At 38.7% G+C, this 72089-nt stretch overlaps 1 long non-coding RNA gene across 1 annotated transcript; it reads right to left on the bottom strand.

Annotated features, from left to right (window-relative positions):
• Positions 1-60861: 60861 nt before the first annotated feature.
• LOC122986154 lies at positions 60862-67750 on the bottom strand. Its single transcript, XR_006404252.1, has 4 exons — positions 67348-67750; positions 66413-66590; positions 66180-66330; positions 60862-61879 (listed from the first exon to the last, which is right to left on the bottom strand). It is a non-coding gene; the product is annotated as an uncharacterized LOC122986154 (long non-coding RNA).
• Between the last annotated feature and the right edge of the window lie 4339 nt (positions 67751-72089).

Genomic DNA, 72089 nt, shown 5'->3' with positions numbered 1-72089 from the left:
GGGGATTTTTTTCAATAAAATATGTCTTGTAAGCAAGTTAGGTGTAGAGTTGCATACTGATTAGATGCATGCATGAAGCATTTTTGATTGCGGTATTTTAATTTTTTTGTTGTTGCCCATATTAAAAAAAAAAAAATCTAAAATGGGCTGATGGCTGGCTAAGTCTTTCCCATTGCAGCATTAGTCTCTCTCTTTTTCTTGCCAGCCTCTAAAATCCATAGTCTATGATTTATGACCATTGTACCAAATATATATGGATCATTACTTTACAAACACACCTATGTTTTTTTGCTTCACAACCTTCTCATCTAAATGGGAAGCTTTAGGTCCTGACTGCAGAGAATAGTACTGTGTGTGAAAAGTGTAACCTCTGATTAACTTCATTTTAGTTCAACTTAAAGTTAACTGTATCAAATGTGATCTAACATATGAAACAGCAGCAAACAGTTAACAAAGCAACTTAGTAGTTAGAATGTCCTCTCAGTGGGGGACCTGTATGGGCTTCGTCCAGCTAAAGTATCCTCAGATAATAGCTGTGTCCCAAATCCATACTACATATTAGTTCTCAGCAGGTTTTGAGTCTATAGTGTATGACACTGGAAAAGTGCCAAAATTAAGTATAAATAAAAATACCTGATGTTTGAGTTTGCTCGTGATGCACACTACTGTCCCGCAGTGTAATGCACAAAAGGAAATATGGGTGCTCCTCACAGCTACAAAATGAAAATAGGAATAAAATAAATAGTGAATGGTGGTGAGCCAGCTGCAGGAGGATCTTGGAAACAAAAACTAAGTATTAAATCACTGGAGAAATGTTTTTCTTTCTGTTTGTAAAGTGTAATTGACAGTGCTTTTCTAAAGTTGCAGTTCCACTGAGGTCTGACAGTGCACTCTATATCATTTCCTGTTAGTATAAAAATATGTAGATTATTTGTATATACCCTATACAAGCTGCTTAAACAAGTATAGTATAAAAATAAGTGCATATATAGCAGTACATATTATATACAATTAGTATGTAGTGGATTGGGGGGGGGGGGGGGGGGGGGGGGGGGGGGGTTCCTGGCATCTGGGGGAGATTTTGGGTTGGACTTAAAAAGATTGATACAGTAAGATGCAGCAGTAAATCTTATTACCGGATGCACCTAATAAGCATCAGGTCCTCATTTTGCACACTCACACATGCATAGGTACACACGCTCATTTAGTTAAAATTCTGTTCTTCTATTATCTGGAGTTTTCAAGCAAAATACATATAACAGTCTGCTTTCTCTTGGTGTAGGTAGTCGTTTTTATATCTTAAGGTTACAGACAGAATGTATGCAGGTTTAGTTTCCTAAAATAATCTCCTATCAAGCTGCCTGAGTAGTATGAGGCCTTTGGTTTGGCTGAGAAATATACATCCTGCCTACTTGTCACCCTGCTGCGTTGCATTTCTTACTCAAGAGCAGCAATTTAATGGTAAAATGTTCCAAATCCTGGTGCCAACTCAGCTCTCAAGGGAGACGCACAAATATGGGGGTAAGCTCATGTCTTTGATGTCATTACATCCTAAGTCAACTCAGTCAAACTCAATTATTCCTCTGATCAGGTTAAGTGTCAAGATGATGTTAGAACACTTCTCTTACTGTAGTATCTCAAGAGCACAGACTGAGACACCCACTCACCAGGCTCTGCTCACATCCTTCACATCATTAAGCCCTTAAAGCAAAGTAGCAATCCACAAATTGATTGAGACTGTATCTCCAGCCTAAACCAAATACCACTGAAGACTGACAGGGCAAAGGAGGTGCATTTTAGAGAGGAAGCCCATGACATATTTCTCCAATTGCTCTTTTACTTGAAGCCTTTTCCCCCTTATTTATCCCAAAATCGCCTTTTTTGAGCTTCAATCCCATCCACTACGGAAGAAAATATGGTGATGTACAGTGCATGAGTATGTGAGAAAAGCGGAACCACATGACATTTAAAGCACTGACCCCCTTGATCGACCTCACCTCTTTGTACAGTCTCAAGTCTTAAATATGGATTCATGTGTTTGTGGGGAGGGGGGGTTGAGACAAGAGGCTAATACAGTAGTCGCAGTCAGAACTAGGGTATTCACTCCTGCGACACCAAGACTAACACAGGACAGTGTGTCCAAGTCCCTCATGTACCAAAAAAGAAGCTTTTTGAGGCAAGCCACTTCTTCTACCCCTCTTTTTTTCCTTCCAACGTAGCTTGCAGCTTACAAAAGTGAATTCCTATCCTTTAGGACATACCAGATGTATAGTACGTGACAAAGCCATAAAAAGCTCACACTAAACACGCTCAAAACAACACAAACACATTAACACACTTGCCAACACACACATGACAGCATGTGCACACACATAAACACACATACAGTGTATTCACACATCCCTCTGGGATATATAGGACTGCTCAGCTCACCCATAAAACCCAGGCTTATCGCTTCTATGGGCCTCCTGGTTCTGCAGTTCTCCAATCCATCCCAAGGCGCCTCTGATAATCAGCCGTCTCTGTTTGGCCTAAAGTCTGGGTGAATATCCCAAGGTCTAGAGATATGAGATCCAAGCCCAAGCTTTAACGTCTCAGTGTTCAAAAACAGTGCAGCTAGAGTGAAAAGATGAGCAGATCCGCAAAAAGCGACCATGCTGCATGTGTTAAATGTTTTCTGTGGAAAAACATCCAGAAGTGCACTTGTTTACATCAAATGTAATGAGTGGATTTGGACCTAATAAAAGACTAAGAGGCCCTTGCTTGGAGATCAGAGGTAGTCTTGAGGCACGCAGAGTATCATTTGTATTTGTCTTGGTCTAACATCACATGCTGGCTTGCTGCTATGGCTTAGTGCCCCCCCCTCCCCCCAAGTGGGAAGGAAGAGGGGGATGGAGAAGATGTTGAAGTAAGGAAACGGGGAGGGGGGTTAAGAGAAAGAAAATGAAAAGATAAGCCACAACAAGTACAGGCTTATCCAACACCCTCCTATAATTGAGACAGCTAATGCATTACAAAGACAGTGTAATCCTAGGTGTCAGAAAGTAATTACATGTAGCTAATTACTAAATAATTAATGTAGACCGTTTAACTGGACAGACCAATCTGCAAACTTGCCTTGAACTGAGTTTTATGTTTGTCTCTCTTTGGGGTTAAGCAGGATGCCTCGGGGCCTCATGACACTGGAGATAGCCCTTAATTACACTGTATTTCCATAATAGCTGTCAAAATGTACACCCATATGAAGGACATTTTCATCGCCCAGCTTTGCAAGTGTAGTCTTGGTGGGCCACAGTGAGGTAGAACAAATTGCTCTAAGAATAAAATCATAATGGAACTATAATTATCCTTTAGCACCTGGTACTCATAAATCTGTTACTATGAGGAATGATATATTGAACTTCAGTGGCACCATCTGAATGAATTTATGACAAATTCTGTCACAGTTACTCTGGATAATCTACTGAACTTGCTGTGAGCAAATGTCATTAGAAGTATTTTCAATGAGAGAAATAAGTCACTACAGTCAATAACATTGTTTCTAAAACCATGCATCGCTACAATAAAGATGATAATAGCAATAATAATAACAACAATAATAGCATAATAATAGCTTTTCTTTTGTCTTCATTAAAATACAGTAGAAATGTACTGAAACATTGTTTTTATTACAGGGTTTTTTTTTTATATAACATCAAATAAGATCATATTTTATGTTTTTTGTCATATATGCACAAATAAATATAGCCCCTCTGTTTGCCAATTGTAATTCACAGACAAAGGCATTTACAATATGTTATCCTACATGTATGTTTATGTAAGTACTGCATGAGGTATGTATGTTTGTATATATATGTAGGTTTGGGGTCAGCTGGAATTGAAAACTGACATTCTCTGCATTGCCAGATACCATTTGTGAGAGAGAAAATATGCGTTATTGTGTTGTTGTATTGTGAGCTGATCATTTAATTAATGGAAGGTCAACCTTTGTCGATCATTGTTGATTGCAAATTAAATCATAATTGAGTAAATTAGTATGCGTGCAAAAAAAAGGGACCAAGCTTTCAACTTGTTTAGAAACATCGATTCCATCTTAAAAGAGACATCACCTGCCTTTGCTTGCATTTGTGATACCAGATAGATACATTTTTTGCAGATACACATTTGCAAATTGTGACTTTGCTCCATTGCAAGAACATTAATTTTCTCTTAGGAGAGCTGGTCTGGACTCTCCACTCCATTAGGAAACTGTCAGTACATTATGGTGGGATGGCATTGCTTTTAAGGGGGTGAAAGGAACTGATCTGATTGGCCACGACTGTTACAACCCCTTACACACCCACACATAATGTATGATAATGGATTCTTTCTCATCCCACCCTATGCCAAGGCACAGGTGGCTATGCTTTGCACATTGCACCTTAATTCATTAAAATAAGGGCCTCAAAGTCAAGAGAAGAGAACATAAAATATAAAAACCATAGAACAGTTAAAAGAAGAGAAAAAAAATGAACATGACAAGGATGGTGGGACAGGTTGGCCTTGACCTCGGGATTAATTTCATACCATATTAACAGAAATCAACCGTGGTCACTGTTAAAACTCCAACCCATGCATAATAAAAGTTCTGCAGCTTAACTTCACCCAGTCTGAATCAAGACACTGTGACACAGTATGAGTAATTTGTATGATCCTGCCAACCTTTGTGGTAACCCTTCCTTCCCTAGGAGATTCCGCAGGTAGAACATATCCCCTGGAATATAGTCCTTACTGTTCTTTATGTTAATATTATGACAACAGTCATCCCCTTACCCCACAGTTCAAGGAAAATACTATATTTGATCATCTAATGTGTTTTTTTCTGCACATAATTGTATTTTTCTCTCACTTTTAATTCTCTACTCCCTTGGAAGTTTCACCATCTAGGTCAAGGGTATTGGAGGGAGGCAAATTGCTGTGACTGCTCCATGAAGCTTGCTTCACAGTAAAGATACTTCCAAAGACACAATGACTTTCTCATATATTTCTGTTTCCACATTAGGAGTCTGAGGTAAACTTGAGAAGCAAGATGAATCCTTCATCTAATACAAATACACATAACAATGCCTCTAGGGATCAAAACTCCATTATCCTATAAAAAATGCCCATTGAAATACAGTACTATGAGAATGAGAAAATAATATATGAAAGAACCAATGACAAAAGAATGTAAACAGCCAGCCTCCAGATTCACTCATGCAGGCCCTATACTGTTGCTGTAGCCATGTAAATGTGACACTAACAGTCTCTGATCAGGCTCTAATGGTATTCATAGTTGCCAAGGGTCCTTTCACTGCAATATTATTAAGGTCATTTTTATTCATGATATCCCCCAAATTGTCCTTGGAAGAAACAGCAGATTATGGAAGGCTGCTGACCCGTGGGTTGTGAATAAACATGAAAAACAATCAGTGTTCCATTTAAAGGCAGGCTTGAGCCTTTGGGGCAAGATTGGAGAAGGGGGGCATCATAAGAATAATGAAATCATTAGAAATGAATTGAAGTGAGAATGAATGATGCTGTCCTCTGACACCTCATCTAGTTTTGAGCCTCTATATTATGTACATTGAAAATTAAAGATGGTCATTTAACTCTACAGCAGAAGATGCAGTGATGCCTCACTAAGTTTTTGTTCTCAAAGATTTCTAATGATCATAATTATGAAAAGTACAACTTACTCAGTGATTTCTCAGTCCCCAGCTGCTGAGATTTCAGTACTTCAGCTGTGACCCACTTCTTTCGTTTGAAACCATTTGCAAAAAAAAAAAAAAAAGAAGCAAAATACAGTTTTGCCAGGTTGCTTCTTGTGCATTTCACCTTGCTCATAGTCAGTGCACATTTTTGCAATGTAAATATTTCAAAAAGCACACAGATAAACAGAGCATACTGCACTACAAGGACACTGCTACAAAAACGGATCAGGAGTTTCAGTTTATGTCAGTCCCTGCAGCTTTCCATAATATTCCACTACTGTATAATATTCCACTACTGTGGAATATTATACAATTGGAATGGGAGGAATTGTGAATTATCAACTTGGTATGTTTTATTCTGACATATACTATATTGTATGTGAAAGAAATTAGTTTATGTTTTGTTTTTTTTCCTGTGATCATATTTTTTCCTGTGTTTAAATGCCAATACATTTTGTTCAAACCAGTGTGTCCAAAATGTATGTAATTCATAGCTCATCACTGATAATACTTAGTCAGGCCAAAAGTGAGACACCTGCCTGTCTCTGTCCCACACTGAAGCGACACCATGATGTCAAAATTTAAGCTAGCTTTATGTAAATGTGGCTCATCCAGCCTCTTGTAGTTTTGGTTTTTGGTGTTTGGCTTTTTAAAAACCTTGGAGTGCAAGTGTAAACAGAACATAAAATCCATTGTGCAATATGATTTGCTGGTTCAATCATGAAGCATGAACACGTCACACAAAGGCAATCTGCTCAGGTAAAGTAAGGTAAGTTAAGTAAGCACTTTAACTATTTTCGGCACAGACATCAGAACAAGTACAGAATATGAACTGTAAGGGAGAACATTATGAGGCAGATGAGAAGGAGCCCACTAACAAGAGATAATTTTGTAAATTTGCAAAACCACCCCCTGTCCCCATCCCCAGTCCACATATACCATGGGTTATTGACGGCCAAAAAGGCAAATCTAATCCACCCGGACAAATACCACAACACATTCACATAGGCTACATATATACATACACAGATATACATATACAATACACACGTACTATCTGTAAAACATACACATACACATGTGTACTCACTGCAGAGGAAAAAACAACATTTTTGCCAGATACATTACTGTAAAAAACATGTTCTCGTTATGGTGACAGAAAGAGTAATTCAGGCAGCATTATTTTTCCTTCCAAACATATTTGCTGTTGTAATTTGGTAGTATAATAGTGTGATTTCTAGGAGACAAGTTTGCTGAAAGCACTGATGAATGTAATTTAAAAATCTAAAAGCAAAATATGTGGATTATCCAAAGATCTCAGGCTCAGCTATTTTAATTGGGATTATTTCAGGTCTGTGGAGTATCCACAGTAACCAGGAAATTCATTCATGAAAGAGATGTAGCTATTTTTTTATTTAAATAATTTTCACTGCTGTGCCACAACAGCCCATCCTCACAAGAATAATGACAGCATAGGTCTAAAAATCAGGCCAGCAAAAGCGACCTATAGTTACGTTTATGCAATCTAGAAGCCATAGTAATTATTACCCAGGGAAGTGACACAGTTCAGATGATGTCAACATAAGAGGACATGATAAAATGATTTTTGCCTTATTAAGAGTAGGCAGGTTGGGTGGATGGCTTGGTAGTGAGATGGCAAAAAGTGGACTTTACTGCAGGAGACCACTGTTTGCTTCCCATTTCCAACTGCAAGTGTCACGTTTCCAGCCACAAGTTGACATATATTTTTTTTAAAAACGTAACATTGTGGTGTTTACTGTTGCCATGACGATGAAGGTTGCCTAACTTTAAGAAAGTAAAAAACTAATCTCAAGTGATCATTTGAACCCAAACCATGTTCTTTCCCTAACCTTAACCAAGTGGTTTTTGTGCCTAAACCTAACCAGACCTTAAACACAGCGTAGTCATACCATAAAACATTGTTTTTTAATAGTGATTTGTAACAGTTTTGGAAAGCAGCATATTACACTCCTATGAGTCATTCTGGGGTGCAGGTACAATCAACCTATGTGGTCTAGTCTCTATCCATATCATAGAGGGCACTGAAAATATTCATATATGTTGTTTTGGGAGTCATTGGAAATAGACCTATTCTGTCGTTTTGGTATGAGGACGTGTTGGCCACAAACATCAATCCATTTTTTTGTTCGTCTCAGATGACTTAATCTCAAACAAGTTTGAGGATTGCAACATTTTTGTTGTGTACAACTACCCAAGATGAAGAAACCTATTGGATTTCTCTGTGACAACATGACCTTTCTTCTGGTGCCAACATCAGACCAAAGTCTTGCTGCCAGCTTTTTTGCTACCTCTTCAAATCTCTGCAAGAGGTTCAAAGAAGTGATTTTTAAGTACTGCCACTGTAAATGGTCTAAAGCCAAAATATCTCTGATCTTCTACATCAACTGAACAGATCATGTAGGTCAGCCAGTCTTCTTATTTTTTCCAGAATAAAATCGAAACATGGTTGAGCTCCTTGTAGCTTCCAGCTGCAGATATCTGGGACAACATCTTATCTAAGACTTGCTTTAACAGTTATTACTACAATATCAAGGCTAAAAATGTAAGTGTTTATCAGCACTTTTAATTAAACACTGGGTAATGCATCTATCTTGTTGCTATGTGGAGATAAATTGGACGGTAGTTTATCTTTATTGGCAGAAATCATTGTGTTAACCCTGCCTTTCAAAATCTACATACTTCTGGTTCAAACTAAGAGAGGAGCACACACTTATGCCTGATGGAATCAACAGGAGAGTGGATTTGGCTGTATTGTCAACTAGAGTTTAAATCTGTCACCCCACATTCTGTTATTGAAAGAGAAGGGGATAAACAAGTGGAATGGCTGCCTATAGGCAAAATCCGTTCAGGAATGTCCATGGAGAGACAAAGGCAAAACTAAAACGAGGCGAGAGACAGCATTTGAGTGACAATTAACAGAGCAAAGGGATGCATGCAGGTTACGAAAGTCTGTCTCCTGCAAACAAATTGAACTGTAGCCATTCACCTAGGCACAGTAGTAAGAGGCTTTTTGTCTTTTAGATCTTGACAGTTGAGTTGAGAGCTAGGCTTAGGGCATAGAGGTGGCAGTTACCATGTCGGGGTGTTATATATTTCCCATCAGCACTTTCCAATAACATGGGAGAGGCAGGAAAGGGCCCAGTGTCAGAAGATAGAGGGAAACACTGGCTGATGAAGCTACTAACAATCACTGATAAAGTCACTCTGCCTGCACCAACCATTCAGGCTCACTCAGACAATTAACTGTTCATCCCCCACCAGCTTGATGTAGGGGGTAAAGGCAGGGGGTTAAACTGCAGCTTAGATTGTGCTTGGCAGCTTAAACAGTTCTTTAACTGTGTACGTCTGCAAATCTCAGTGGACTTACTTCCCCATTATGGCCTTTTTTAGACAATTTTATATTTTATGTTCATTCATTTATGCACACATTACGGCACTTAATTAAAGAATAATAGAATGTAAAAGACATGGCACCACAACATAGAAAAATGCAGTGAACATGAGGGGAGAAAATACTGATGTGAGAAATTCTAATCTTTTACAGATGCTTGCTAGTTATAAAACTTAGATAGGTTTGCATGAGTACACATGTTGTGGGAGTACAGATAGTTATTCAGCCATTTAAGTCTCATGGAACCATGTGCAATCATTGATAAAACTGTTTTGCATAAACACAATTGCAATATTCATTTTAACAAGCACCTGCTACCTGTTCTGCATTTTTTAAACCCCTCTTGGGAAACAGCTATTTAAACAGCTATTATTTGCACATGTGTGGGTAAATAGGTGTATGTGTGTTTGATTTTGTGTTTACGCATCTAGAGGAGTGGTGGTGATGGGAGGGCATAGAGTGCATGAAATGTATTTTGTATTTCCATATACACTGTCTGCATTTGCGTCTATAACTCTGAGTCGGCATGCAATCCCGAGGTTTGCAAATGCATGCCCAGTATGCCTTTTTTATTTCCAGCCCTGCTGGTAATATGAGAATAACGACAGCTTGGGGGCCTGATGAAACTGACCTTGGTGTTAATGAGCTTCTCACAGACAGACAGCGGTCCTCTATGCACCTTAATTGACATGGCACCCCTGCTTGCGCAGTACCACTTACCTGTGTCAATCTTAAGAAGACTTCTCAGCCCATATCTGCCGTAGCCATTTGTTCCAGCCATCCTCTCAAGGGAAGCACCAGCATTCTCATCATCCTCTCTTAAGTGCCTTTCCATTTATTCCATCATTGGATGCAGCCCTATTTTTAATTTCTATTTTTTCACAGTTGTGCGCCTGGGGTAAATTAATGCACTTTGTGGATTGTGTTCAACAATTGCAAGTAATAATTTGGAGCTAGTGAATTGGATGAAACTTTTGAATGTGTGATAAGCTCAGAAAGTATAGTTGTTTTCAAATGAATAGGACAACACAATTCCCATAGAGAAAGTTCATTTTGGTGTAAGCCAAGTATACTTTTAGGTAAACTTTTGCTGACCCTGAGGTATGTCAATGTCATTATGCTCCATATTTGTTATATGTTACCTTTATACAAATTACCCTGTAGACTTTCAGTACATACAAACTAGTTCTGATTGCCATCATAAAAATCCCCTTTGCAAGCGCCTGTAAACATCACAGATGGGCTCACAACCAGCATGTGTATACATGTCAGGTCTGCTGGTGCATGCAGTCACATGTGCATGTAGATACACAAGGAGGTCTTGTGAAGGCAGTGAGGATAATTCATATTTTATGGACAGAACAAGTCAACTGTGTAAAGTTCAACAGAAACATCAAAGAAAATGAACAGCAGCAATGACATTTTAATCGAAACGACCACCCATGTAAAAATAGCATTGTTGACAGAGGCATTGCATGTATAGTTTTTGTCACCCCAACCACTCATAGCAGGGAAGACAAATAGATCTCTTTTTTTTTTGCTCATGAAGGTCAAATATAAAGAGGAAAAGAGCGAACAAATGCACATAAGACAAATGCAACTGAAATAACTGTATAAAGTGAAGCATACCATTTTAATGTAGTTAGATATAAAACATTTTGTAATTGTAACTTTCCTCTATGTGAGTATCTATTGTACCTTGATAGCTTGTATCTTGGTATTTATCCAGTGTATTGAACAAGTCAAACAAGAGGACATACCTATGAGCAATTCTGATACAAACATAAAGACCCCAAACTGTAATACCTTAATGCTATTTTTTTCAAATGTCAAAATTATAATGACATGGTGGACTGTAATATCTCTCAATGATGTGTTTTATTAATTTTATTCAAATATAAAGGGACCTTCATTTCACATCTGAGGAACATCACAGTATATAATAATTATTTCATACCTCTGCAAATATCATTTTCATATGGGGAAAGAGTAAGGTGCCTCTGGCTGTGAGGTGAATTGGTCATGGAATTTTGGACCATTCTTTGAACATCAATCACGGCCTGACACTGGGGGAAGCATTGCTATTCTTCACATCAGTCACTGGCTCCCTCCTGCCCTTAACACTTCAGCACAGGACATGTTCACGCACTATCAAAGTCAGAGAGCTCCATTCTGATGACAGTAATGGCTGAAGAAGGGGGGAGGTAAATGGCGAAAGAAAAAGAGACATTCTCTTCATGTTCAGAATTGTAATATACAGTATTTAGCTTTGATGTAGGAGGGAACTCATATTGCATATATTTGGCAAGTATAATTTTTAGCTAGTGCTATTCCAGCATATTTTAAAAATACATAACAGCATAGGCAACTGTGGTACAAAGTATGCTCCTAAAATTTCCATTCTATTTGTATCAAGTCAATTTGTACAACTTTCTGGGGCTCAAACTTTCCTGGCCTTGTCCAGAGTGACAGAGTGACTACAAAATCAGAATTTACCCAGTAAGCTGAAACTTGGTGGACCAATAATGAATGTGGCTTTTCATTTTTCAGTCTGCACCAGCAATGACCATGACTGAATTTAAAATGTCCAGCTACCACTGACTCACTGTGGTCCACAATGATGTAAAAAAAGCAACACAGACATGAAAGGAATGGAAATGGGTGATAAAACAACAATACTAAGGATATGTAAATAAGTTTATTCAATGTTTACTTTAAAGTGTTGGAGAAATATTTATGCAGTGACACTGTCAGTCACTTGGTGTTGGGGTGCTGTGATATTAACAACACTATATTATATTTGAATGATCCACCCTGTTCAGGCTAACAGGGGCTGGAGCCTATTCCAGCACAGGTTGGGTGAAAAGTGAGGAAGACCCTGGGTGCATCACCGGTCAGGTTAAAGCATATAGTCAGACAGATAAAGTCACAATCATATCAGTGAGAACGTGCAAACTCCTCCACAGCCTGTCAGTGCTAAAAGTGCTACTATAGACACAGTAATCTGATAACACCTTCAATAATTGTCAGTATTACAATTTTGTGATGCACATAACCAAACTAATCTGCAATTAAACACATCACCACAAACCAATTAACCCACAGGGAACCTGGGTCAGTTGCCCACTTTTCTGGTCAACAATCCAACCTTGCAGGCAATGTAGCATAAAGGGACATTCACACAAATGTGATTGGATGAACTGGAGGTGTTAAATAAATAAACCTGTTCTCCCATAAAGTTCACAGTGTTTTGGTAGTCATTGCTGTCTTATTGAAGGTTAAATTACCACACACTTTACAATGACACACTGTCACATTCTAGCATACAGTCCTGATATATGCCACTAAATTCACTCCCACTTGAATTTCAGGCAACTTACAAAATAGATAAATAGAGAAAATAGACAGAAAGCTTGCTCAGAGCTATCTTTCAAAGGTGGGAGGAGCAAATTATTATATTTTTAAGGTTCTTTCATATATTCAGGATTAGAGGTTACCCAGTCACTTTGAAAGATCCCATCTTTCATTAGCCGTCCGGTGCTCTGGGGAAAAGCACTAAATGTCGCATATGAGCTGTCAGTTAAAAGAAGTAGATGGATGGCTGGTGCATGTACCAGAGTTCATCTGTTGTGTGATAAATAGTGTTAAGGTGTCATTGTGAGTCATAAAATCAACTTTCCACCATAAGACATACTTACTGCAGAGAACTAATTCATAATTGTTAAGTAATGTCAGCGTTTGTAGGCATGCATGAGAGCTTTCAGTGTAGGGTTATAATGGCACAGTTTAACCGCTCAGCTCACCTTCAAAATCTCATGCAATGCAATCTTTCAAGATGACAGTAAGGTTTGCATTTTGATTGTATTTACTTCAATGGAAAATCACTACACAGCAACAATAATAATTTTATCCACTCAAGCATGTTGTAATATAATAGTGTAATCAGTTTTCTTTCTCCACCTGGTGGTAAAGCCAGTTCTCAAGCTCTGAGCTCCCACTTAAACTGGTCATTTGTTTATTATATGTAAAGATACAGTGACATGGTCTGGTCTGGTCATGATTATAAAACAAATAGTAAATGCATGTGTATCTCCAGTAACATATCAAAGATCATGTCCATTCTTTCACAGTTACTGTAAAGGGATTACAAAGGGGCTGGCTTTACTGCAGCTAAACTTTGTGTGCCTGATATTGTATTTTTTCCTAGCCACGTCTCCCTTGCAAGTTTCTGATCTCAATCGGACTTACCTGGTTACTTATACAAAATAAAGCAGAACATTTTAAAGTCACTTGTTTGCTGAAAACACATATTGTAAAATACTAAATATTCTTCAAAGTAGAGTATGTTTGCATATCTTAAATGTCTCTATAGGGCATCTTACTTTGTTTTGGCAGAAGTGGTATTATTTTTGCCTGTAAATAAAGTCAGATCTAATTAAAAGCTTGCTAAAAGCCAACAAGCAAAATGTAACACATATTATAGCATACATTTTACTTTCATTGTTTAACATCAGAGTCAGTACCTGCACATAACAGTGACTGTATGGATCATTTTATTGCAAAACAGTATGCTTGGAAAACATGACATGAGCAGAATTTTTAATTTCTCACCAAGTGCACGTTCAACTTTAAAAGGCAAATCATATGCCACTGGTTGCAGATTTGCACTACAATGCCACTTGCACAACCTCCGTTGCGCAACAATCATTTTCCTACTTTGAAAAGCCTGCAGTCTGTACTGTCCTCTCTATATGCGCTACTGTGACTAGTTGAGCTTTAAAAGATAAGTAAAATTAGGATTACGTATTGCATCTCTCAAATTTAAACCATCATCCACTGCTCCTAAATCTTATTCAACAATTTAAAAGATGTCATGTTTCTAGATGAAAAAGATATTGAATATTCACTACACCTATCCTAATTACAGTATATTCCACTGCTCCAGACTTTTTTCACACATGCACACGGCACCTATTTCATATGAACTAAAATAGCAAGTGCACTTGGGTGCACCCTCATTGTCCTTGCATATGTGACCTAGCGCTTTATGCTGGTTGCTGTGATTGCGTCATTAAAATAGAGCCCCATGTCTCTGTCCTCCTGCCGGCTCAGCTGTCCATCAAATACCCATAACATCCCTGCCCCAAAGGCCTGGATTTGTCTTCAAAGAAATATTTTCTTCATTATGACACATGATAAATAAACAGTATACTCTATATGAGAATCATTTACACAGATATTTGCGGATGAGTTTTGTAACTCTTATAGGAACTTCAAGATATCAGCTAGGCCAGCAGATGAGCAGTTGATCCCTACTTCACGACTCAAATAGATGACCTGCATCACGTCTAAAACAGAAGTGCAAGGCCCCAAGAAATCTATGTACATCACACAAAGAGTAAGGAGCAGTTGTACTCAGTCATGCACTGCGGTTGCATAAGCAGATAGCAAATACAGTGTTCATTGTGTGAAAAATTGAGTAAAAAAATAACTGTTTTGCTGTATTAGAATAGTATTTAACTGAAGTGGGTATTTTGCAATTCCCAGTGTTGGGCAAGCTACTTGGAAAGTGTAGTGAGATAAGCTACCTGTTACTCTACATTAAATGAAGCTCCACTGCATTGCAAGCTATGCCCCGGAGAAATATAGCAAGATAAGCTACAACAACATGGCAAAAGTAGTTTGCTACATCAAAGCTAAATTTAGATTTTTATTCTGTCATTATTATTATTATTATTATTATTATTATTATTAGTAGTAGTAGTAGTAGTAGTAGTAGTAATATTATATTTTATGTGATTTGCAGTTTAAAAAGTGGTATTTTTATTAGGTCTGCTCAACAACTACAAAAGTAACATTTCAGAGTAATCTAAACCTTTCCTCGGTTATATTCAATGACCCCTAACCTTTTCTTCCAAACTTCCAAAGTGCTGTAGTATAACCAATGGGAGACCATTGATGTATGAAGTGTGTATAAGAGTGAAGTTATTGAATATTGTTTGAAGTATCTCTTTTCGGTGTTTCACTTTTTAGTCAGTCCAGCGTCTCATGGGCAGCTGTGCATAGAAAACAATGTTATTAGTCCAGCTCGGAGGATTGCTCCTTTTGGTGAAAATAGGTTGCAGGTTGTTGTCTACCTCACTATGGTAGGAAAGAGGCCTCGTCTGTGTTTTAACGTTTCCCTTATTAGTTTTTGATGTGTTCATCACTCTTACGTATTCTCTGGAAACACTTCCGTTGTTGTTTCTGTGATGTGTTGTGGTATTTGCAGTGTGTTTTCTAAATGCCTGCATGTGTTGTCAAACTGATGAAGATGTTTTCTGAATTTGCTTGTGTTTTGTCTTTTTGCGTGTGTTTTCATAAGTTGCAGTGCATTTGCCCCTGTTGGCCACTGTAGTTCTCATACTTCAGCGCTTGTATATTAATATTAATATTCAAGCTAAATCCAACTTATAAACTTCAACTTCTTCTTGTCTGTTGATGGGTCCTAAAACCAGTCTATAAGCACACTACCACCAACAACTGGACTGGTGTTGCGTAATATACCATGGTGAATTGTGAGGCACACTTGGCTCTGAATATTGCTTTGAAGTGGTATTAGGAGAAGTGTGCATCAGAACGGGTTACGTGTCTGTGTGTTGCTATATTTCAAACATGGGACACACCTGCCTACCTGACACTAAAGTGCTCAAGACTGCAAGTGTGGGTATTTGGATGGACCCTGTATTCCCCTGCAGCAGAGACATCACACTCATCAGCCCAGGGGTTGGTAAGTGATGTCACTGTCATAGGCCTCTGTCAACAATTGACAAATACAGGTTCATGTATGGTGGTGGTATCAGGTACTGATCCTTAGCTGTTTTTGACCACAGCAGAAAAGTCTGCTATACTTGAGCTTCAGAAATGCTTGGGAAAATGTAGCTTGTGTGGATGCAACTCTAATGATAAGAGCAAATAGTGATTTACCTATTCTCATTTGTACACCTATATTGTAAAAATTATTTGTTTTCTGGAAGAAATAAGTAGAGGTCTGTCTGCACATTTGCAATGCATTTGGTTTTAGCTCAGTAGTCAGCACAGTTGTCTATGATCTAGACTTGAGTTCGAGACCCAGTGTGGGCACCTCCTTCATAAGATTTATTCATAAACACTTTAACACTTTAATATCTTAAAATTAAAAGTGTAACAAAAATTGGATTTCTACACCTATTTCCACTTTTATTCAAATACAAATACAAATATAAATATAAATCATTTTGCTGCCTCAACAAACATACATACAAACACAAATACTGGGCTCTCTGCACAGAGTAGCAGAAACTGTGAAAACGCAAACAAAAGAACTATTCACTGAAAGCTGCAACGTGGATGCAGTGAGAAAAGATGCAGTCAAAAAAAAGAGCGCCACCCCAGAGGTGAAAAATGCAATGAAACAAGCAAACAGAGATAGACAAGCGTCCTCACAAAAGATGTCTAGCATATGGCAGAACATGTAACAACTGCAACAAAAATAACCATTATGCCCAGTGCTGTAAAAATCAAACGCAAAAAAGCAAAGTCCATACAGTGGACAAGAGTGACACTGAGGAATTCTATGTGGATGTAATAACAGAAAACAAAACAGAAAAAAGGACTGGATAATGACACTGAAAGTGAATGATGTACATATTGCAATGAAACTGGATACCAGAGCTCAATCTAATGTTAAATCAGAGACAGAGTTCAAGAAAATTAGATCCAGACTACATGCAACAAATGTGAAAGTAAGAGGATACTCAGGAGCAGCAATACCTGTGAAAGGAAAGGAAAAAGCATGGTGAAAGTGACACACAAAGACAGAGAGCATACACTTGCATTCATAGTGGTGCCAAAGAATGTACAGGCCATACTAGGTTTATCTGCTTGTGAGAAACTTAACCGAGTAAAGAGAGTGCTCATTGTAGAAAGTGAAGGAGATACAGACTATGATGAAGTCATGAAAGAATACTCAGCTGCCTTCCTGGAGAACACACAATCAAGGTGGATAAAAGTGTGTCACCAGTCATTCATCCATGCCAAACAGTGCCATTTGCTCTTCAATAGCCGCTGAAAGCAGAGTTGGACAGGATGGAAAGCCTGAAAGTGATTGAAAAGATTGATGAGCTGACCGAATGGGTAAGTTCCCTTGTAGTCATGGACAAAAAGAATGGAAAGCCCAGAGTCTGCAAGGATATAAGAAATCTGAACAGAGCAATCAAGAGATAACACTTCAAACTTCCTACAAGAGAAGAAATAATGTCACAGTTTGCGAATGCAAATGCATCATCAGGATTTTGCCTACTTAAGCTAAACGACACAAGTTCAAAACTGTGCACATTTATGGCAGATACAAATTCCTTGGATTGCCATTCGGCATCGCTTCAGCGCCTGAAGACAATCCACTGATGATGATCTATGAGCACCTGGAAGGAGTGGACACTTCAATGGATGGCATCATAGTATGGGGAAGCACAAAAGCTGAACATGATAAGAGACTGAAAAATGTCCTCAAAGCAACAAGAAAAACCAACCTGAAGCTGAATAAAGAGAAATACCAGCTTACATTGAAAGAACTGACATTTGTGGAAGGCACCCTGAGCAGTGAGGGCATCAAACCAGATCCCAGAAAAGTGTCAGCAACCGAGAACATGCCAAGGCCACAGTACACGAAGGATGTACAGAGGTTTAATGGAATGAAAAACTACATGGGAAAGTTTATACCCAACCTCTCTGGAAGGATAGTGCCCCTGAGACAGCTAACCTAAAGAAAAATTGAATGGGAATGGAATCATAAGCATGAGAAGTCGTGAAGAAGTCACCTGAAGAAGCTGCTCACAGAAGAACCAGTTTTGAGGTTCTGTGACTCATCAACATTTCATCAGATGCAACACAGAGTGGCCTTGGATCTGTTCTTCTGCAGAAGTATGATGACTGGCAACTGATCTCATACGAATTGTGCTTAATGACAGATGCAGAGACACGATATGCACACATTGAAAAAGAACTACTCAGCATCACATATGCCTGTGAAAGATTCCACCAGTTCCTTTCAGGACAGGCAATCAGTGTTGAAACTGAGCATGAGCCACTGATTGCATTGTTCCAAAAGCCACTCAGTGACTGTCCACTGAGAATCCAAAGAATGATGTTCTGGCTGCAACTCTACATGCTGAATATGATGTACACCCCGGTTAAGCTGATGTACACAGCAGACACATTGTCAAGAGCTGTTGGCCAGAAGGAACCAGCAAACACCGAGATGAATGATGACGAGAACCAGGGGCATCACTAGAGATTTACAGTTAGGGGGGGCTAAGCCTTAACCAGGGGGGTCTGGAAGGAGGATTTTTTTTTTTTTAAATGGCCCCAAAATTTCTGTTTGTCATCAATTTTTAGAGTAGCAATAGTTGTTATTCATACACAGACTAATGTTTGATGTGTGAACCTCTAAAACTAAAAATGTCATAAAATCATTTAGGCTAGTTTATGCCTAATATGAGTAATAGGCCTGTGTCATAAAATTCAGTATTAATTTTAACTGAAAGCTTAAACAACTCCAACTCGCTTTCTTCTTGATCACTAACCTCCATCAGACCTGCTCTTTCAGCCCCGTCAGTCTCCTCCATCTTCCTCCTCTCCCTCTCCTCACCTGTTTTTACAAGAACTCAAGGCTTAAGGAGTGATCAACCAGTTGTAGTTCAGTATTTGTCTGAACTGGCAAAATCTTCTCACCTGACTGGCCTTCAGCAGAGCTGAAATGTCACATATCCATCTACATGTTGAGGAATTGAGGGATATAAAATTGTGTTATGATCAACACAATGTCATCTTTTCACTGACATTAACTGATTATATGTAAACAATAATCTATGCCTACTGATATGATTGTTTTGAAATACTTAAGAGGCATATAAAGGCAAAGTATGTAAAGAGCTGTCAATAACATTATTTATATCTCTTTTGCTCATTCACACTGGCTGGCTGGCTCATCAGCTAGTTAGTACAAAAATTAATCACCATAAGCGGATGATTATTATAACCGATTCCAGGTAGTGCCGCAGCTGCTAATTACAATATCATATGTGTATCATGGAAGTAAGGTAAAAAATAAAAATAGTTACTGTAATTTAAATTTTTCCCCCCATGTTTTCATGTATGAAAAGACCCAAAATGAACACTGTAAGCAGACCACTTGGTACTATAAGCAAATTATTTAAACAGCATTTGTATAGGATGATTCTGTCCTGAGCTTTTTGATCCGTATAAGAGGTTGATCACTGTAACTGTGATTATACAATCAGTTTCCACTGTATAATGTTAGTGTTATACAGCCTATCCTCTTGTCTTTTCCTCACTTAAACCTAAAGTTAGCCAACTTTAAGAAAGTAACAAACGAGTAACAACTTGATAGATTGCTATATTGACCATCATTTGCCATAAATTCATATTAGACCTAGGTATCTTCACTCTGTAACTACTTACTATTTCACTCTGTATATTATGTTTATCTCGGTAAAGTCTTAGCCAACATTGCATTACAACTGCAGTGGTTTTCGACTACCGTTACAGTCTCTACCAAAGATGATACAGGAATTGCAGAGCGGGCAGCACAGCCAATGGAAACATTGGATTAGAGCACCAGCAGCAGCCTCTCCCAGGTACGGCAAGCAACGGCACATTTCGATCAACTTTAATGAAAATGAATGAGAAAAAACTATCGATGATTTAAATGAATAATGTACATTTATTTTGGGGGGCTAAAGCCCCCCTAAAATAGGCCTAGCGACACCCCTGACAAGAACGCTCACGTGGACATGACCACAAGTGTGCTGCCCGTGGCAGATGTGAAGATGGAGCTCATAAAAACCAAGACAGAGATGAAACTCTAAGAAGACTGAGCAAAACCATCATAGATGGATGGCCCAACATTAAGCAAGACGGCTCACCTGACAGCAAAGACTACTGGAACTGCAGAGTGGAACACAGGGGTGTGCCCGAATACAAATACATTGTTCGGCAAAGCACAAATAGTGGGTTTTTTATGAAACACTGCCTCCTGTAAACATGTGATTAACTGAAGTAACATATGTAAAGAACAACCTCTTTCAAGTTAGATTACGGTGTTGTTACTTAAGAACTCACAGAACAAAGAGCCACTGCACTACTTGATCAATAAAAGAGCTTTGCTACTGAAAAGCTATCTGATTCAGAACAGCGATGCTACCACCACTCTACTGAGAAATATAGTTAAACTAGTAACGCTACTACTTGTAGCGCCACTGCTGCCCAACAATGGCAATGCCTAGTGATCACATACAGACACAACATAATGCTACCCTGGCATTTGACAGCATTAGTCATTAGCCGTTTTGTTAAGCAACTACAATTACACACATCTTATTATCTTTTGAAGGTGATTACTGTTCAAGGGTCACTTCTGCAACAAAACAGTTTGATGAGCCACAATGGATCGATACTCTCCTAGTACCTGAGGAGAGTGCAATGGACTAAACACTCTCATTTGTAACCTTTTTATAATGCCCCCTAATGTTGGCCTTGGAAGATCACCCTATTGATCCAATAAGAAAAGGCTGGGGAGGCACAGTAATTCTGTTTTACCCACATGAGGGATCTGCAATTTTCTTCTAAATAGGAAAGGTCCTGAGGATCAAGGTAGAACAGAGTATAAACACACAGGGAGAAAAAAACTAAAAAACAAACTTGTACTGAGCTAAAGGGACACCTATGCAGCCCATCCATTGTAAAGCACAAACTGCTGTGAGCCATTACAAGTGCAAATGAGCCATTATTCTCTCTTTGAACTGGCTTGTGTTCTGCAGACACTTGATACGCTCAAACTCCATGAGAGTGGGAAATGTAAGGTTAGGTTATGGCATATTTCACCCTGTTTGCACAGCAACAGTGTTACTTCATAAAATTATACATTTGTCCTTTCCTGTTTGTTTTTATCCCTCTCTATTATTTCCCCCTTTTTTCTCATCCTGTGTCTCTTTCCCTGTGGTTGTATTTATATAGGTGGAACAGCATTGGAGAAGTGATTGAAAAGCTGTCCTGTAGATCAGGGTGGTTTGTGGGGCCTGTCCATGCTCTAATCCATCCTGCCGTCCCGCCACACAAGTAGAATATCAAACAGGCAATCCCCGAGGAAAGGAAGAGAGAAAGATGTGGAGGGGAGAGATAGAGAGAGAAGAGACACAGAAAGAGATGTGAGAGGAGGCAGAAAGTCTAAGAAAGGACAAACATCAGGACTAAAAATGGAGAGCCAGAAAACAAGGAGAGGCTTAGGGGGAGAAAATGAAATAAGAGAGGTAGAAAAAAGTCAAGGGGAGGGAGGATGTTGGAAAAGTTTAACAGGGGTATGTCAGTATGGAGGCACTGCAAGGGAGGGAAAAAGGCAATTCCTGCAGTCTCACTCCACTACTTTTCTTCATTTGACTCTGATTAGCTCTGATAATGTATCTGTGCCATTATGCTGCTAATAAAAAAGGGGTGGGTAGCATAAAGCGAGTGGGGTAATGGGGTCTTGATCTCCCTTCTAAAATAAACTGAACAGTGACAGAGAGCTTTAAAAAAAATGGGTGGGGGGTGGGGGACAAGCCCTGAGCATCTTCACCTCTCCTCTCCTTGTTGGAAAAAGGAAGAAGCTAAACAACATGATGAAGTTGAATATGACCATCAAACAGATAATATATGTGTTCTGACCCTTTTGGGGGGTTTGCTCACCATGTCCTATCTCTGAGATAACAAATCTAAACAACCACTGATCCATTACCGTACCAGTTACTCACACGGGTCAGGCCTCATCTAAACCTTCATCACACATCACTGCAGTGCAGCCTCACACTTGCCCTAAGCAGCAGCAGGAAGTTTATAGAGGACACTGCAAATATAGACTGGGGATGTTTCCTCTCTAAGTTCATGCTTTGAACAGAAGGGGTGACACTGAGCTTATTTTTGTAGATCGCATAGTACAGCAAGAATCCCAAATAACAGTGGTAATGAAAGTCAAGCTGAGGTTGGTCTGTGTACTGACAGGTTTATAAATGGCTTTCCAATGTGATGTATGTTCACTGAACTTTAGTGCAGCTAAAGGCGTTGTGCTCTGTAGCGATATGTGATTTTTAGTTTTGATTCTTGTCTTGTTCTTTTCGATAGTTTCATCTCTGTGTGCAATTTAAAGACTTCATACTTCAAACTTGACCCAGTGCTCATTTTACACAGGATGTGGCTTACAGTGTGTACTTGTTTGCTGCCAAAATTTTGGTTTGCTGGCAGACTACAGTGTCTACATACAGACAATGTTATAACACAATCATATAATTTAGCTCCTTCTTTCCGTCCTGAAAACTGATGTTGTTTAGACCAAAGCTGCTCCTGAAGTCACCTTTAGTCAAGGATTCAGAGGTGTCCTCCTCAGCATGTTTAACCTCAACTGTAACTACACCCATTATGTAACATCTTTGACAGAAAAGACTGTGAAGGGTATTTGTTGCTGTAAGAAAACATATTAATATCTCCCCCAACACAATGCTGCAAGAGACAAATATGTTGGAAATAAGTGCAATATGAAACATTTAGTCGCTGAAAGTAATTACAGTAGACCAACCGTAACATCTCATTTACTAATGAAATTAACATCAGATGATTAAGATGATGTTAGATGTGATAATGTGCTTCATCAGTAGCAACCACATATTTTTTGGTGATTGAACAGCAGAGATTTGATTTTTTATTGTTTTCCAACTGTCTCTCTCTCTTTCCTTCATTTTGTATCTTTTTGACACCTGGTAGGACACAACTGGTATGAAAACACGTTAAATGTGAACAGGCATATTGAAAGTTTTATCTCTGCAGGTGCATGTGGCTTTTGATTTATTTTAATCAGACAATGAATGTGCATTGGTAATCTACATCTGTCTTGAATGTTGCATTCTTTATTCATTCTTTCTTCACAAAGTTCCTTATTTAACTTCCTTTTGATTTTTCAAAGAACAAATGAGAGGTGAAAAGTATGGGGAAGAACCAGGGTGACAAATATGTATGATAAAGTAAAGCCTTTAACCCTTAACTGCTGCAGTGGGGCTGCTCAGTTGCCCCACTGCAGCAGTTAAGGGTTAAAGGCCTTGCTCAGGGAGACATGGGTAGTTACATTAAAGTTGTTGCATGAATGACAAAAGCTCTTTTGTGAGTCTATGATTATAGGAAAATGATATCTATTACTGTATACAGTGCATCTCCAAGTCACAATGGTCTATGGCTGTGAGATAATATACAAATGTTGAACCATGACTTTGTTGTTGTGAGTTTTCTATTTTCCTCCTTGTGGTGACAATGCTATGCAGATAACCGTGTCTGATTTAAAGATAAGAATACCTAATACAATACCTACAAATCAAAATAATGGAAGTAGTTTCCTCATATTGTGTTGAATAAAATGTTAGGTATGCTTGCAATAGTGGGATGAAGAATGAACAATATTTCAAGGATCATACACCCTTTGGCAAGGCATTTCATAATTGTGTCCTGCCCATTGTGTCTCTCAGCATCCCCATTGTATGCATTTTGGCCTTTAGGACACAAATGTAATGGGAGTCTCCTCTCACCTGGCCTTGGATGGCATCAGTTGGAACTGCTGTAGAAACTGGGCTATTTTAAGAGTTTCAGTGAGATACTCACACTGCTCTGTTCTATTTTTACCACCTTCTGTAACAGACAAATGGATCTGAGACTGAAGTATATTGATGTTATCTTGATCCCCAATGTGCCACCTGGGACACCTACAAGAGTAGCCTCCCAATTTGCAGTATTTATACTAAAATTATTATTGGCTGACTGTATGTTTTATTTAATGTTTTTATTGTACTCTTGTACTCTTTGTAACTTTTTTCTGCAGGCACCTATTAAAGAAAACGTGCAGTTATTTGTGCCTCAGACCAATTCACATAAGAACCTTGGTACCTCTGCAAGTCATACACCAAAGCTCCATCTTCAAGTGTGGTACATGGGTTTGAATCAATAAAACATATGTTTCAGAACTCACAGAACACCACTTTGAGATGGTCAGGGGATTTGAAAAGCAAGTTGGTGAGGATGGACCATTCCTTTTAGGGCTTGTAACCACTTTGCAGAAACTATCAAAAAGAACTCAAGTACAACTGAAAGTTCAGCAAACTGAGTTTGGGGAGGGGGTGATTTCACCTGCATAAACTGCTGTCTGTCACAGTGTCCTTTTTGATGCTACCATTAGGAGTTGCTAAAGTCAGAAATTTAAATAAAATCCTACACATAGTAGCTTTAGCATCTGTTTGAATTCATTTATCTGATTGGCAAATTGCTAACTGATGACACTATGAAACATGAGCATTGCTGCTATGGTGACATGCAGTTGGTGGCAGTGGTTGACCTATTTTTGGGGTGTACAAATATATGATTTTAATGAACTCTGTCAGGTCATCAGTAACATGTTCTATGGAAGTAGTTTTCAACCTGTTTTGTGCCAAGGACCCCCAGATTGATACACATCAGACCACGGACCAGTATTTGATAAGATGTAGTCTCAGGGATCCCCATCTGATAAGATTTAGTTATTCCATAACTGTAGTACAGTAACATACTGTAGATTCGCAGATTAACAGTGAAGAGTGTGAAATCTATGAACAGAATAGTCTTGTACATTCTGTCATTGGGCTAACTTCTACTCAATGAAATAAGAGTGAAATTAAAATATTACCCATTTTTGTGGAACCTCCTCAAGGACCCCTGGGAGTCCCCAGACCCCAGATTGATAGCCACTGTGCTACGGTATAATACCGTATAATTTAATATGTTGTCATTTGATATAAGTGAAATGCCAGTGTATGACATAATGCAAATGCAAGTGTTATAATGCAAGTGATATATGCTTAGCCTTTAGAGAAAGAATTCATTAGTTGGGTACCAGGCAATGCTATTTCTATTAGGCCACAACAAACTGCTTACAAGCACTTTACTGGTGAGTTTGATATGATGTTGACTGGGGCCCTTGTGTGGATTTTAGGGGATATGCAAAACTGAGGCACTCTCACTTATGAATGATCTAGTGTGGTGGCAATTGTGTGTATGTGTGTGTGTGTGTGCTTGACTGACATGCTGATGTATAGCAGAGAAACAAATTCCTATCAACTAACTGTAGCTATGCTGACTGCTGTGATGAAGTATTGCATCTTGAATTTGAAAAAGCTATTCACCTGAGACAAAATCACAGCTGATGGATGTGGCCGATTGTCTCCCTCATGTTCATCTTCTTCTTTGCTATTCTGGGCCAAACTGCAACAAAACTTCAAAACTACAGCCTTATTCTAAAATAAGCCTTAAAACTTGAAGGCTCAACTGCAGTTCTCAGACAGGGATATGGTATCTCTGTTGTCCTCTCAAAAGACAGTGTATGTCTCCCCTTCACTGGAGCGTCTACAGCATCATTGTCATTGTAATCATCACTCAAAAACAAGACAAATGCTTATAGGCCAAACATAAATCTAGGTTGACAGTGACATACCAGTTCCCTTTCAGAAATGCATTTGTTTACATGTCACATGTCAGTCAAATACGCACAGTTCCAACCCCTTCAAACACAAGACTCAAGTGGTTTTTTAGCATTCAACCAAAAACCTCAACAGGCCTGAACACAAAAAAGGAATTATTTCCTTCCACTTACAATAGGTGATATGATGCCATATCACCAAGATTTGCAATTCTTTCAGAACCTTCATAATTCTTGGGTGTGTGTGTGTGTGTTTTAATGAAATTTGAAAATGTTATGGATGAATAGGCTTTTCAGATGATGTGTCAAAGACTGCATGAGCTACTTCAAGGCCAGTGATTCTGATGTTATTAACTAAAAAAGACATGAAAAACCTTATGTTAGCACCTAGGTGTAGAACACCCACTATAAATTGTTTTTCATCAGTCACAGCATGTATGTGTGCATATTCACATACACACATACACACTCAGTGTCTGCCATATAAAGCCTGTATAAAGTGTTGCACAAAGGAACTGGTTCAGCCTCTTGATACATTAAATAATAATAGTCTTCTACACATGCAGTATAGAAGGCATAATTCCTTTCAAATTATTCCCATGGAATTAGGATTCTACCTCTTCAGGGTTTGAACCCTAATTACATGGGACCCATAGGAGGCACCACAAATGCTACAAATCTGCATTTGAAAATCCAAGTAAAACCCAAGGGCAAGTATTAACCAAAATCTGAAGTGGTATACTCATCAGTACAAGTGGGTGTGGCCTATCACATATTTGCTCATAACTCAAGATGCCTTGAGTGAACAATCCTGATTAAACTTACTGGAGACATCCTGCGCTATCTCCTGAACATGCACATCGAGTTTCGTTCACATCTGATGAAGGGGGGACAAATGGCAACACTTTGAGGGCACAATTATTGAAATGCTGCAGGCTTTGTAATGATGAAACAAATGTGTATTTGGTCTCACTCCTTCTTCAACCCTTACATACTGTTCGGGTCAAATTTGACCCATTCTGATATTTGAAAGCAGCAAACACTGTAAATGACAGTATTTAAGCCTGAAATTTTATGATTTCTCCTAAAGTGGCCCAGAATATACAAAAATGAAAATATTTCAAAATTATTTATTTTTGTGCAATGGGAATAAATATTTGTACATAGAAGGTGTTCGGGGTCAAATTTGACCCGTATTTATTTAAAGGGATTTTGAAGTCACCAGAGGGGGTCAAATCAAGGTAAAGAGTGATTATGTGGAATCTTAAAATACTGAAACTATAAATTGGCATGTCTGTGTATTTTTGTCATTAGGACAGTGGGGACAGAGCTTAAGGGGGACCTTGGCACTGTCAAGAGAACTGCCTGTGTTCCCAACATATCGCTACTTTTGCCATGGTACCCAGGTTGGCATCTGCACCTGCAAACAAGCCTATACAAAGTAACAAATCAAACCCAACAATTCCCACACAACCAAAATAATGGTTGCCCAACATAGTCCTCCCTGTAGTGGTGGGCCGCTTTCATAGGACCTGAAGCACCTGAGTCCCTGTTCCACTGATTTGGTAGAGTAGAAGGAGTGATTTGGTGGATCTTTTATTCCAAGATGAAAAAGGAGACAGTGAGTTGAAGAGAAATTATACGAAAGGGAGGAGAGAGAAAAGAGAGAGAAAATGAAGGAAAGGTCCTTGTAACTTCTCTCATGCAAAGGCGACACCACCTTACCCACATGCCAGCCACAACAGCAAAGTAGTCCAAATCTTGCCCTGATCATTCTGCAGTCCAACAGTCAATTGCCTCAAGGGGACAAAAGAGAGGGAGATGCAACTTCTGCACAATAAAAAGGACTACAAAAGTTTTGTTAGTTTGAAATTTGCAAACCAGTTTCTTGTTTTGTTGTATGACTAATACACTCAATGCAGAGTTAATTGTCTACAACTGACAGAGTGTGGTTTACGGGCAGTGCTGATTGATGGTTTTAATGGTTAAATTGAAACCTACCATTCAACAATGTTGTTGCATCCTTCACTTTCAATAAATTTCATAGAAATAATTATGGCTGTTTTGTTCTCATGTTTTAAATAACATGAGATCATAATATAGTCTGATTGTGAATATATTTTCTCTATAAACGAATAGTGTCAAACCTAAAGAAAACACTCTCTCTGCTCTCCAAAACATGAATGAAGGATTAATCACCTATTTATTAATAACTAATATATATATAAATATATGGTAGGGGTGTGGCCAAATACAAATATCTTATTTGGCAAAGCACAAATAGTGGGTTTTTTACGAATATTTGTTTAATACAAATATTTTTAAAATTATTAGTTTTTGAGAAGAAAAAAAAAAAAATCAAATACCAGTGCACAGGTTGGTTACATCCTTTTTCAGTCTCTCTCCTCTGCTCCACTGTTACGTCTATCAGCAGGTCTCAACAAGGGGAGTCACATTCACCTGTTACATGACACATTTCCTAATTTGGACATCACCCCTAGAATTGAGGGTGTTCCTCAGAGATAAAGCTGAACTACAGACACATGCGAAGTGCTCCCAAGGGACTCTCCATAAATTGTTGTCTCCTTTCCACAGTTAGGTTGTAAAAAATAGGCAATAACGGAAAAGTGCAAAGCAATAATCGCCTTTGAAGTTTTTCCCTACACGTTGCATGGTGTGCTGTCTCTGTATTATGGGTGTATAAATAAGTAGAGGTCTATCTGCAATGAGGCGATGAGTAAAGTTTTAGCTCAGTAGTCAGCGCAGTCATCTATGATCTGGGAGACTCCAGTTCGAGACCCGGTGTGAGGACATCCTTCGTAAAGTAGTTTATTCATGAACACTTATTGTAATACTTTAATTTTCTAAAATTAAAAGCGTAATAAAAACCAAAACAAAAACAGGATTTTTAAACCTCTTTCCACTTTTATTCAAATACAAATACAGATACAAATACAAATACTGGGCTCTCTGCACATCCCTAATATATGGATGCAAAATACATGTGGTTCAAAATTTGGTATAGGGAATACTTATAAGGGGATACTTGAGCCGGGTCAAAAATGACCCGCTCCACACTATGAAGGGTCAGAATACGAACAGTATGTAAGGGTTAAACGGAATTAAACTAGCTGAAGTGACTTTGCTCACCTTTGTGAAGCCTGAAATCCATTCGTTGCTGCTTGCCACTTTAATTTTGGCTGATTGAGCTGCTTCCTTTTGTCGAGCAGAAAAAGGCTTGAACTCACGGATTGCTGCTTACAGCTATATTTTATATTTACGGTTGCACTGCAAGATGAAAAAAAAACATGTTAGAGATAAGAAATTAACATATTTTCAAAGCACAAATTAACATGTCTTTGATATGCTTATTAAAATGACTAACAGAATCAAATTCCAACCAATGTCTCTACCTGGAGGGACAGGAGATCAATAGATGTATAAGTAGCCTTTTTCTTTCTATGACAGGAGACTGAGCCACACATTCACATGATCATTCAAACTGAGAGCCAGGCATAAAAAAATTTAAAAAAACATCTTTTGTAGATCAATACATCTCTTTAGATATCCAGTGATGGGTGTAGCTAATACCATCATAATGCACAGATCAGGCTTCTAACAGCATGCTTCATCTGATAGAGGCATCAGATCAAAAGAGCAATGGAAGTGATGAGTAATGAGTAATGAGTAATGTATGTTTGACACACCAAGTGACAGGCATTAAAGCTGCAGGTTTTTGTCCTGTCACACAGTATGCTGTCACATTAAAACTTCAATTGATCTTAATGTAAGTCAACAGTAATAGATTTCCTGCTAACAAAAGACCAACCAACTTGTCAAGGAACAGCTTACAAAAAGATACCGGCTAAAATGCTTGAACTCTCCTATGATTGGGTTTCATTATCAGGTGTACATAGTTACATAAACCTTTACTTTTTTCTGTGTCACATCATTGTTATTTTATTATTTATCAGGGGTAGTACATAATAAGGATTTGTATCAGTTTGTTTGTTTCCAAGTGTAGGTGTAACCTTGGTCGTTGACAGTCTCTGTGATGTTTTTCCTTTCCTAGCATTCTTGTAGGATTGTTTTTCTGTGTCCTTGGGGTCTGGCACCAACTTGCTATATGTCTCGGATTTATATGCCTTACACACATGCTGTATGTATCCTATTGTTGAATTCCAACAAAGCATAAACCCTACAATGATGGGACAAACAGAGGTTGGGGATTTACATGCTACTATCCATTGAAAAGCCACTGATCGAAATACAATTTTAAGGGCTGATAGTTTCCATCCAAAGATTCTTATAGACAACATTCCATGCGGCCAGTTCCAACGACTGAGACGTGTATGTGACAGAGGAAGAGTTTGATGACAAGGCCACAGACAAGGTGAACTGCTTCACTGAACGAGGATACAAAAGAAATACAGTGGATAAATCACTTCAAAGAGCCAAGACCTTGAATAAAAAAAGTTATTCCAAACCAAAAATAAGCCACACCAGTCTTCAAAAATATATTTTGTGACACAATACAGCAAAGAAGCATCTCAAAAAAGCAACATCATTAAAAACAATTGGAGCATTCTTCAGAGCGACGTATCTCTCCAACCACTGTTCACAGAACCACCTGTGTTCTCATTCAGATGTTCACCAACCCTGACAGACAAGGTGGTACAGGGCTGTCTTCCCCCTCCCACACAAAGAAACCTGGCTACAAAAGACCCACGGAACTTTTAAATGTGGAAGTTGCAATTATTGTGATAATGCTGTTAAAACCAATAATTTTCAAGATAGGAGCACATCTTGCATATATCAAATGAGACACTTTGTCAATTGCAACCACACATGTTGTTTATAGACTGGAGTGCCCCTGTGGTTGTTTCTATGTAGGACAAGTAAAAAGAAGACTAAAGACTCAGTTGCAGAACATAAAAATGCCATCTGCACAAAGAATGTTGAATATGCTACTCAACATCAATACATTCAAAACCAAAATAAAAAATCTACTAAAAACCACTCAGCTCTATAACCACTGAATCTAATTTCATCTATGGTCTTCTCATTAGCCCAGGTAGTCTTGCTTTTAATTTGACAAGTTTGCATTATTAATTTCTAGTTGACATTGTGGGTGTATGTGATGTGCTATTTTGTGTAGCTTTGTATTTTGCATAATGTGTTCTTATGTTTTTTTGCTTTGTACTGCTGTACTACTGTTGTTGTGCTGTTATATGTTTTCATTGTGGGGGACTGCAGATGTAAATTAGCTTTGAGCTAACTCTGGTGCAATGCATCATTTATGTTGAAAACTGTACACTGTCCCGATAAATAAATACAATACAATACATGGCAACTGGGTGAGGCGAGGCGAGGCGAGGCGAGGCGAGGCGAGGCAACTGTCTAAAAAGACTACTCCAACATGAGACCTTTTGGATTGTACTACTGAAAGCAAATTAATACCCTAGTCTCAGTGATGAGATTGTCTTTCCTCCTTTTTTGTGAAATATTAGTTAAGGATTAATGAAAGATTGTATTTTAATATATGGAACTATTGATGGTTATGGTAATTTTGTAGTCAATATGTGCTTGCAGTCATGAACAGAAAAATGTGGACCAGGTTATAGATCGATGAATTTATCATTTGTGCATATGGAGAGGATTAGGCTCACTCTGACTTTGTAATTGACCCGGCTCAAGTATCCCTTAATTTTGCACAAACCTTACAGTAAGACTTGCATTTAACATTTTTGGCTGAGACCATATTCCACCCATGCTATGAGCCCTTCACAAGATAGAATAAGCATAGTACCTGAAGTATCCAAAGAGCACCAGAATGTGACTACCACAAAGACCCAGCAGTGCTTCTTCTCCATTGTATTCATAAACCATTTAATGTTTGAACATTAGCGGCAGCTGACCTGTGTGCTTGGCTTGGTCTGTGAGGGTTGTGACAGGAAATGGTTAGCTAATATTTAACCAGTCATGGTCGGCTGAGCAGCAAACCATAAGGGATGAATTGAACCTGAACTGACTCATTAGGTGGGTTGTGGGTTACTTCTAGGTTGCTAGAGAGGAGGTTGTTACCCTTTCCCTTTAAAGAAATCTACATAAAATAATAATAGAAAATAATTTAACAATTCAAGACAGTACTCTGTTTCAAATAGGCGCTGTAACTTCAACTCACATATGTAAAGCAGGTTAGGGATTATCAGCATCACAAAACCAATCCCAATCACACTTATCTTATACTGTTGCTGCTATGAATCCCATCCCCTTACAAGATTTCAATCTTTAAAAGGATTTTCCTTTTTCCTGCTTCAGGTGTTCCATGTTGATAAGCGATCCATTTCTTGTGGAAAGATCAAAAATCTTCTGTGCTACCTCAAGGATAAACGCCTTTTGGGGATGGTTTTTATTCTGTCATGATAATTATATTATCACGCTTAAAGCTTTACGGGGATGTTAGTTACAGATGTAGCCAACTATATGGCATATAGTATTAAGTTGGAAGTATATGGTATCCATCATTCTTTATTTCACACTGGATATAACTAAAACTTTGCTCTTGATTTACATCTCAACATATTATTTAAAACAATGAAACATATGAAAATGGCATGGCCAAAATTATTGGTACCCTTAAAGGTCCAATGTGTAATATGTGTGGTATTTAGCGGCCTCTAACAGTGAGGTTCTAGATGGAAGCACTCTGCCGCTCACCCCTCCCCTCCCTAAGACTTTGGAGAGATTCCAGAAGCTACGGTGGCCTTCAAGGACAAGAAGCTATTTGCTTAAGATGTCATCGTCCACGACAACTTTGAGCATTGCTAACAAGTCAAGCGAAGAGGTGAAGATGTATTTAATTATTTAGTCTATAATACTATAGGTTATAGCTCACAAGTAAGATAGCAATTATAAGTGTTTTATTGTTTTGGTAATACAAGCTAACATTAGCAACATCATGCTAAATAAAACTTACATTATTTTATTCTAACATTAGGCATTATTGATTGCGAGATAGTGTTGGCAGAATAACGTTACATATTTTATTATCGGTTTGCAGAGTCAAGTACCGGAGGTTAGAGGAGGAGGAAGAGGGCGAGAAAGAGGGCGAGTTAGCGGTTCTGCTGCAGGCAGGGCCAGGCGAGGGAGGAGAGCAAACACCGGCACCGCGGAAGCAGGGGAAGAGGCTGGAAACCCTCCGAAGGGACCGAAGCGACTGAGGTTTGTGACGTTATTTATACAATTATTTTATCATATTCCTACCCGTTCTGCACGATATTAAAAATGGCAATACAACACAAAGTGGTATTTACATAGCAGCTCTGTGCTTTACATTACTGTAGTCTGTATAGTTTGATGTGTTATCAGTGTAATGTGAGTCAGTAGCCCCTTTTACACAGCCCGTTCAAGGCGGAAATACTGCGACTGTAATCCGCCTTGCTGTTCTGTTTAGCCCATATTCAGACCAAATCAGGCTGCGCAGCGCAGAGCTGCAGGGTTGAGGAGGTGTGTGGGTACTAACCGCTGTGAAACAATCAGAAAATAACATTTATCGATCTGATTCACCGGCTTCCTCACTACCTTTACTAGCACTCCCTCTCTTCATTCACCCTCTAGCTCACTCGACCACAGCTGCTCTCTTTGTCTTTCTCTCGTCTTTTTAAAATGAGTCGGGAAGCCGACAGAAAAGTCTAACTTTACTTTGAACGTTATCAAATGAAGAGAAATGTCCTCCCCTTGGATCCTCTTTACGGCTAAAATGCGGGTTCTCTGTATAAAAGAGGCTACTGAAAACATCAGCAACACTACTGAATGACTATGTAAATACTATATAGGAACAGTATCGATCAGCAATATTTTGACTTTTTTAAAAAATCATGTTATTGTTGTAGACATGTTTGGGAACACTGGACAGCCTACAATCCATATTCTGCACTACCATTACCATATTTCCAACATATCATGAAACTTATAACCTATAAAGCCCTATCTGTGTTTTTCCTGTTTTATTTTTTCAGAAACTTCTTGAAGAGATGACCTTGGAGGAGCACAGGCAGCTCACCAGTGAACTGCTTCAGAGGCAGCCAGGGTTAATTTTTGATGCCTTGATGATGCATCAGTGCAGACATGGTGTCCCACCGTTTGCTGGAGTGCCAGGGGTACCATGGTGTACTTGTAGTAGCTGTACAGACATACCTACGGACCGGGAGAGGAAATGCTGTGGCCAGTGCCCTGCAGATTGTGTAATAATAATACCGCACTTCTCCCAGTACTTTTTATGCATTCACAGGCGGTACTGGGGGGACATTATGGTATTTGGCCAAACCAGGAAGCCTGGGGATGACAACCAGGAGTACCGTTATGCTGCCTATAGACATTTCATCTATTGACAGCATGGCTCTTTAGGCCAGGGAAACCGACTTGTCATCCCCAGTTGCTGTGTTTGGAGGATCAGGGACAAGTTCCCTGGTCGTCCAAAGACATCACACTGGTTTCACACCTGGCCTCTGAGTTTCCCTCCAGGTCCTCTGGAACGTCCACACAGTATCTCAGGTACTCACACACCTGCCTGTTCATCATCAAGGCATCAAATCATCTCATATTTATTTGTTACATTTCTGATATTTTATTTATTTTATACTTGTTCTATACATTTTCTATATTTACATATTTTCTGGATAATTATTAAACTTTTTGTTTATATATTCACATTTGTTCAACTTAAATGTGCAAGTTTACCAAATAAAAGATATTCATCAGATGTGCTGTGATAATTGCATTGATAAATATATTAATATATACTTATACAATGACAGTATTTCCCTGCAGTCAGTATATTGTCATTACCACTTCCACCATTAATTTATATGTCATTATTCATATTTATAAAGCAACATAAAACAGTAGTGAAGTTGGGATACCACTGATCCTCAGAACAGGGCACTGTAGTACATGTTATGGATTAATTTTCATTGCCACTTCAAGTTATGTTTTCTGTAATTCACTAGTTTGAACCACAAAATAAAAATATAAAAAACGACACTAAGAATAATGACATTTGTAATAAAAATATATTTTATTTAACAGAAACATTTTTGGACATCCTTTTCAATCTGGACAATAAAAGGATAACATAAACATGCAGCTTTTACTGTTCAAATACAAACATATTGACAGCTTATTGTGTGTTCTTCAGAGTTGATTCTGATAAAGACAGAATAATCTATCAAATCATTAGTCTGTTTGAACACTAAAAGCAGTGTGATTAAACTTATCTGATCACCTTCCAGCAGTCAAATTGCCGCACATATAATAGCTGACAAGGGTCAGACCAATACCACACCAAAGGTATTCAATTTACTGCTCTGGATGAAGATGCTCTCATGGCAGGAACAACACCCGTGATTCACTGGCACTGCTGTTCCTCATCTGCTCCAGGAGCTGTGTGTAGAGCAGCAGCTGCATGGAAAACTGCTTCTGTGGAAGACAGTACCATTACACATAGAGTTGATTTACTATTTCATACATTTTATACAGTTGTACATGTGAAAATATTGCTATTTAAACAAGAGTAGGACTTACAGGGTAAATGAATATGCTACATAGGCAAACAAATGTGTATCACTTACCTAGACCTCCTGACTTGGTTTGCAATACTTCTGATATGGCAGGTATGAATGTCACAGACATGGTGAATAATGCCAATCCATAGTGCCTGAGAAAAATAAAACAGCACAAATTAATTAACTTACTATTTTAAATCATCTATCTATCTATCTATCTATCTATCTATCTATCTATCTATCTAATGTGCTCACCAGAAACTGTTCAACCTTATTCCATGCAGATTTTCATCCTAACAACAGACTAGATCAGATTATTTAATTGATTAACACACTTTCAGTCAGAGACAATTCAGTGAAATCAACTTTTATTGTCTTTGGTTGTAATGAAAACCAATGTACTCCCAGCCATCAATGGCACATGGTGAAATACCCCTGACCTATTACACAGTCACTTTAGGATGACGATAAAGGCAATACCATGCATCGATGCTACAGGACCTCTCTCATAGCTGGAGAAACAACAGCAACATCAAGAAAATAAGTGCTTTATGACACAGTCACAAACCCTTGTAATACATTATGTTACATCCTAAGATGCTGGGAGCCTTGGCTGGCCTGGATAAACACACCAAAATAAATAACAGAAAAATTCTACTTCTGACTGATAAATGTAAAATTAAAACTCTGGTATCAATTACATGTTTTTCAACATTGAAACAGGGAAAACGTTACTTGTGTTGGACTAAAAGCTAACTTTGCCCCCTAATGTGTACATGTGCTCCTAAATGACAAATTAGGAGCAAACAATGAAATCATGGAGCACTGTGAAAAATATAAATATAAATTCACAGGATGTATTAATTCAGTGATGAGCAGACTTCTCCTCAGTTTATCTTTCACACTAACTCATTACTCTGACTTACTGTCTTTAGCACATCACCAGCGCTCAATATCTTAGTTATCAGTCAATGTGTTGTCTTACTGCCACAGAAAATGAATAAATCGTTGGGTTATTAGCACGACGTCGCCTCCTTGTTGTCTCTTGTCAGACCACCAGCTCCGTGAGAGGCACAAACTGAAGCTAAAGTGTGCTAATATTTAACGTTATGTGGCGGCGTTTCTTTTCAGGGAAACTAATGTACTGCTAATAAACATTGTACATCATCTAGGTTTTGAACCATTACCAGCGGGGCAAAATAAATATACATTACACTCTTACCTGTCCAGCAGTAAACAGGAAACTTCGGCATCAGTCTGCAAACATTTCTCTCATCAGGGATTTCCATCTGGGTTTATCCTCGTTTTATGCCGTTGCTTGTCCCGATTTCGTTAAGCTTCTTTGTGTTTTCATTTCTTTGACGACGACATTTCACGCTCCTGTGATTTTCTAAATGAGTATGATCCTCCATTTATCAGATTTTGGTTTCAAAAACTTTTCACAATACAAAATGTTTGGTCCATTCTTCTTCGTTTTAAAACCAGTGCATTTCCGGTAGTCTCCCACTGAATCCAAAACGTGTAAGGCTCTCACTGGAGCCAGTGTTAGGTTTGTCTGTTCTGCGCTACTGTAGAAACAATGCGATGCAACATGGCGGCCACCGTGGAGGGGGACCCGCTCCCATGTAGATATAAAGGGCTTATTTCTAAGGTAAGGAAAACACAACAATTATTATTTTCAGCTGATTAGACAATAATTAAGATATACTTATAAATAATCTATTCAATTTTTACCAAGTCTGTTTTTTTAGATGTTACTAAATACTACACACTAGACCTTTAACTTAATATTTAGTAGCACAGCCTTTGGAGGCAGTAACTGCAGTCAAGCGCTTTCTGTAACTCTGAACAATGTTTCTACACTTCTCCACTGGTAATTTGGCCCAACTACTCCAGTACTCCAGATGTTCAATAGGATTCAGATCACGACTCATAGCAGGCCACTTCAGAATGGTCCAGCGTTTTCTTCTCATCCACTCTTGGGTGCTTTTTGATGAATGTTTGGGGTCATTATCTTGCTGGAAGACCCATGACCTGCGAATAAGACACAGCTTTCTGACATTGGGCTGTATGTTTCGCTCCAAAATGCCTTGATAGTCTTCTGATTTCATTGTGCCCTGCACAGACTCAAGTCACCCAGTGCCTGAGGCAGCAAAGCAACCCCAAAACATCACTCAGCCTCCTCTATGTTTAACGGTAGGCATGGTGTTCTTTTCTTTGAAGGCTTAATTTTTTATTCTGTAAACCTAGGGTTGGTGTGATTTACCAAAAAGCTCTAATTTTGTTTCATCTGTCCAAAGCATGTTCTCCCAGAAGGACTGTGGCTTGTCAACATGCATTTTGGCAAAGTCTAGTCTGGCTTTTTTGTGTCTCCCTTTTAGAAGTGAGGTCTTCCTGGGTCTTCTACCATGGAGCCCATTTTCAGCAACAGATTGGAAGGACGCTCCAGTGGAGCCACGGTCTGGATCCAGGCAGGTTTCAACAGCATCACCTGGATGGTCCGGAGCTTCGTCTGGCAGTGTGGCAAAGTGATTTGTCAAGTGGAATGGTGGGGGAGAAACAATTGGTCCCCTGCTCCTTCATCCACCACCTCCAACCAGGTTGCCTGTGGGTCAAGCAAGATGATGGCCAAGGGTGTATTGGATCCCACAGTATGGTATCTGTGATGGCGGAGTTCATGGCCGAGATCCTCTTTGCCTGTGCAGCTGCTGTGTTGATATACCTCAACAGTAAGGAGTCCTTCTTCCACAGCTCTGTGGAGAGAGATATCTTCCTTCAGATATCTTCCTTCTATCAACATGCCCTTTACAGGGCATGTGAAGGGCATGTTGATAGCCCCTCACAGGGCATGTTGATAGAGTAAAAATAGCAGTGATGTTTTCTGCAGTCCCTGTTAGCTAGCTAGCTCCATTTCTAAAAATAAGCCGGTGCTAGCAGCAAATCCACTTGTGCCAGGCTAACCCAACCAGGGCACTAAAAAACTTATACCCTGTTAAAAAACATATAGGTAAAACAACCCGGATCTAAAAGAGTAGCATAAAAATGTAGAGTAAAACTAGATAAAATGCCAATTCATGAGAAAGCTTCTGGTGAACAAACACAACAGGGCAAATACCTTTCTAAACAAAACATTACCTGTACAATGTCTGCAATATTGTTCACTATTGCTGTGAATACACTGATTGAGAGTTGGGCTCAAATAAGTTTTGTTTTTTTGTTTTTTCATCTCTCTGTCAAAAGGAATCCTAAAAGTATCACTGTACTAAAGCTAAGTTAGTTGGAATTGGAACTTTCTTTTTGGAAAACTATGATGGCTTCCCAGTGTATACATATGCACAAATGACATAATGGGTTATATAAGTTGATAACATTTTATAATTGTGTCAGAATACTTTATATGTCAAAGTCCACTGCTGAGAAAATACAATAAATAGAGGCAGAAGCTCAGGCTGACAAATCTAATGTCAACCAGCCGTGCCTCTATCCTGGACCATATACAATTTGTTTTGCTGGGTGATTTAGTATGCAGTAATAAGTTTCACTCCACTGTTTTTATTGGATTCTGTAGCTTACACCAGTTCAGAGGGAGGTGGTGTGTGCCAAAGGGGAGCTTGAAACGATCTTCAAAGATACAAAAACAAAAAATGCCAACAGGAGCAAGAGGACAGTTGGGTTTCTATAATGTAACCATCATAGCTTGTAACCACTGGCAGATGTTGTGGTTACTAAAGCTACAGTTAGTGGAGACAGTATGGGGATGTTCAGACTTTTTCCTAACCTCTTCCCAGTTACACAGAAAGGGGTAAAGTTAAGTGAATTTTGAATTGCCCAATATCACAGTGTCTCATTAGGCAATACCAGCCCACATTACCAATAGCTGCTGACCCAGCAAAAGCTCTCCAAAAAGAGTTCACATTGCTTTGAGTGCATCTCGTCTGTCCTCCAGAACTGTCCAGATAGTTACTTTGAAAAAGGATTGAGCAGAGTCCTAATGTTATCTGTGCAAATACGCTTTATGTTTAATAATTGAACATTTTTTTGTTTGTTTTGTTTTATTGAACTCATTTACACATATACAAATAATATCTTAGGTGAGGTGACAATTTTCTGCAATTAAAGGTACAGTTTGTAGAATTTAGTGGCATCTTGTGGAATGGACTTGGCAAAAATTGAATATAATATTCATGTATGCTTTGAAAAGAATTGTTGTGTTTTTGTTACCTTAGAATGAGCCCTTTATATCTACATAGGGAGCAGGTCCTCTTCCACGGGGGCCGCCATATTGCACCGCTATGTTTCTACAGTAGCCCAGAACGGACAAACCAAACACTTGCTCTAGAGAAGGCCTTTTGCATTTTTTGTGAGTTTCACGGCCACCGTAGGATCTCCTACATGTTTAGTAGGGAAGGGGGAGGGGTAGGGGTATTCATTTGGTTGCAACCTGAAACCTCACAGCTAGATAACACTAAATCCTACACACTGGTCCTTTTACATTTACACTAACTTGTCTAATGGTTAAGTGTATGCTAACAAAAAAATAAATGATAGATTCATGAACTGTATTTCTATTTTAATATTAGCATGACAGAATTATGGTCATCGTGGTACAAGTGTTAAATGAAGATCCTCAAACACAAACAGTCATAAATCCAGCTGTAACAAAAAAAATGCAGCTATCAAACTAACCTCCAGGTGGTCAAAATAGCAGCAGCTGTGACCTCCTTTCCCTGTAGGTGGCGACATTAACATGTCTACATCTGCCGGTCTTAACCAGAGCTGCTAATGTTCCTTTGGGTGGTGCAGGCATTGTCAGTCAAAGAGTGGGCAGGTGAGATGTAAGTCATGCATCTCCCCTGGATGAAACACAGCATAGACACATTTTGCTTACACTGAAAATGTTTTAATTTACTCCAAATCAAAGGTGCAGCAAACTGTATGTTTCCAACAAGTGTATAGGCTAATTTAATCAAATTCATTAACAAAAGAATAATAATCATCCTTTATCTTGCCAGCTTCAAGTTTGCAAACTTGTGTGTACATAATTAATTCCTCAATTCCCTCACCAGTGTTTTCAGACTGTTTTGGGTAACGCTTTTTAATTAGATACCCCTCAAGCACTGGAGCACCTTGTTTCAATTACACATCATACAGAATTAAAGTATCATAAAACATCATTACCATTAATGTGCACATCCTCATTCAAACCAATTACAGTCATCTCTGTACCTTTACTGTCAGTTGAAAGGGAGATGCTGAGAAGAGAGGAGGAAGAAAAAACCTCCCCAATGGGCATTTTTCCCCTCTTTTCAAGCTGGCAGGTTATCTCCACCACCAGGTATGTAACGTCAAGGGGCCAACGTGCACCTGTACTTCACACTACTCTTCTGATGATGATAGTAGTGATGATTTGGTTGGCCATGTAGAACTGATATCAAAGGCTCCTTTTAGTTGTGACCAGTAACTTGTACAAATCACACTGTTGGAATATCTGTCAGTCCCAATAATGTACCAGCTTTCATGTATTTCTTATGTCACATTTTGAAGGAGTAACACTCTGCAGACCAAAAAAAAAAAAAAAAAGAGCTTTTGTGACTGTGTTTCAAGTGGCGAGAGACTGAACTTCATGGCAACAGGTGAGCTCAATAGTACACTTCCAGCAAGTCCATCGTTAAATTGGTGATATCAGCTAGTGTGTGCCTAATTCATGGCACAGAATCAAAATAAATTTAATATGAGTTTATAATTAGCTCCCAAAGTTGATGTAGTAGGGGTCATGTGTTTCTTCATTTTATTTAAAGAGGCTTAGCAGATACCTGAATTATCCTAATAACTAATAACTGACCATTCACTAAACCCCCCCTCCAAACAGCAACTTTCCAATCATAGCTAATATCTCAGCAACTGTAACTAAACACAGCAGGTCAAGCTGTGGATTTCTCTGCATGCCAAAGTAGTGTGCAAGAGGCTCTAGTAAGAGCAATATTTGGCCTTCTATAGATTTGAAGGGATTATCATTCTTTTTGGCCTTTCAAAAACCAAAAATATGAGCACAGATGTATACAAAATGGATTATACACCAACTCTATTGTAAATTGCAAACGTTAGCATGTCCAGCTAACTAGCTAGTAATGTACACATGAATGTATCATAGGAATGGATAACAGACTCAACAGACTATTTCTCCCATTGCCCACTGGTTTGGCCCATAGACTTTACATAGAGATGACATCACACACTTTAAAATCATTTATCTAGGCTGGGGGAAAGTTTTACAGACATAAAACCTTTATGGATTAAAAATTCATCATACAAAGAGTAATAAAAAAGTAGTAAATTGTTTGAGATGTCCTGTCAACAGTTTTATAATGGCAGTCTATGAGGAAACTGCTTTTTGGGCTGCAGTGGATTTTTTGTTGCAATACTGTGAGTGGAAGCTGGGAAAAATTGGCAGCAAGGCTGAGCACTGTGTGGCGTCATAGACAGATCTCTTAATACATTCATGGTCGTGCATTAACAGAAAACAAGCATAGTAACAGTAAGTAGGGGGGTGGGCCTTAGTGAACTGTCAGTTGCATCAGCATTTAGTGTCTTCTTTTCAAGTCTTCTTTTGTCTTCTTTTCTGTTGGTTATAGTTCACAAATAAGTATGCCACAATTTTACACTATGTTGTAAAGCACTTTTTGTTTTTGTGATTTGGGAGGATGAACATTCAAATGTTCTGAGGCAATCTAACATCATTGAAACTTTACTCTGCAACATTCTGTCATGTTAATATGTTGCAACAGTTTACTGCAGTTTCCTTAAACATTTTGCATAGGAAAATGTATACATGAATGAACAAAGCAATAAAAGGCACACACAATCATTCTGTACCTATCCAGCCACCATTAGCAGTGGTAAAAAACCTTAAATCCCTAGTGAAGTTGTTTAGGAGTGCCTTTAGTGAGAATGATATCAGCCTCACAAAGAGAGGTATGCGGCAGCCATGGTCTTAAAGATGGAATCACTCAAAAGGAACACTGGGCATAAGCACAGAGCTCAGCGCGATGCAGGCTGACTGCAGCTGAAAATTGGCAAGTGACCCTTGAGACAGGTCAGTCCCAATTCACAGACAGCAAATTGTGTGGAAGGCATTGATTAATGGGGAAGACACAACTCGTTATGGCCTTGTGGTGTCATCCTCTGCCTCCTCCTCACTATCCCTGTACCTTCACTTACTGTTGAAATCAGACTAGTGGCTAAAATAACACTTCACCAATTGATCTTAGCCCATAATTAATGGCACCACTGGTCTAATTTGTGAACAAGTATCCGCTTATAACATGACAGAAGGAGGGCACTTGAAGACGAGCCAAGAATAGATCTGCCTTACAGCTGGTTTTACTTCATAAGGCATGACTGGTGACGGGGGTGGGGCAGGGCTCTGCCTTACAGACAGCACTCCACATGAATCATGTCAATGTTGTGTAATTTGAAATTGATCATATTTGCCTCAACTCATAACCTTTATGACATTCCAGATATTTAGAACTGGAGGACAGCAAACAATGTGAAATATGAAATTGCTGGACAAAAAAAAAACTCACTGGAAAAAAAACCCCAACTAAAACCAGATACTATGTCTATTTTACTATTTGTTCCTGTTTACTGTATATGGGAGACCACACAGAAATATACTGTGTATACTGAGTAATATACTGAGTAATACATAAAGAATCTATTGCATTTTTCATCACTTAATTGTAGCAGTAGTGTTGGTACTGAAAATGAAGAGGACATTTTGTGTACACAGAGTAAATGTCAGCACTGCAGCATGCAAACCTGCTGTTAAAGAAGCAATATAGTAAGGATATTGTTTCTTTGATATGATCTGTAACCTTGATAAGTGGGAGGTATGAGTTATTCAGACTTAACACTTTATATAGTCACAGGCAACTGCCCATTATAAAATGGACATATTAAGTTACATCAAATGACTTGTTGCTTTTACACATTGTAAAGGCAACAGTAGTTGGATAAATATCAATCCCTACCCCATGTCTTTCACACAATGACAGGTGACAGGTATTATATTAGTTGTGTCACCTGTGACTAGCCTACTGTGTCATGAGAGAGGGGCAGAAGAGACATGTTCAAAAAGGAAAATGACAGTGGATGACAGATTACAGTGCAATCCATCATCTCTGGTGACTCTATGTGAGGCTGGGCCTCATGAGGGTTCATTTTTCCAGGAAACAATAGCAGGGAAGATAGCACAACTTTCAAAATTTAGGAGTAAAACTATTAATGGGACTTGATGTATGGATATGGATCAGCATTAAAGTATAACATACTAAGAATAGGCCTAAGTTGAGTCAGTAAAAGACTGTCTTCAATTAGTCAAATTTAAAAAGTCACTTTTAGGTTGGTGGACCCAGTTAATTAAAGTATGGGAAAATAAAAAAAAGGAAACTCGATTTAACATGGCTAGGTTAAAGCTGGAGTGTGGGACTTTTGTCTCCCTTTCTGATATTGAGAGTAATTACAATAACACTGTTGACACGTGCTTACATCATAGGCTCCACCGTAGCCTACTCCATTGCTGCCATTGCGGCTGTAAAACGGTGGATAAATTGTTTTGAGTGTCACACAACCCCCACATAATGATTTGTTTCACTTTGATCCATTCAGTCCAATAACATTTGGAAAATTTAGAAGGGCTACACGATTAAATAATTTTATCCCCATTCAAGGTAGAAGAGAGCTAACTGGAAGTCAGCTGGCTCAGCTGACGGAAGTCTGCATTTATGCATTTATTTGGCCAGCACAGGAATCTCAAACCCAACACCAGATTAAAAACTCTGGTATACTGTGAAATACAGAGAGATTTACCTGGTGATGATAGGCTTAATCAGCATTGTGTGAACTCATTTAGCAAGGGACTGAATGTAACAGAAATGTATTTATATGTAAAAGTTCCACACTGCAGGTTTAAGTTCAACAATTATTAATAGGAGAAATTATGCACTTGGTGAGAGATTTAGTACCACTGTGAGGAAAACCATTGGAGAACAGTACAGGTGTTTAGTGGGTGACTAGGGTTAACTAACAATACCTTGCCCAGTATTGTTCCACTTCATGTTTTGAATATAGAATATTTATTAAAATATTAATTTAACTATCAGGCAGTACCAATAATAACTCTCTACTGGCAAGAATAATGATATTTACAACAGAAAATAATGTGCAAAAAAAGTTTCTTCAGGGGTCCGTTTCACAAAGCAGGTTTAGTCAAAACTCAGAGTCTGTTAACCCTGAAATGAGGGAAACTCTGAGTTTTCCGTTTCAAAAAGGGAGGTAACTCAAACCAGAGAAAGAGGGATAACTCTAGCCTGTTTCAGAGAGAGGGGTTACTTAAGCTCTCGGTCAGTTACCGTAGTAACAGACTCTATGAACCTAACCTGGTCGGGACCAGGTTTTTCTCAATGAACCTCAAGTTTCTCTCAGTCTCTGCCCTCTTTCAGAGCCACACACTCCATTTGATTTCCTTATTCATTCAGTCAGCAGGCGAGTTTTGGCGTAGCCTAGTTCTGCCGTCTATCATTTAAAAAAATCATTAAAAAAATCAGAGTCAGTATATTAGAAATCCATTAGGCACAGTAAGTGGCGACTTTTTCACTAACATGGCATGTCCTTTTGATAACAATCCCGTGGATGAAGGTGCAGCATTACTGCACAGAGAATTAAATATTCGTCGAGAGATGGTTATCAGACCGTGCATAGATGCTCTAGCATTTCCAGACAATTATCTTTTTGAGAGATACCGTTTCACGTCACAGTCCATCATCTACATACACAACCTAATCCGTCCTTACATTTGCAACATTACCAATCGTAGTCATGCTCTCACATCCCAGCAGATATTGTGTGTTGCGCTGCGTTTCTTTGCAAACAGAAGTTTTTTGTACAGTGTCGGGGCCAGCCACTGGCCTTCCTAAATTCTGGCTTAGGGCCAGCTCCTCTGCCTCTGTTAGAGGTGGCGGTGCTGGACCACCACCCGTTTTACGGGCATCTGCCTTCTTTCTGTTGGCTGAGTAGTTGTGTTAGTCTGTGTTAGTTTCAATAGGCTTAATTATTTAACAGAACATGATGTAGATGAGAAGACATTTATGTGTGTGAAACCAGCATTATGTTGGGGATAAAACAGCTGCTCAGTCAAACAGCCACTTAATATTTACTTTACAATGTAAACCATGATCACAATGAGGTTCCCCCATGAGATTATGTCGAGGTTTTACTTTTTGTGTTGCACTTCTTTCTGAAAACATGCTCAAACTCGCCGTATGAGCGAATTAAGATTTATAGCCCTAGTGGGGCGAAAAACGCAGCCCTCCTCTTCCCCGTTGCCATGGTGACTCGTTGAATCGGGGCTCAATTGATGCTGGCTTTTTACAGTTGTGGTGCACGCGCTTAACTCCAGGTGAAACTACTCCGAGTTGATTAAACTGACTCAAATCAGCTGTTCTGGAACCGGAAACTCAGAGTTTCTTATCTCAGAGTAGATCAACTCAGAGTTCAGGATTAGACTCAGAGTTTGTTGAACCTGCTTTGTGAAACGGACCCCAGGTCTGTTGTATACATATCTTTTGGCAGTTGTTACCTGTGTGCTGGTTGCTTCAGAGTGGGTCAAGTGTCACAAACAAGCTGGATGCTTATTCTTGCCATGGGCCACTTAGATGTGGACTTAACATTAACTTTTGCACAGCATTGCATGTTTTTTGGAAGTTAAGATTATGTTGAGATCAGCTCTTGCTGTCAGAATAACTGATCTCCTGTTCCCTTGTGTCTTTTCTTTCAGTAAATCTGAGATATAGATAATAACTGCAAACAGCAAAGCACTCACAGTAACCTGGAGAACATGATTTTAAAGTATCTCTTATTACTATAATTATGACAACTGCCCATTCAAGAGTTTCAGAATGAGCAGATAAAAGTACTCCACAACAAATACAGACACTTCAAAATTACAGACTGTGATTTATGTCACCTAGACATAAATCACAGAATAAAACAATATCAGCTGTAAAAAACATGTAAATGATGTGTGAGACTGCAGGATTTTTTCCCCTGGAGGGTCCAAAGACTCAGTTATGATTTTATGGCTGGTTACAGTCCTAATGACATGATGGCGAAGCCTTAAAGTGCCTGAACAACTGCAGATGTTTCTCTCAGACAATTCATATTTTATGAATCTTAAGAATTAATACTGAAATTGGTTTTGTCCGTCTCCAATAATTCAACACATCACTGTTTATTGTAGAGCATTCATTTTTCTTTGATCTAAAATTAGCTTGGCATCTGTCAAAGGATTTGGTATTTTCCATTATCATTGCTTTGGAACACTGGTGAGAAAACAACCATCTTTTATCTGTATTCTATAATATTTCCATACTGCTCCTCAAATTGTTCAACACACATCACACAGATTTACTGAGGCACTTTAAAATGTTCACCAAGTTTACGTGTTCACAGTCTCATGCACGGATGCCACTGTAAAATGTTTCTGCCCTGCTGTCCACAATGGCAGCACCGAGCTGAAGACAGCTCTCTCCTCTTTATTAGGTTATTTTATCGGCCCTCTCAACAGCTGTGACAGCTCCAGCCGTGATCGAGTTTGGCTTGTTTTCACTACATCCTCTGCAAACTTTGACACCTGATTTCATTGAGGGAGATGGGATTTGAAAGGTGGGGGACACGGGTCGCCAAGCCCTCTTCTCCACATTGTCTAATATACTGTACCTGAGCAGCTGGTAGTGAAAAATGCTTCTATGTCTCTGGGCCTCCTCTCTTATGTGTTGCCTCTCTCTGTCTTTCAAGATGACAAATATGGGCTTTTTAAAATTTTATTGTGCATCACTGTGGTTTTATCATTATCCGTGAAATTGCACAAACATTTAAAAACTGTAATTTCAATAGTTGTGCATCATAACTACAATTACGTTGGGAATCCTCCTTTGGGCTCTTTTAACCATTCATCCAATTGCCCCAGAAAATTGCATATGTGTTCATATCCAAATTGTATGAACATAATATACTCAGTATTATCATTCCTCTATATAACATGAGCAAAGCTGTACTATATTAATTCAGTGGCTTCTGGAACAGCAGGATGATCATAGATGCAGAGTTACATGTGCATATCGCTCTGTTTCACAGATGCTGATCCATCTTGGATTGACTGGCTGAGTGCAAACCAAGTTTCACTGGCTTTTATATCCATTGGTGGCTGTTGCACCTAGCTGGTCAGTTGAGAACAGAACTCCACTGAGCTTGCCACACTCAAAACTCTCTTTGACCAGTGGATTCAAGAAGTGTGGCTAACCTTTCCAGCCATTTGTTTCTCTACAAGGACACAGAGCAGAGAATGCCCTGAGGATCAATCTTCAGTGGGAACTTTCAGCACTAAAATCTGTTTGCTGATTGGCATGCAGTCTCTGAAAGAGGCAGTTTACCTGCTGCTCATCTGTCTCTAGGGTGAAAAGATGGTAAAGTGAGAAATCTTAAGTCTTGAAAAGGTAACTACAACCAGGCTGATAATGGTGCCATATACTGTAGCAGTTGCTGTATCCTCTGTCCCCACCCTCTGCTGTGCGGCACTTTATAATGTACTATTTTGCAATGCAACATCACAGGCAGGACCACACCCAACTATGATGTGAGTGTGGTCATGAGATATAACCTAGACTTTGGAAGGGGCTATGATATAACCCAGGCAGGAACAGCACCTTGGTGAGGCCTTGAAATAAGCAGTAATGAGAGAAACATCTCTTAAAACCGACATCATTGATTGCTGTTTGCAAACTGCACCTTTTACCCAGTCTGTGGTAGAGTGTATCACTATCAGAAAATGCTTTGACCAATAAAGTCTTCTCTTGACTGGTTAAGTGTTCAGTTACACTTTTGGTCAAGGAATTCTATCTGCAGGTCTGGAGAGCAGCTCCCCCACTGTCAGAAAAGAGCACAACAGAGCTCCACTAAAACTGAATAAATAAAAGTGCCTTCCCAGTGATGTAAACATACAGACAGTGCTTCACAATACTTTAATATGGTGCTCATATGCTCAATATGCTGGCAAAAGCAGAATTGATTTTAACAAATACAAATGAACAATGCATTTAAAGGCTTTCATAACATCAAAGTGCTATTTAAATCTGTAAGGTTCATAACATTATTCCTTTTATAATTTGTTATTAACCCATATTTAACCCACACGTGAAGCTACAGAACTTTCTCATGTGATTAAGTAGATCATTACTGGTGATTTCCAGAAGTGGCAAATCTGGTTAGTTCTAGTACGGTAATATCTTGCTTTCCCGGTGAACATTAGGGTTAATTGGCCGTACAGTCCATAGTTGGTAGATGAGACTCTAAAAATCATTTTCTTAATTATGCCAGATATCCTTGTTATGTTTCTATAATTCAACATAAAATATAATACAAAGGTTAAACAAAGTTTAACATGATAGAAACTATCATGAAAGCCCTTTGCGGCTGTATTTTAGCTTAATAGCAGGAACGATTACTTAATTAATCTGAAGTTATAATGCAGAGGCATGCTTTGTGCATAATTGAATAATCATAACCTCATAACTTATTCAGGTAAGAAATGCTTGAATACTGAACTTATTTTGTTTGACAAATACTACCTCTTTACAAGATCAAACATAGTCACTACAAAGAAAGAAATAGTATTTTGGTAAAGTTTTAGTAGAAAAAAAGTTGTCCTGAACCAACTGTGGAAGGCTCTGTAGGTTGTGTTAATAATAAAGTTCATTGGTGCAATGTTATTGACCTGAAATCCTAATGAGATGTGTGAGCATATTGAAGCTTGTTGTAGACTTATAAGGAGGTGCTATAATAATGCTGTTGCAGTAGTGCTTTCCAGAGACAGGGTTTTAGCAACAGACAAAAGATGGAAACTATGGACATTGAGTGCCTCTGGGGAATCTTAAGTAAATCATGACAAACAAAGATAAAAATCTATTCAATTCATCAGAGAGCTGATAATCTGCTAAATCAATAACCATTGCTTTGCTGTCGCCCTTATTGTATGACCCTGTTTTAGCATTGCTGGCAGATCTCAGTTTGATATTACAAACCCCATCTGACCCCATGCCACCCCTGCAGGCTAGCTTTTTTCAGATCTCCCTTTTTTAAGACCTCTATTCCTCTATGGCCCTCAAGCAATTATCCAGCACAGATCAGTTTATCACAGACTGAGAGTTTAAAAAGGCAGCACTGTCTGCACACAGTATTTTATAGTACATAACTAAGGGTCAATGGTGGAAAAAATGTTAGATTTTTGTTGGATGTTTTGTGAGATAAAAATTAGTTCCATTTAGCACAACCTGCTAACGAGCTTAGGCCATTATATGTGGTATTAGACTCTTCAGGGAATATTCTAGAATGTGTTTCTGCCCCTAACAGAATAGTATAAATGTCTGCCTGCATACCTAATTAGATAATTGTTGTAATTATTTACATTTAATTGTTTTGAAAATACATACATTTTGGTGTCATTGGTTGAAATGAACTACAATCAAAGATATTCACAACAGAACCATGCTTTATCCTGATGCATTAACTTGTTTTGTTGGGCAGCAGACATTAATGCAGGTATCTCCATTCTGTATAGGGTGGGCAAATTCAACTACTGTATGGTCAACCATACAGTATTACAAATTGGATGATTTTGAAAAAATTCAATGACAATACAGTGTTGTGTTGTGAAGTGGTTTCGGGATGGGAGCTGCAGCAAGACACTGCCTTTTATACTGTGTGGGACACATGTAATTGGTAGGCGCGTCCTGATTGGCTGGCTACATACATGCAAATTTCAATGGGCTATTGCATGCATGTTATTGGAGGAGAGTATTACCCATAGAGTCCAGTAGAGGGCTCTACCTGTGCTTATAGAACTAGGGTTATAATATTGTAATCTTCATTAGCAACCGTTAGCTCCAGACAGCCACTCAGTCAGCACACATAGTTTTTATTTAAACAACAATACTTTCAAACACTGACACCTTTAAAATTTTGCTGGAAGATTTGAGTATACTCGTGGTATACTTCCAAGGTTGAGACTGCCTTGTATTCTGAAAATACATTGTTTACATTTTTTGTTTAAACCCAGGGTTTCCTGTGAGATGCCTTTGCGGTCCTTCACAGTCCTGATGGCATCCTTCCCTGGCTAATGATACTTATTCTTATTGTTATTGTTATGATTGTTGTTCTTCTGTCCCCCCTCCCCCTTTCCCTCTCTCTTTCTCTCTCTCAACCCAATCGGTCAAAGCAGATGGCCGCCCACCAAGAGCTGGGTTCTGCTTGAGGTTTCTACCCGTTAAAGGGGAGTTTTTCCTTACCGCTGTCGCCAAGTGTTTGCTCATGGGGGAATTGTTGGGTCTGTACATTAAAGAGTACGGTCTTGACCTGCTCTATGTGAAAAGTGCCTTGAGATGACTTTTGTTGTGATATGGCGCTATATAAATAAAAATTGATTGATTGATTGATAAAAAAACACTATTTGTGCTCTGCTGAATAAAGTATTTCTATTCGGCTCCAGCCAAAATACGCATATATATATTCTACAATATCTGTGGATCGCCGCCACAGTATAGTTAAGGTCACGAAAGGATCATGGTTCAGTTAATAAAATGGCGATTGTTAATTTCAGGTTTGTCAGTCATGCCCAACACCCATCTACCACCCTGACCTCCACATCTTTGTTCTCTGCCTTGCTCAAAAGAAAAAGACAGTATAGGTTGAAAATTCAGCTGGCAAAAACAACCCATAGTTACATTTGAGTGACAGACGCCATCTAGCGGCTGTAGTAATGACCGGGAGAAGTGACGCAGTTCAGATGAAGTCAATATAAGATGACAAATTTCCTTATTAGGAAGAGGCGGGGTGGGTGGATGGCTAGATAGATAGATGGCAAAAAGTGGACTTAGCTGCAGGAGACCACTGTTCACTTCCTGTTTCAAGTCGGGCCAGTTTTTTAAAAAACGTAACTATGATTGTTGTGGTTTTTATTGTTGCCATGATGACGAAGGTTGCCTCACTTTAAGGAAGTAAAAACTTTAACCCACACCACGTTTCAAGTTATCCCTTTAAACCAAACCATGATCTTTCCCTAACCCTAAACAAGTGGTTTTTGTTTCTAAACCTAAGCAGACCTTAACCACAGCATATCATAAATTATTTTTGAACAGTGATATGTAACGGTTTTGGAAAGCACTGATAGAGGCAGCATATTAGAAAACGCGCCTATGAGTTGTTCTGGAGTGCATGGTACAATCGACCTATGTGGTTGTTTAATTACGAGGATGGATTGGCCTTGTTACATAAAGTGCTCACAACTTCCTGCTTTTTTAAAACAATGTTTCAATATTATGCAATCAGCATTATATATAAAGACAGGTCAACATATAAAGCAAACTTCAAAAATATTATCTTACTAAATAAGGTGGATACGTAGAGATACATTCAATATTGTATATTTTTTATCATTATCATTAAATATTATCACTGATGTCAGAGACGGTTTAAACCCAATGTGAAGATCCATTGGTTTATTCCTTTCATTCATTTAATTTGCAGTTAACTGTGATGTTAATTAATCATGTGGTATATAGAAACATTCCAACAATTCCACTTGCTCTCACCACAGCTTGATAGTTAATGTCACCCTGCCCTCATCTCTGAATCATAAGAGACAAATAATACAGCTTATTCACTTCATTTACCTTCACCTCACTTAACCTTGGACTCTAAGGCTTCACATAGAGTTAAATTGTAAAGTCAGCTCATCTTCCAAAGTTCTCTTCGAAAAGGGTCTTCACATCAAATCCATTTCATTAGGAAGTTTCAGCTGGACTGTTGCCATAGTAAGGAAAATAATAAAACATTTTGTTGGCCACACTTATTGGTGCTTTTAAAAGCAATTAAATGGCAACTCTTACAATGGTATGACTATGTGTTTTTTGGTTTGTGTTCCTTGATGGAAAACGATGTCTGGCTGCTAACTGACTAACACAACTTATTGCAACTTACTGCAATTCAACAACAAATACTTACATTACATTGTTCTGCATGACTCCCTACTTGAGTGCATACACAACTTATTCAAAATGTTGACTTTATGCCAGTGTAAACTTTCTCAACACTGCTCTATCTTCACTGAAATAGACAGTGGAAATGTTTACTTTTCCTTTCTCACACACTGAGAAAATCTGGGCCATTGTGCTGCAGCCAATTTCTCTCTCACAGTGCAATTATAAATATTCACTGAAAACATTAAATATTGATTGCTGTGTGTTAACTCAGAGCTTGAATGAAATTAAAACAAATATTAATCACATGCTGGCACAGCAGCAAACTTTATTAGACCTATAATGAATGCAAACAGATAGCCCACCATTTTGGAGGACCCTCACCCCATTTATCCATGTCAATTTAAATTTTAAATGGTGTGTCATAAATTGCTTAATTTCATCAATTCAGATTTTGCGTAAGCACATCACCTATTTCCCGTCCCCGGGAAGGGAAGCTAGACCCACCACTAGCTGTGTAATTATTGACCTTCCACACTTTGCCCTTTGATGAAAATAGATGGCTCTCCATCTTATAGCATTTAAATTTCATCTCAGCTTCTCTCTCTTGCTAGTGTTTATAGACCTCTTCATAGGCCATCTGTGAACCACAAAAGAGGAGAAATCCAAATGTGAGGAAATGCCATTGAGGGTGAAACAACAGTGTATTTCATGAAAATTATGTAAAAATTTAAATTCAATAGACAGAAAAACTGTAAAAGTTCAAATGCCCTTCATTCAATAGATTACTTTTCTTGTGACCATGGTAGGTTAATTTAGTGTGACAGTTTAAAATATGTGAAGTTTTAATTTTACATTATTTTGGCTAATATGAACAGTTTATGAACTCAAAGTAATGGGAACTATACCACACAAAACATTAGCCCTGCAGTAAAAGGGCATCTCTAAACTAATTTTCTCATAAAGTAGAGTGAGGCAGTCATCCTAAACAGTGAACACTGATGACTCTTGTATAGATGCAGTGAGATATTCCAATGCCTCCTCTGAGTCATTCTTGGAACCAAAAATTTATGCCATACCTATATCACTTCACACAAGTGAAGAGGATTCTGGATAATCAAAAACTGCATTGACCTTATAATAATGTCATACTGTCAAGTGTACAATTTGTAGAATTTATGAATCAAAGCATCTACTGTAGGTCGCTGAGCAAGCTTGTTGCTCAAGCTTATTCACGGAATGACCTACAATTTTTTGGTAATTTCATGATAAGTTGTACTAAACAGTGGAAGTGCACTTGAGTCACATTGCAAGAGGGCTCAGATTTGGAGTAATACATCACCATTTTACAAAAAACTAAACTACTACTAAAGTGAAAATCTTTGGTGCTCTGCAGCTCCAGGGGTCATGTGTATGCAAGGTAAAGTCAGAAGCAATCAGGATTTATAGACTTTAAGAAATGATTTGACAATTCTGAAAATACACTTACTCAATGTCTTGCAGAGAGTTAGATGAAAAGATTGATACCACTCTGATATGATAGTGGTATCAATCTTCTCCTCTAACTCTCAGCAGGAAAGTGAATAAGCGTGTTTTCCCATAAGGTCAAACTTTTCCTTTATCATTCAGATCTGCCCTCCACATGCAATCAGAGTAACTTAAAATTAATCATCTTTTTGACTTCAAGGACAAAAAGATAGAAATATCATACATATCTTTTGTTTTTTGCATTACCTGAAGACCACAATGCAGTCACAGTTGTGTGAACTCAGCCTGTAGGGCAACTGTTTGTTTAGACTGTTAATCATCATCAAGCTGTAAATGGCCACTCTGTTGTGTGAGGAGAATCTCAGAGCATAATCTCACCATGCAGGACATAATCAGACACAAGGTTAATGAGAGTTTGATGGAAGCATATGCCTCACACATGGCAGCGGTATAGCACCATAATAACAGGGACAATGAGTTAATGGTGCAGGTCCAAAGGCAAACATAAACAAAACACAATCAAAAAAAATGTTGGGACAATATCAATTTAGTTTAGCTCACTCAGTTGTCAATAACATCAGCCTGAAACATCTGCCCAGCTGCCTGTTCCAGTCATACTGCATCTGATGTGAGCAATACTTCTGGCTAAGCACACATTGTTGTGATGTCTTTTAGTAAGCCTTGATTGCTATTTTCTGTCACCTGGTCTGATACATGCATCTTTGGTGGGATAAGTGGCATTACCTATTTCTACAAAAGGATGACAGATGATGGTAAACCAAGCTTGACAGCAAGGGGCCCTTCAGCTGAATGTGATGTGAGTCACTTCTCTTCACTGCCTCCCAGTTTCCCATCATTTGGAGGGCTGTAGCCCACCTAAAGCCCAGCTGAGAGGATGCTCTGCTTATCCGAGCAGAAATTTAACAACATAATGACCAAACTCTCCAGATGGATTTTGTACAACTGTGTGCAACACATAGAGGCACACAAATATATTTAAATTATTTGCCGGAGGAGCAGTTCTGATTGTTACCATATCATATCATTTTGATACTAGGGGGCTTGCTAATCAGTGTGTATCAGCACTTACATGACAACACCTGTGTCCCTAAGGGGGCAATACAGCAAGAGACTCATCAAACCATGCTGTCATGACACAGAAAGACTGAACTGATGCGCAAATTAAAGATGACAGCTTGATCTTGTTGCCTGCTATACTTTGCTTAACAGTGATGCTTGTGAAGCAGTGAAACTACAGCTCACTTTGGAGCCATGGTAAGAATATCAGTTTAGACACTTTTGAATTTTACATAGCTCAAAGCACATAATCGAAAATAAATCAACATAATAAAGGCATGACCATCACTGTGCAAAAGGTTAAACAAATTGTTTGATAACATCCTCTATTTAGTTATTCTGATTTCACTGTTTACCTAATGTTTCCAGTTGTATCCCATCAACAAAAATAAGCCAAACTTTCTTTTTGCTGTGGCGGTGCAACTTTCAAATGAGCCACTTGCAAAGTTAGCTTCCCTTTCTCACCTTTCTTTAGTAGTAAAAATCAGGGATGAAATTGCTAACATCCCTGCTAGGAGGATGAGTAACTGCAGTGTAATTAAAACATCTATAAAGTACAGGGAAGTAGTAGTGAAATTTCTTAAATCTTAAATTTAAATCTTCAAAGGTATTTTTTTTTATCTTAAAGGTGTTTTATTTCCACACAGCGAAGAAGAGAACAGCGGTGTCATGTTTGTAGAGCTGTTGCTTAAAAGCTGGGTATGTACTTTTTCTATATTTAAGAAAACAGTTGCTTTTGATATTAATCCATGTCATTTTAATTTCACCCCTAATCTGTCCTTACATTTTATCTTTTTTATAACAAGGCTGGAAGCAATTTGAACTGAAATCCACCATGGCCAAAGCAGATGTATTTTCTATAAATCTCTTTTAATGTGAATCTTGTTATAATTGTTGAGAAAAGAGGAGACCAATACCCCACAGGATCTCTTTCATGGCTTACCTTTAAAGCAGTGTCAATAGTAATTACTGAGGGGGCTTATCTGTAGCCACTGCATCATTGTCCTTCACAGGAATCAGTGTTAGCTACCCCTCTGCCAATTAATAGAAGCAAACACCAACATCAATTATGCAACTGGTTCATCATGAGCAACAGTTCTGCTGCATTCACACTGCATCAAACTATCCTGATCTTAACTGAATTAAGAATGTGTGTTATATTCACACTCGTTCAGTCACTCATACATACTGTAGAGCACAAGAAATATTTGTTGTAGCTTTATGGTATGGAAAAAACTCCAAATTATCAAAATTAGTCTCTATCCCATACCTGAGAGCACCCCAACCCCACATGTAATGATCTGATGAAGCTACATAGTATATACTGGTTGATCCTACCTTCATAGGCAGGATGAGGACACCTGCTCTGCACTGATTACAAACTCTCCTGGACTGACCTCTGCATTCACAAAACCAGCATTATAATATTTGGTTCCATTTCTTTGATCTTTGTGCTTGTCATTGCAATGGCCAAGAAGTCATGTGCTTTAAATCCTTCAGGCGCTAGCAGGAAAATGATGGCAAGCTTGACAAATTTATGTACTGATTCAGGTAGGTCAGCCTAAATAACAGTCTGGTGAATTTCAAAGTGAGCTTATCAATACGCCAGCAGCCATTTCAACTATAAAATAGTGATTGTTGTCTCTTGGCTGCCAGCGTAGTGCTGAGTATTCACCTGGGATCATAAATTTTATGTGGTTGCATACAAAAGAATTCCATACTTTGCATCATAAATCTTTTAGAAATATCTCAAATCATTGCATTTATGAAGACTGAGTCAGTCATTTTCATCTTTCAAGGTAATATTATAATAACTAGGACCAAAAAAACCCAATTCTTTTCCCACCTGAGTGGTTGTGCAACATGAAAGTGTGCATGTCAGCATCTTTCAAGATAGTAGCCCCATGTAAATGTATAATTACAGAAACACTATTTGACTGCCATCTACTCCTCTGGGGCCAGCATTAATCCCAGAGATCAATGTTTCCAACCCCAGATATGCAGAGCACAGCAATCCATCTGTCAGCTCGGCCACCTTATCAGTCTACAGGGAGAGGAACCATCGATAATTACCTCTACCCACTAACATAATACAGACATTTTCAGGGGAAATTCACACTCGGTTATACCTATAGCTTGACAACTGTTAGTAATATGTCTAACAAAGAAAATGCTGTTGTAATGAATTTTTTTATATGTTAAACTTAAATTGAGATAATTTAATTTTATCACTGGTTCTGAACACACTGTATCAAGGCTATAAAGTTTATTTGTATGGCTCACGTGTCCACCATCTGGTAGTGTGGAGTTTTTCTATAAGAGTCAAATGGTAATGCTGAATTTCAGCTCTGCAGGAAAGAAAGACAACATCAGATAACACAAAAAAGCAAACACTGAAAAAGCTTTCACATGTTTAAACAGTGCATAATTTTATATTTATACATAATTATGTATTTATCACACAACAGTTTTAAAAGGGTCTTTTTTGCATAGTGAGTTTTCAGAGCCAAAGGGTGGTGGGGACTTGTTAGAGCAAGGAGACAATCCTGGTTAACTAACGTGCAAGGGTGAACCAAAGCGTGAAGAGGTTCCATTTGGCACTGATTGCCTTCTGACAAACTAACTCCCTTCATATCCACTGCCATTGTGAAATTGATGAGCTATGTCTGTAATCGGCTCCAGTGATTGGAGAAAACTGCGTTGAGGGAAAGTGTGGCCTTGATTTGGATAGGCAGTGACAGCTGGAAGGAACTCAGTATTTCCACTGTTGGTGAGCAAGGATGTGTTCCTGTTGGCAGCTGCAGCACTTTGTGTGTTGGGTTTACAGGGGTGGAACTGAGCCTTACACAAACATTAATGACCAAGCTGGAAGGACACTGAAACACATTTCTGCTGGAGCTGAAAGCTGAATTACAATGCCAAAATGGGACTGAAAATGTGCTTGTTCAGATGTCTCTTAGGGGAGAGATTACCATGGTTAAATCCAAAATCATTGTTCTGCAGCAACTGTAAGTACACGAGGACATGAACACATCTGGGAATGAGAAAATTATTTTTTCTCTGACAAGAAACGGAAACAAAATGTAAAAACATAAGAATCAGTTAAATGAAACAGCTAATCGTGTCAGAAACTCTGTGGATTCATGGTTAAATGACAAAGAACAACATATGATATGTGCCACTCTAACCTAACGACCAAAAAGGGAGCAAAAAGAAGATCCTTTTGTGCTTGAACTGGTGTTCATACCCACACTGGACATGACTCAGTGGCGTTAGTGATGTTAATGATGCTATGGTCCTAAGAAGTGTACATTTATATTTTAAGTCACTCTATTGTCAAATTCACTGGTATTCTGTGAAGAATCACTTTTCAACATACTCCCATTAGACTGTGGAAGTATGTTAAAAAGTGATTCTATGGATGCACATAATGTTTTTTTTATTGGAAAACACTGTATGTGAACACAGTGTTTGCAAGGAAACTTCAACATGCACCTTTAATTACATTGCATTGAATTACAAATACTTCTAGCTTGAGTTCTTTATGGAGCATTTGTTGCTGGAATTTAGGCCAAAATAGGGACAGTTGTATAATATAAAGTGCAGTTGGTTGCTTGTATCATGTACCATAGGTTTGCTACAATGTCAAAAGTTTCTTTTGCATTGTTATGACCCTTGTCTGATTGGGATGACCATTACCCATGGCTCCCCCTGTCCAGTTTTTGAAGTTAAGGACTCCACAGACTCTGTGATGTAGATGTAAATGACATAGCCAACCACGACATCCTGGCTCACAGTCTACTGCTCTGTCTTAAGTCAGCAGGAAGTGGATACTCCATCATGTTTCCCATCTTCAGTTTATAATGTGTACCGTGTTTTTCATCCATCCCACTTATGCTGCCACTCAGCAAACAGACATGTGGAGGCACTTGTCACTCCAGGGCCACTGTGTTTTTTCCTATTGGATCCACTCTTAAATGGAGAGTGAATGTGTTCGGTAAGGTAATATAAGTATTTTACTACCAGAAAAAAATTCTCCTAGCCTGGTCCATGGAATAAGCCATGCTCTTTACTGTGCAGGTGATACAACATGTGACCCCAGTTCAGATTGTTGAAGGAACAGTACCGAAGGAACAGCACTTTCCATCACAGCCAACTGATGCTGTATTTTGGCAGTGCAGCTGCTACAGTTCAGGCAGGGCTTTTGGAGCCCAGACAAATGGCTGTTGTGGAGTCACTGTTGACAGTACAAAAGGGCAGAGCAGGTATGTTGTTGCTCAAAATGTATCAGAAGTTCCAAAAATGGGACAAGGAACAGTGCCATTGACATGTGTTTCCACCAGAGGAGATGGTTTATGCAAACAAACAAGCACCAATGACTCATTTTTGTACACTGTAACACTTTATTGACATGTTACATCAAATATGGCATTTATGATATGAATGAGTGGGTAAATGGGCTGTCTGCTGTGTCTATTCAGCCAGAAATCCCAACTTGGCCTCATTTATTCAAAATACTATTTCAATCTCATGTTAGTACACCTTCTCTTTATCACTATGCCAACTTTTCCTGAAGTGTATGAACTTTTTATGAACTTGATGTCTACCTTCAGATTTTCTTTGGCTCAAATTCAAGTTGTGCATAAAAACAGTGGATACAAACTTTTCATAACTGACTTCACCCTTTGTAGAAATGTGTAAAAAAGTCATTCTGAAGACCTATCTGCACATCAGGGACAAAAGAGCTCTAATTGCAACAACCGTCATTATTAAATAGAAGCAGATAGTAGTAATTTTGATTGCTCCAAGTGGTATATGGTTATTTCTTGAGATGTCGGTGCCTTATCTGCTAGGGTGTTATCTTTGCAGGAACAGAATACTGTAGAAGATGAAAAAAAAAAAAAATTGATTGGGTGATTACAGTAACAACCTGTACAACTGTAATGGTTAGGTCTAGTGCAAATATAATTGATCTGATTTGTGAACAGAGATTTGTACCTAGGGATTATGCATTATAAGTCACATATTTTTGTATTCATGCTGATGCAGCACACTTTTAAATTCTTGTAAGAAATTATTCTAACTGGGCCTGGGTCAATATTTCTGTTCCATTTTCTCCAGATAATGCATCACCAGCTCACACACCTTTAAAATTATAATGTCAACCTACATATGTCATGTACGTAGTTGGCTGTATGTAAATGTTTGAGTGCTATTCAGTACATCTATGTGTATATTATGAACAACCTTGTCACTTGACAAGACAATTCATATTTGACAGTTTTGCAATGTTCAGTGCTAACAGTTAAAATGTTCTTTTTTGTACACTATCTGCGCTTTGCACGTGCAGTTTTATTAAGACTAAGAAAAGATGGTGGTGGTAAATAAACTATGGTAAAGTAATATGAAAGATTTCAGTCTCAGCTGATTTGGCACATCCTTAATTTGTGCTTTCCTAGATAAAGAGCACACTACTACACTACTGACACTGATTGTTAATAACCTCATCAAAATGCCTGTTATTCTTAAAGTGGAATACTTAAATCTGCATTAACTGATTTTCTGGCCACTTGAGAGCAGCAGAAAAAGCTGTAAACACAACAGTGACATGTTTTCACCTTATAAAGTCAATTTGGTGAACTTGTGATATCACTTTCTGTTGAGGCGCCCTTATAGAGGGTTTATATGCTGTATTTAATGGCTTTATTGAAGGTTAATAAATCTTTAATGAACCCTCCAATGGACTGTTTGACCACCTACCTTTCTGGAAAATGGCTGCAGGTCATCTGGACCAAAATCCATTCATAAAAATCTTATTAAAATTACAACTACAGACTTGGTGGATTATAGTAAGACATCTTTATTAATGATTTATTAACATTTATAATTGCAGGTGACTGACTAACTCTTGCTGACTTTTGGCTTATTAGTAATTTAGAAACCCAAGACCTGATTATTAATGACTCACTAACATTAATACCTGCAGAAGATGATTTATTAGAAAGTTGGAAACACTGGACCTAATACTTTACTAACATCTGTAACTGCAGACAAGATGGCATGACTTATTAGAAAGTGATAAATATGCAACTTTTTTTTTTTAATGATTTACTAAGATTGCTGACATGGGTACATATTATAAAGTGAGACACCTTTAAGTGTTTATGAATTGTTTCACAACATCACTGCATTATTACTGAATAGAAACATGCCATATTATTAAAACAGGACACATTGATGCAGTCTTAATCCAATAACAGAATTGGACCGTCTTAACTTAAAAATATAGTAAAAACAACTCTTACCATGGACATTATGACTTATTGACTCTAAATTTTTACTGTTTTAAGCTTTGTAGGCAGATCAACAGTTAGTCAAACTCTATGCATAAGTCATGAAATGGGTGACCATTCAATGAATTTTCCAAGTGATACACAGTGCAGTTGAAGACTGAAGATAAAATAAAAATCAGGTATGTTTTATGAATCTAATTCACATTTCCTTGATAACTTACCATATAGTAGATCTGCCAAACTAATAACTAACCACTGGTTAACATATTGCTTAGCATGTGGCACATGTCACTCTAGCTGTAAAGAAAAAGAAAAAAACCCATATGATGCATAAATACAAACTCAAAATATCCCTGTGATAAATCATATTCATTGTCATAGAATCAAACAAATGCACAGCAAAATAAAATCACAGCCTTTGCTTTCTGAGGGCTATGGAAAAAGGATGGAAGGAGGATAAGAAAAAGAAAAAATACTGCTTCCACTTGTCATCTTCCATCTGAGGAAGAGGAAGAAGGGAAGGTGTTTGGTGATGGACAGGTAACAGACAGTGGGTTTTTAGAGCCAGATTTCCCTGATCATAGGCAGCTTGAACTAGACTGATGAGCTTGGTCAGGCTGATCCAACCAGTGAAGTTGTAGGCTGTAAAACCAAAACAATGAGTTTTGAAAGATGAGAAAAGAAAGATGCATGTAGATATTTTATCCATCTTTAATATGAAAATATTGATTAGGGCAACTTTAAATTGTTAACTAAATACAAATGAGACAACAGGATGCTTTTAACTGTACAAACCTTCATTTAATTCTGGAGGTAGCGTACATCGATGTGCATGTGTATATGTTTATGTTTCAGAGGCTGCCACAGTGTACGATGCCAGAGGGTCTCTCAGTGACCCAGTCCCTACAGAGTGCACTGGCCTCGCCTCGTCCTCCTGTCCTTTATAACAATAGGAAGGGTAATGGCCTCCCCAAGGCCTCCTCATTCAGCCTGATTGCACTGCCAGCATCAGGCCAGCCATGCCATAAAACAATTAGCTCCATTTATCAACCTTACATGCTCTATCTATGGGAGGGGAAAGTGAAGGTAGGAAACAGAGATGGAGAGAGAGGAGCCCAGTTGGGCGGAAGATATGTGGAAATGGAGGAGAGCCGGATGAGAAGGATAAGCATCAGTTCTCATTTCATTTGTTGATTGTTTCTAGCTGCTTAATTCAAATTAATATATTTATCCTCAAAATGGCATTTTGTCTGCTTTGATAAAAAATATCCTGAAATGTTTATGAGGGCTTATTGAATTATCCTGAATGAGTGCCACAGCAACAAGCTTTCACCCTTGAAAAATTAAGATTTTAACAAAACCAGAGTGGGTATGCAACAGCAAGTCATTCATCCTCCACTGAAAGCTTTTCAAAGACTGTAGTTCCACTGCTGGAGCTCCACAAAATTAAAATTGTAAAACCTGACATGTAGATGACATACTGAAACATCAGTGAAATGAAAAAAAGATGCTATAGCTGTATGCCCAAAAGCACCACAGCAGGATCAGACAGCAGGAGAGAATTCAGCACTCCTTCAAACATATTCTTTCATATTTTCTTATGACTATTACGACTATCTATTATTAATGTAGCACAGTGTAATACATAAACATGGAAGCAATTCACTCCCCAATCCAGGGTAAATATAATTGAAATTCCTCTCTATGCTTTGATGATTTCACTCAGCATCTGAAGCCATGTGCAAAGGGGTCGAGAAAATTCCCATACCTCCCAACATCATTCATTAGATGCGGTCAAATGATGAAAATACCAACAAACACACAGGCTCCACACACCTTGGCAACATGTGTGGTTGCAAATAAAATTATGCATGAATTGCAGGACAGAAAGTGTAAATAAAAATAAACATGTCACCAAAGATGAATAGCAGCTTGGGACACCTTTTCGCACCCTTCCCTCCCAAGAGAGATGTATGATACAGCTGTTAAAAGCTGAGGGAGAGCAGTAGAGTTTTTATTTCCCTTTTCCTTCATTTCTCTTGTGTAATAGATTGTACCTGTAGTTTCTCTGAGCGATTGTCCGGTTCACCCCAACATCTGTCATCTGTAGTGCTATCTCTATTAAATAGTTACTGTACAACAAGAGGGATGATCACTAAGAAAGATGCTAGCACTTACTTAAAGCAGTAGTTTTGCCTATTAAAAAAAGAGGTTGTTTGAACAACAGAGGTCTGGATGAGGTGAAATAAAGCTCATTGCCAACACATGTATTATTAGAAAGCTGACTCTTCTCCAGACACTTCATGTTAACATGTGGAGGGTGGTAATTATCCCACAGCAGAAATAGCAACTCATTACAAGAGTCATAAGAGGGCACAAGGTCTCCCGAAACACACCCAGTTGCCGTGCCTCCATAATCCTTTGCTCATCATTGATGTCAGCAGGAAAGTAGTATATCTCTGGCCTTAAATCATGCCCTGTACTCCTCAAAGTCTTTAATTAAGTCCTGATCGTCCTGTCCTCCGTTCCCAGTATTAGTGTGTTTAATTTCCTGCTGTCATATTGCCTTCCCTTTTGGATATATTATTCATCATGCCTCTCCACTTCGCAGTGTTTCTAGGGGCAGCAGTCTGCCGCTACAGGATGACTGCTGATTTCGATCCATCGGCTCGACCATTAAAGGCGGCTTAAAACCATAATTCCTCAAGATATTACTCTCAGGTTCAAATGTCAACATTTAGATAAGAGCCCGGTGATTCAGCTCCCTCAGTGGATGAGGGATGAAGTCCTAAATGCCTGCTGTCCTGTGTTTGTGTTTTCATTAGTAAGGACTTCAATGTATTCCCACAGCAAATAACGCCAGCCAGAAAGATGTGTGTGCAATAGCAGTAAAACAGCAGAATATGAAGCCCTGTCCAGGATTTTACTTTACTCAGATGAGTCAGCTGAAAGTAGAAGCAACTATTCATCTTTAGTCCCTGTGCCCAGTAGTCTGTCTACAGTGGCCTACAAGTCCACATTCATCACTTTTGTGCTTGGGTGATGAGTCAAAGTAAAACTAGAGCAGGCTATTCGCTGAAGTCACTCTCTTACATAGATTGCTGTTGGTGATTCTCAACGATTTTTCTTTCTCCATTCTCTTTTTTTCAACAACACTGCAGAAGTATCTCTGTCTGCTCAGAGAACCAATCAAGTGTGACAACTGGCCACCCACTACAGTGACAAGCACAGAATGAAAAACACTCTAGACCATGACACATAGAGTTAGGTGCCAAACGTCAACAGGTTGTCTTATCGCCGTGCTGCGGACCGTGAGCACTTGAGTGAAATGGGCAGAGAGGCTCTCTACTGTGAGATGAGTGGAGGAGACAGCGTTGCTTCTGATCTGGTTGGGTGGCTGAATACTGAGGAGTCAAGGCCAAAGCGGAAGCTCGTGGGTCAACATGCACGCCCAATTTTCCAGTCGAGGTGCGTTTGTCACTGTAGATGCTGGTGGCTACTGCAATGCTCCAAATAGGGCGTCATTTGAGTGGCACTCGAAGCCACAGAATGTGGCGGAATGCGAGTGCTGGAATAAGTGTTTTTTTTTCTCTCTGGTTTTGGTTCCTTTGCTTTGTTGCTATCGCCAAGGCATTTGTTCAACCATCAAAGTAACATGACTTGACACAGGAATTCTATTGTAATGTCTCAGACATGGGAATTCTATTGTAATGTCTCACTGTGACAGGTTTGTAGATGAAAAACAGGATAAAGAAAATGAGGAATATCCAAACCCAGAGAGCAGAAAACCCACAGAGACAATGAACTATTGAAAATACAAAACCTAGTTTGAAGTAAATTAGTTTTTCTTAAATCAGTTCATCAGTTAGAAGCTGTTTTACAGTATCTCCTGTAAGATAATAACTGGTAAATCTTGCTCCATCCAAATCCCTGAGATTCCTGGCAAATGTTGTATCATCTCTTTTGATATAAGGTCCATTATGTAGAAAATTTAAAGCCAAAAAGTAATAATATAAAAGAAAGACTTGGCATGTATCAGCCCCTTTATCAGTGGCCTTTAGCTCCTGCAAAGCCTCCTGCATGTCAGATGAGAGCCAGATTCATATGCGAATAGTGCTTAGATGTCTCTGGTATTTGAACAATTTAGTAAGTAAACTTGAGTCCATACAGCAGGGACTTAGTAATAAGACATCAGCCTTATGTCTAATAATGAGGTGGCAGATGTGACTCAAGATGGTTCTGTAGTTGCTTTCTCTGTTGTTGTTTTTTGTTTTAAACTGACAATCTGACCAGTATTACAACACAGCAATACTCCATAATCTGAAACATGTTGTGGATAGGAATTCTGGATGGAATTTAGTTCATTCATAATAAATTACTCTGCTTAAAATGTCAGACTGTACCTATTTTATTCAGTGGATATTATTTTGAATTGCAAACGTTATTCAGGCTCCAGTCTGCAAAAATGCTCGCACACACCTGCACACTTTAACAGACAAATTTGATTTCCCTCCGGTTAAATCTAAATTAAAGTCTTTTTTTTTTTTTTTCAAATAAAAAAATAATCATCATCATTAATTATACAGGGTTGTAGCCTCAGGCAATGTGATGGATTGGCAGCAAAAAAAAGACTAAAGATTTTGATGGTGACAAATTTGCAGGTAAAGACTATCGGTGTCAGCGGTGATTCTAATAAGAAGTTGATATTGGGTCATGATGTATTCCTCCATTTACACACAAGATCAAAGTAGCCTGTATGCTACTGTACAACACTGAACCAAGCAAGGCAAGCAAACACATTCTACTTTCTATGTTTATTACAGTGCTCTGCATCTTAAATTTTGAAGCAATGTAGAAAAAACATCCAACTAAATTATGGTAATAAATAACAGGTACTTTACTCAGAGCGCTGAATACAGAAGCAAATCCTCAATCAGCTTACCTTGCGTAAGTACGTTGGTAATGTTCCAGTGCTTCAGGTCAGTGATGTGGACTATTCACCCCCAACCCCTGCCCAGTCAGCATTACTCCCCACTCCTGACAGTTCACAGGACCTGTGCCCAGGAAGTCCTGTCACCTGCCCCACGGGTAGCCTGTGGATGACAGTGAATGCTTGGAGAAGCCAGATAGTGATACACAGTGCATGATGCCAGGCCTAGCCTGTGTAAGGTCTACCTTGTTTTGTAGTGCCACATTATTGTCCCGCACCCGAGGGTCAATGTCTCCTTTGTTCCCGCTCTGGTCCAACTCCATGCTGCCTACAGAGGCTGCAGCTCTGTTAGCGGGTGACATCAGCTGGTATTTTTTGCCCACCCCGAGGCGCTCCCAAGTCGACCTGCAATCCTTCACATTCCTGCAGGTTTGACACTTTCTTATATAAAGGCAATACATCAAGGGGAGGAATTTCAATCCAGTAAAAAGTTGGACAGAGTGGCAAAGTGAAATACAAGATAGTGTAGAATGTGAAGAGAAATTCAATGCCGATTGACATGTAAGGAAGTTTGTTCATGAGTAGGCTCACAAAAAGCTTATGATGGATCATTATGTATCATTATCCACTCACTCACATTAAATTAAGTGAGTATCAAGCCTTTAATTATTTTGAATTATATTTAAAGGCATCTTTTTGCAATGTCTTATGTTTCTTTTACATTTTTTGACTTTTATGTTTTATGTAAATCACTTTTAATTGCCTTGTTGTTGAAAGTGGTACAAATATACAAATAAACTTGCCTTGCCTTAAACTATGTCATAACATAAGAAAGATAATATTACTCATGGGAATTTTTATGAAAAATTGTATTTCTTTACAATTTCAGTTATATAATAGATTAAGTTAGATGTAAAAATATTAAAAGTTTTCCTTTGAACCAAACAAACTTAATAGATGTAATAAAGGAAATGCCTTAATTGGTATTTTAAAAAATGAATTATTCACTGGGGCACATCTTACAAATCATCTCTGTAGTATTTAATTCTGCTCCATTCACAACACTGAGAAATCCAGACATGAACCAAAAACTAAATTGCTCAAAACTTGGAAATGCTTGACAGTGATTGAGCTGGCTGAAATGGGCTTACATGGCACATTTGGTAATTTGCACACCTACCTGCTCTTCAGAGCAGTACAATTACAGAGTGTCTCGGGGGCCGTCAGTGCCCCAGCTGCACCCGAGCTGCATCCCTCTCCCAGTGCCCTGCACCGAAGTGCTAGCGTGAAATGGCTGTTAATTCCTTCTGCTATCTGTCCCGCACAGAGCCTGTTTTAAGCCTTCATATGAATCTTTTGCCTGCTGAAAAATACAAGGAATAAGAAAATCAGAAAGTGAAAAAAACAGAGAGAGCAACTAGAAATGAAAACATCAAACAACTATGAAATGCAAAATAGCATGAACCTTGTATTTCCCCCCCATCAATGAGATTTAATGAGTATTCCACCTTCTGGCACCAACCATAGAGAAACAAACAGAGGAAGGAAATAACAATTCAGAAACAACTGATAAAAGACAGTCATGACTAAAAGAGTTTGTCAGTGATACTGCATGTTTGACTTCTTTGCCAACAAGCACACTGGTTTTGTTCCAATGTTTCATCAGGATCCTTGATCTATGCCTTGTCAACTTGCAAAGACTATGATATGAGTGTTTATGTAGATGAACATAGTCAGATCCATCTTTACCTAACTATAAAGGAAGGAGTCTCTGCCTATTTCTTCACTTTTCTCAACAACCTTCACATTCACACATACTTCACATTTAGCAGGTATATTGATGGGGACCCAAGGAAGTGCGGTGTTGAGTGTGAAGTTATTTGAGTCTTGACCTCTCCAATATGGCGACCGCACAGACGCATAGCTGCGACATACAGCAGCCAATCAGGTGTCGTCTCTGATCGACTTCACACTTGCCGTAAATCATCTCACATGATGCTACTCAGTCAATCAAGTCTGTGCATTCTGATAAGCATTGCGACTGAGGGTGATACACACACACACACACAGGGGAGCGACAAGACGAAAGACTACAGTCGCAGAAATAAGTGAGTCAGAGAAGTAATTTCACATGACATGCTCTAAAAGCAGAAAAGTAGACAGCAAAAACAGAGCTTTTAATCAAGAATGAGCAGATTCTTACATGTTGATTCTTCCTATGGGCAGTTCAAAACCAGTATGTCTCATATGCTCCGAGACTGTGGCGATTATTAAAAGCGTCAATGTGAAGTGCCACTTTGAGACAAAGCACAAATCTTTTGAGCAAACGTACCCACTCAAATCTGAACTGAAGACACAGGAAATAAGCAATCTAAGAGTCCAATATGATCAATCCACTTTATTTTAAGATGCACAAGCTCTCTGTTATGTATTTTATTTTTAAATGCAGCCCTTATTTTACTTGAAATGAGAAAAAAACATTTATTTACTATTAGAGTAGTTATTATTTATAACATCTGTCTATAATAGAATTTTAGTTTCTTTCACGTTGTTGGTATAGGCCTATATACTCATTCACACCTCACATTAACTGTACTAATTTTTCTATGCATTGAAGCGGCAATAGCAGAGGCCAAGCAATTGGCCCGTTCCAAACAGGCACATTTTGAACAGGCACTACACTACCACAACGGTGCCTTAGATCTTGTGACATTGTACACAGCTTTGATGTTGCCATTATCAAAAGACTGTTCCAAGTTCTAAAAGTTCACTACTGTATGTCTTTGTAACCAAGCCATATCATACTGTCTATCCTGCTGAAAAAGCTGTTTTTAACCTATCAGCATTGAGTGATTGGTCAGCTGTAGAGGGGGCTGCGATGGAAGCCTGGGCCTGACATGTTGGCTTACAGCAGCAGCATGCATATCAACACAGTGATATGATGGACATTGGCACCTGTCGTAACATATTAGCCCACTTCCCGAAACTCTTCACTACTCATTCTGGGATTTTAGGTGCAAAGTAAAGTGACTTTGTCTAGAATTCAGGTCCACATGGTATTTTGACATTCTCCTCCTCACTTTTGAGCCTCATATAAGATGAACACCACTGGATGAAGCTGCGTATATACACAGAGTGGACAGACTGAAGAAAACATAGCCATGTGATAGGTACTACTTTCATTAAGGTTTAAATGTTACATTTTTTGCATTGTATTGTAAGGTGTTGGTGTCTTTTCTCTCTTGATGTTAACATCACCTATTACTTTCTCTAATTGTTATTATTGTCACTCCCTGCTCAGCTGGAAGTGAATGAAAACAAGGCATCAAAATGAGCAAAGTAAAAATAGCCATTCCCCAGATGATGCTCCGTAAAAGATGATTAGCACATTGATTGTATGAATAATGTATTCCGATGATGCGCGCTATTTAAATGAAATCAGTGATGGGGGGAACATCAACCAAGACTCTTCTTCTGCCCAAATCACAAGGTCACAGGTCAAGATACTTGAACACACAACGTTCCCTTCCAGTTAACTGGAAAAATAATAAGAAAAAAGAAACTGTGGAGGAAAATGATAAGAGTGAAAGAAAAATCTTTTCTAGTACTGTGCAGATAACCATAATGAATGGGTCCCTCCATCTCACACATTCTGGTCCGATTCATTTTAAATGCAATGTAGAATAACCTTTTGGACTGGAGAGTCATCACCTCTACCTCTATACTGCTTAGTGGGCAGGAGTGAATGATGTGGAGTGTAGTTTCACCCCTCCACATAACCCATAGTTTTAATACACTTTCATCCAGTTGGACCAATTTAACATTGCCTAACCAATCTGTTACACCAATAGTCTCATATGGAGCATGTTTTTATTATATATTTTTTGGTGAATACAAACATGTTCAAATAATTTATTGAACTATAAAGACACTTTGTGTTGCTTGTTGCTGATTTTGCTTAAAAATATTAACAAATCCCAAAGCATACCACTGTGAGTGGAGGATGATAAGGGACTTTGAATTGTATGTTTGTTGCATGCATGTCAACAGTAGAAGAGGGCCACCATGACAGCAACTGCACTTGGGGAAATGAAAGCACTTTGTTTCCCTCTACTGGTTATCAGTGCAACCACCATCTGCGCCAGAATTGATATTTGCATGACTGTGTTTTTGTGTGCACTTTGTGTGTGCTTGTGCATGTGCTTGTGTTGTGTTATGTTAAGGTAGAGAGAAAGAAATTGGGTAAGGGAGGGGAGACAGAGACAGCAACAAAGCGAAAGAACCAAATGGTTTGTAAATGTTGTACTCACCAGCAGTTCCTCTCTGTGGGTAATGGATGTATGGCATTCACCTTAAATAGAGTTGTTGGCAGCAGAGCGTGGGGCCTCAGTGCAACGGATCAATTGTGACAGAAATCATCTGCTGCTAGTCCACATTATAAAGCAGCAGGTAAGATATGTCAATAGAAAAAAGAGCATTCATTTCAGTCTTCTTGCCTGTTTTCCAACATGCAACCCATTGTCAGTCTTTAGTGTTTTCTCAAGGTAACACTACAGTGAGGCTTTGAAGGCTTGCTATGAAGCTCCTGCAGGGCTGTCAAGTTCCATGGGATTGTTTTGATGTTAATTGATAGGTTGATAGAGACAGACCAAAAGATAGAATACAACCCCCTGCTGAGTACTCTGAGGTGCAATTCCCCATTGTTTCCCTTGAAATTTCAGCTTATCCTGGGGAGAATGTCAGTGTCTCAGCATGCAGTGAGGTGAGCTTTCATATAATTTTCAGATCTCAGTTGTTCTCTTGTTTGACTTGGTGCCAAAGACAGCGCACAGGTCTCAGAGAATAGGTGGTCTGTGCTGTAAGAGCTGCCCATGAAGGAAGTGTTTATGTGTGAATTCTTTGCTCTCAATTTTTTTTACAGTTCAGAGAACAGCGCATGCATTCCCAACATAAACACACGCTTGCACGGACTTATACACATGAACACGCCACACACATACAACACACACAGAGCCTCAGACAAAATGCGCAACCCCAGTGTGATGGGCTGATGCTGGAGTGGCTGTCTGAGGCCAAGGTCACACAGTCTCGTTCCTTTATTCCCATAATCCCCTGTGTTGGCTGGGTGAGAGGCCTGCTAATGGCTAGCACTCTCCAAGAGAGAACTACTGCGTTAACGTAGACTCTAGAGACTCTCACAGCCCACCACCCTGCGTAAAAAGCATAGCACACAGTCAATACAATCCATCAACATGGCTAATTAGGCCCCAACAAAATCCCTAAGAGAAGCATTAAGAGGGGAACCAGAGGTATGGTGGTAGTACTGTAGCTGAGATAATAAGAATACAATAAAGTTAGACTGCTGGGAAATTATCTGGCGTGTTTGAATCTATTATGGAAACAGCATGTGTAAAAGATTTGATCCGACAGAACAGAAGTAATATGAATTTTAAAGACATAGGAATACTCTGAAGAGCTTCTGTATGTTTTGTGAGAGTTACTCTTCAAGAAAGCAGAAACATTTATCCTGAGAAAGATGACCAATATAGAACGTGGTGGTAGGGGATTAAGATTCAAGGTGCATAGATATTGACATCCCATTATTCACAGTAAAGTATATGTCCACTAATAGTCATGTGGCCATTCTCCTTTTAGAATACATAGTCTTTTTGGTTTTCAAATGTTTTATAATGACCATGAAATTAATAGACCATAAATGGAGTAGATACTCAAAATTGAGAAAAACATGTTTTCCCACTATAAAATGTTTACATTAAAGGTTCCTTGTGTAGTTTTTTACCTCAAGTAGCACTATGATTTTTTTTTTCGAGCGAGTCCCCATTTTGTTTGTCTCATGCATGCGCATGAGGACGTATATGCAGACACAGGTGATATGACATAGTCCTACCAATGGTCTCACTC

This window comes from Thunnus albacares, chromosome 7 (assembly GCF_914725855.1).
Source record: "Thunnus albacares chromosome 7, fThuAlb1.1, whole genome shotgun sequence".
Classification (NCBI taxonomy): Eukaryota; Metazoa; Chordata; class Actinopteri; order Scombriformes; family Scombridae; genus Thunnus; species Thunnus albacares.
The sequence above is the reverse complement of the archived record's forward strand: the minus strand, read 5'-3'. Positions and strand labels throughout refer to the sequence as shown.